This window comes from Peromyscus maniculatus, chromosome 15 (assembly GCF_049852395.1).
Source record: "Peromyscus maniculatus bairdii isolate BWxNUB_F1_BW_parent chromosome 15, HU_Pman_BW_mat_3.1, whole genome shotgun sequence".
NCBI lineage: Eukaryota > Metazoa > Chordata > Mammalia > Rodentia > Cricetidae > Peromyscus > Peromyscus maniculatus.
In genome coordinates this window covers 49,538,128-49,610,216 of record NC_134866.1, presented here as the reverse complement: position 1 = coordinate 49,610,216, position 72,089 = coordinate 49,538,128, and positions in this window count along the sequence as shown.

Genomic DNA, 72,089 nt, shown 5'->3' with positions numbered 1-72,089 from the left:
GCTTTGGTAACTGTCATGCCTACAAGGTGGGGCCAAGAGAAGGCCCTGAAGACCCGAGATCTGGATGCACTGGCTCTCTTAATCCTCCCAAATATTGAGACTAAAAGAATGCACCTCGAAGAATGGCTTATTTTATTAATTTTATGTTTCTTCTTAATACATAGAATTACATTGATTTTTAATATTGACCCCATTTCATAATTGTTCCAAATTTGTGTGTTGGTTTTGTTGCTTTTTTATGCATTACCTGATTTTCTACATAGACATCAAATGCTTTCTTTCTGAATCTGTTAAAATGGTATATTTATTTTTTAAATTTATGGGTGTGGTAAAACAGAAAGACTTTTAAATTTTTAATCAAACTGAATTTTGGTGGGATAAATTTCTCTGAGTGAAGATATGCTACTTATTACATTAGTTCTTTTATACATTGCTATGTGGGATTGGTTAAAATTTTATTATTTTTGCTACTTAGTTCATGGACAGAAATAGTTCTAATTTTCTATATCAAAACTTTCTGGATATTTTATTTTATCAGTGTAGTACTGGTTTCATAAAATTGCTTGGAAATTATTCCATTCTCCTCTGTTTTCTTGACAGGTCAGTATGAGGTTGTATTTATTTCCCACCTTAAATATTTCTTTGAATTTTCTAGTAAAGCTTTGGCTGACAAGAGTTTCCATTGTAGACATAGTTTCCAATGAATGTGAATGTTCTGTTTGTAACACATATATACCTGCTTAGCATTGGCAGTTTGTGTCTTTCAGGGACTTTTTCCATATGATTTAATTCTTTAGATTTTTGTTGGCAAGATTTAGTAGTAAAATCCTCTCATTACCAATGAAAAGTCTATAAAATCTGTAGGAATCCTTTCTCATTTCTATATTGGTATCTTTCTTTTTCCCTCATAGTCCTGTATACAGGAGAATCATATTTATAGATTCTTCAAGAAAAGTAGCTTTTGGTTTCATTGATCTCCATCATTTATCTGCCCTCTTTGCAATTCCCCATTCTTGGAGGGTAATTTGCCTCTCTTACATTATTGTTCCCAAGTGCTTTAGATTTAAGCTATGTTTCATTTCCTTAGTTGTTAAATTAAAAGTTTAGGTAATTTCTTGTGAACATTTCTACTTTTTCAACAGAAAAATTTAACATTTGTCTCTGGCCATCTTTTCCTATTATCCCCCTCCTCTCTCCCATTTGACACTTTCCACCCCATATAGTCAATTTTCCTTTAACTTTTCCCCCAACAATATTATATTTTTATTCATTATTTGGGAATTCCATTAAAGTGTCCCCTCACTTCCCATTCCTTCCAGATCCACCACCTTCCCCTTGCAAAGAAAGGAAGAGAGAGAGAGAGAGAGGGAGGGAGGGAGGGAGGGAGGGAGGGAGGGAGAGAGGAAGGAAGGAAGGAAGGAAGGAAGGAAGGAAGGAAGGAAGGAAGGAAGGAAGGAAGGAAGGAAGGAAGGAAGGACACCAAGTCCAATTTGTGCTGCCCATATACTCATTGGAGTACGGTCAAACTCCCAGTAGCTAGACCCTTAAAGATAACTGAGTCTTTCTAGAGGCCATGTTGGTGTCCATGATCTGTGCTGCCTCCCAGAAGAGCCCATATTTATGTCCCGGTATGTGTCGCTGCTGGAGGCCATGTTGATGTCTGTGGTCTTTGTTGCTCCCCTTAAATTTAATGTGCACATATGCTTCACTGCATCTGAGATGTGTCCACGTCTTGGTTATTGTTTATAGTGGTGCAATGAACATGTGCATAAGTCGAGTCAATCTTTGAGTGTTTGGAATACAACCAACTCAGTATCATGTATGATCTTCTTAACATGACTTTGAATTCTTATTGTCAGGTTACTATTGAAAAATTTTGCATCTATGTTGGTCATGAAAAATGGTTTTCTTCTTTTATGTGTTCTTATCTACTTTTTACATTAGATTAATATTGGATTGATATTATAAACTTGGTAGGGTTCCTTACCTTTCTGTTAATTGGAATGTTTCAAGAGCCTCAGAGATCACTGCAGCAGATTTTCTTGTCTTGACTGCCACCATCTTAGTCTGATTATTCTCTAATCTCTGACAAATAATCATATTCATATATTTCTCTAGTTATTTATTCTCATAGCTATGATGGCAAAACTATGTTGTTAGTCTATCACAGCTAGAAGTAGAAAATCTGGTGTGTTATTATTATAAATGATTATGTAATCACAATGCTGATTTGTATTAATTTTCAAAGTAACTAAACACTGAAGAAATTATATAAGGCTGTCATAATATTTTCCAAACTCAAGCATCATTTAAAATCCCTTCTTTAATCTGTTACACAAATATTTAAAGAGTATGGATGATATCTTCAGCAATGTTTTATATCAGGCAATATAAACATAAAGAAATATCAAGTCTCTGATCTCTTGAAATCTGTATTCTGTCTCTGAGGCATAGGTATCACATAAATTTGACAATATTGTATAGTGATATATACAATTAAGTAATAGAAGAGTGCAGAAGTGGGATGGATGAGGGGAGGGTACCACTTTATCTAGTATGATGAGAAAAGAACTTCTGTAATGAGGACTTGAGAACAAAAAAACCATATGTGAGCTTATTTAATAAGTAAGGAAAGAATGATCAAGAAACACATTTTCAAGACAAAAAAATAACACTAGTGCTTTTGTAAAGCAGGAAAAATGAAGCAGACTGGAATTAAGTGTAAACAAATTTTAAAAATAGTGCTAGAGAGAGATAAGCATGTGCTAAATTGCATAAAGCTGTTTAGGCTGTGGTTTATGCTTTTAGAATTACTGCCTAGCTGATATTATATACAACGAATCCTAAGGGACAAAAATAGAAACAAATGCACTAGCCACTTAGAAAGCTGATGCAGTATTCAAGCTGTGACGTCCTGGTGGTTCAGTTTTGATGTTAAGTAGCTAAAAGTTACACTTTGAGGGCATAGCCAACAGGGTAGATGGATTTGACAGGGCAGGAGAATGGTTGATTGAAGTACAGAGATGAATTAAAGGCTATTTCCAGGTCATTCACTCAATAACTGCTTTTTTATGGCACATGTTACTGAGATGGAGACTGTAAGTGAACACAGTTTAGATGGAAGTTCCAAATATATTCAGTCTCCAAGCAGAAGTTTCAAGTAGCTAATAGACTGTGTTGGACCACAGAGAAAAAATTATGACTAAAAATAAAGCCTCGTTCATTTGGAATTCCGTAATTCCACTTGCTTTTACCTATTGACACTGTTCTGTTTTGGAAATATTTGGTTTGCATGTCTCTGGATTCCAGCTGCTTACATTTTAGGGTCCTACTGGGGCCTCCAGGCATCTGGGTTTCAATTGAACAGAGGCAGGGATGGAGTGCCCTCTGGTGGGTGAGTGACAGGACTTAAGAGGCTGGGGTATAAACGTGCTAAAAGAAGAATTTACAATTCCCAAACAGGTTTCAGGAAGGATGGTCCTAAGCAAGCAATATATAAATTAGGTTAGCTGTTCAGGAGAATAGCTAGGAACTAGAACACCGAAGAGAATGCATGGAGTATTGGAGAGTTTATGTTCAGTCCCAGGCTGCCGTGCAAGAACACAGAGCCTAGGTTTGTCAATATTGTTCATTTGTTCATTTTTCAGTTAGAATTCTACATTAATATGCTTATATGTAACTACCAAATATTATTAAGATTTAATTTACTATGTGAGTTAAAATCATGTGGTAAAATGAGTTGGTAGATTTGATGGTGAATTGCTGCAACATGTACTATTAGTGTTCTGCTAGAATTGACTATTGGAGAAATCTGGGTAAACAATAGATGAGATCCTTCTGTCTAATCTCATGAAATTTCAGGTCAATTTAAATGAGCACGTATAAGAAACTTGTTCTAACAAATGGTTTTATTGTGGGTCAAATTCATTCCAGAAACCATTACTTTACATTTACCTTGAGGAAGGGATAAAGGGTGTTGCAGGTTTAAACAGTGACTCCTAAAATTCTGCTGTAGGAAGTTAGCTATTGTAAGAGCCTGAATCTTTACACAGCTTTACTGAAAAAGGCGCTCATGCTCCTTTGCTCTAGAGACGAAAGCTGACTCCATCCCCTGGAGGAAAACCCAAGCTAAAGTATTATTCATTGTTGTACAGCTGTAAACTGGCCCAGTAATTGAAAAGATACAGAAATTTAGTAACCCCGAAGGAGTAAATACATTCCATGATGATTTATTTATTTTACCTTATTAGTTAATACAATGGGATAACATACTTTAAATTAGTGTCATTTTATACACGAGTCAATGACAAGTAGACCTTCCAGAACCCATATCCATTTAGTTGTAATTTACTCATAAAAACAATTTCCTTCATATTTCTAGAATATATAATAATGTTTTAAAATGAGGTAATTATTGTTACCTATAGTAGAATTTTTATAATCCATTTTTAAAGTATCAATTATTTTAGAGGAATACAGTCCTATAACTTCAGTATAATGATTATAATCATAATACTACCCATTAAACTGTCATTGATATGATGGGTCCCACTTCTCCTCATTCTCAAACTCGATCTCTATGATTGGTGAAATGTGGAAAAGACCATTGAGAAGGAAAAACAATTAGTGGAGGAGTAAGACAGTGGGTCTTGGCAGTGGAAGCTGAAGTATCAGAAAACACCCTTTGGAACTGCCATCCTCAGCAGCTTTCCTCTGAACCCAGGTTTGTTCCATACTAATATGGAGATTTTGGAATAATGTTTCCATTTCTCCATCCTATAGTTTGATATGGAACCGATGGACAACTAGATATTTGAAAATGACCTGTGGATATCAAAATGTCAGCATTACTACTTATAAAGCTAAATTAGAAACCGTATGAGATAGTGTATTTTCCTCCAATTCTGGCAATGGGATTTCTCTGTCAAGGGCATATTAGGTTGGCATAGTTGGCAAAACAAAACAAAAAACACAGAAAGGATCCTGGTGGGGAGGTTGGGGGGACAAGATGGGCGTCGGAGTTGGAAGAGAAGAGATGCAGGGGAAAAGACTGTAGTTGGAAGTTTTCCTGTGTCCTGTTGGGTCCCACAGCCACACAGACCCAAGTAAACACACAGAGGCTTATATTATTTTTAAACTGTGGTCATGACAGGCTTCTTGCTATCTAGCACTTATATCTTAAATTAACCCATTTCTATAAATCTCTATGTCACCACATGGCCATGGCTTACCGGTCTGCTGGCATGTTGTTCTTTCAGTGGTAGCTGGCTGGCATCTCTCTCTGACTTCTTCCTGTCTATTTTCTGGATTTCCTGCCTTCTTCTAAGCTGTCTTGCCATAGGCCAAATGGCTCTATTTATCAACCAATCAGAGCAACACATATTCAGAGCATACAGAAAGACCTCCCCTTCAGAAGACTGAAGCTGCTAATCCAGGACATGAAGTCTAAGACAACTGAAAAAAACCGTAACATATACAAAGCCTGTCTCAGAATGCCCATCTTAAACAGTGGTGCTTGTTGCACGTGTTTTAGTCCATAAGTGTACTTTGCTTTGATAAATAACAAGTAATTCTTTTTTATAAAGATCCTGTCATATAGAAAAAGCAGAAAGGATCAAGACAAGCTTAAGATCCAAAAAGAATATGTGAATACCACATGATATAAAAATTAATTATATGCATAATTATAATATGACAGTAAATATCACTTAATACTCAATACTCAAATAATCAAAATTTTGTTATTTTATAAATACATACAGTTGTATACTCATATATATGACATAAAATAGATCTTAAAATTGTTGAATTTGAAAAAGTGTCATTTTAGATTTTCTAGTGCATAGTTTTTATGCTTTTCTGCTTTGGTTGTGAGGTCTCTTTTATGAATGAAGACTCCTGAAAAGAAACTATGTCATCAGAGACTGAAGGACTGATTAGAATTTCAGTGTTGTATAGAAACTGGAATTTTGCAGGTTCAAAGGCTAGTTACCTTATCAAGGGCTAGTTCTAACCCTCAGGAGCAGCCATTCCTTGCCCACATCTGTGGAATAACTAACATTCTGTGACTAATGTACTTATTAACTTAGCAAACCACCTGCTTCCACCTACCCAAAAGTTCAGATAGCATCTTGGACCTCTAGAAAAGCTTCCCCATCTCACTGAACCTACCTTTCTGCTGTATCTACCACTAGACTGTATTTTAAATTTGTCTTGATTTATTATTGTTCTTCAAAACTATGAAACTACTTCCATGTTGGAACATGGAATTTGGGATAACCTAAACCTGTGTTCCAAGACCATGGTCACTTAAAATGGCTCCAGAATAAACTACCTTTTATTCCCTTTAAGATAAGATCTATGTTTTTTGCATCAGAACTCCAGCCCTGCTCTAGCAGAACCTTAGAAGATTTAGCCATGGTTGCTTACCAGTTGTTTTTCATAGGACTCTTCTTTATTTTGATAGATTTGTTAATAACTAAGGTTTCAGCTATCAAACAGGCATTGTTCTCACAGGAAACTTAATTGTACTGGGTAGTGTTATTGTACTTCTGCTTGTTCTATATTCTGTTTACTAACTGCTGAGTAACCCCTACCTAGGGCCAAGCCTAGAAATGGCATTAGATCCAGTCTATTGACATATAGAGGAAGCAAAATAACAAAAGCTCACAAAGTGATAAAAGTGCTGTGTAACACCCAATTAGAAAATATAACAGAGGTTTTTTAAAAAATCAATTTGAAAGTCACAGCAACAAAACATTTATTCCAGAGGGCTGTGGTTTTATTGGGATCCAGGACTTCCACACTTTGAGTGGTGAATGTGACAACTGAAACATAACTGTTGAGTCTGAATTACAGGCATTCAGGTAGGTCATGTTTCTAAGGTCTGATGGAAGATTAACACCAGGATGGTCACCAAATACAACCATGCAGAAGAAAGGGAAGAATCTGTAGACCTAAAAACTGCATGAAAGGTAGCAGTCCAACTTATAATCTAAGAACTTAAACTTAGATTCAGAAAGGATGCTGAGGCAACAGAAAACTAACGGTTCCCTCCTCTCTGTATTCCAGAGAGAAGGAAAGTACCAGCTTCTGTTGAAGTAGAGGCATCCTTTATCCCAAGTGAGGAAACTATTGATCTCCTTTAACCAGAAAAGAGAAGCAAAAACATCGACAGTGCATGAGGTGAATCAAAACACCTATACTGTTCACAAGTGTTAGAACCATTCTCTTGGAATATTTTATCCAGATGTCCCTGGATGCTAACACCCCATAGTCTCATATACTTGCAGCCTCAATTACATTTTATTTGACCTTTGAGGATACTAGAGTTGTGTCTGCATTACTGTTAATACCATCTTTAATTCTTAAGAAAGCCGTGGGCAGGTGACAAAATGTAACCCTTTCACTTTCACGATTTGTGTTCAATTTAATGAAAAATTAAATACATACATAAGCTCTTTTCTTCCTCTTAAACCTAGTTTCCTACCTTGAGTACATTAATCACCTTTGTGACTTTTATTGTAACAAAAACATGAGCTTGAATCACTAAACAAAACCAATAATCCAAAATTCAAATTGCAAATCTGAAGATTATTGATAGCCACCTTTATTTTATGTAATTTTCTCCTGGGAAACATCCATCTAAAGCAAAACAAGCATCACTTCTTGCCACTTAAGGATCGGGTCATTTACCAAGCGGTTTGGAGCTCTAAAATGTAACACTGTGTAGAATTAATTCTCTAACAAGGAGACTCCCATCTCTGAATTCCTTTCATTGCCTGATGAATGTCCTAAGGCTGTGTGCTGAAATGACAAGGACTTCAGTGATGGGTAAAAATGAATCAATGATATCCCAGCCAAACGAATAACATTCTGAATACCATAGCAGCCTGTGTACAAGAGTCTACCCTATGGTTAATTTATTAAGACTTCTAAGAAAATATGGTTCAACGAAATGTGCTTTCCTCCCATAAAACTCCAAACTACAAAGTCTATTCTCTACTAGTTTCTTTAGTGTGAAAATTGAGTGGATCATTAACAAAGCTATTTACAATAAGGTCAAACAAATAAATAGAAGATAATTAAAATATGTGTCTTCTACATCTAGATGTTGTTCTTTTTTCATTTTTGAATTTGAGAATCAAGAATCATCCCATGGTCAATTATTAAGTGATAGCAATAAATTGATAAGTTGAGCATTTTACCTTCTATTCCTTCTATATATGGATTATTGAATTATTTCAGTATTTCTACCACATAAGCACAAAATATGAGGCAGGCATATCAGGGCACAAAATCAACAACAGTTTCTGTCATTGTGTAGCTGATATGCCAAAGAGGGAAAATACATAATCAAGATAACAAAAGAGTTTCACAACTTATTAAATAAAGTTAAGTACTCTGAAATAGGTCTCCAGATAAAGGCAAGGGTGTCCATGGAAGGCTTCATCAAAAACTCCTGTTACTGTTTGCAAAAACTCGGGAAGCCTCTTACTCAAATGAGTGTGTGGATGCTTTATCTACTAAGGTAGCATCTATACAAATACAGCAGCAACTCATAATGAGGAAACACCAAACATGTCTGGGATATAAAGATACCTGGTCTTAGCATTTGCATTTTAGACTCTGTCATTGAATCTTACCAAGAATTTGTAGAATGAGACAGTAAGTGAAACAAGCAGAACTCAGTTGAGATTTCAAATCCAGTTCTTACCTTTCTGTGATCTCTTGTGGGTTAATGTTCTGAAGCATTTCTCTGGCTCATCTGTATTATATATTTCTGAATTAAACCAAAATGAGGCAAGCAAAATCCTCTCAATTCATTCCAATTACCTGTTCAGAAATAAAGCAGTTAAAGAAACTGTGTTTTAGATATAGTTTATAAGGCTCAGGTGCCTGATGTAATGTTCCAAGTTCAATTTAAGGCCATACCTGCAATAGTAGGAAATGCACCCAGAGCTTTGCACATACCCATAAGGGAAATGATCTATCACTGATCTACATACCTACTTGCGTGTCTACCTAGTTCTAACAGCAGAACTTGGGTAAGGTATTAGCTATATCCCCTATGACCCCACTTAAAGGCCAATTTCTCATTAAAAAAAAGTTTAACAATATCCTGGTGATACGTTTCCTAAATACTTAGAGATAATAATTTAATATCACATGAATATTTGTTTCTTCATAGTCTTGTTAGTTGTGTATATTAGGAAAAGATGCATCATAGCAACAATTGAAATACTGAGACTTGCAGGCAGGCATGAATTTCAGCATCAGAGTTACACTGCATCTTTGGGCCAATTCCATTGCTACTGCAGAGAAACAATGGAGAAAGGATATTCTTGAATGTATCAATCAGTACTTTTTACCGGCCCAGACTTGTGCTGACTTACATTCTCAGTAACAGAGTACCTTTTAGTGTGAAATAAGTACATGATAGTTAAACTATATATAACATAGAACCTTCTCATTTGAATTTTACAAACAAAATCACTTGACTCCAATGTCAAAGTATTATTAGTGGCATTGAAATGAAAACTTCCTTTCCCTATCAACATTCAACTTCTGTATTCCATCACCCTACAATTCTGGGATAGAGTAGACACAGCATTATAGTGGCCAATCTTATCTGGCTCCTTGCTAGGGTACTAGATAAATTTGTTCCCAACTCAGTTCTGGGAATCAAATTTAGCTCTAGAATCTAGCCATATTTTCTCCTTGTGAGGAAGCATATATACCTGTGAGCCTTGAAATAAATTCACCATAATTTAAAATTTGCACATTGAAGTCATAGCGAATTATAACCATATTTAGAGTGGAATATTTGACTTTGTCTTCCTTCTCTTTTAATGCTGGAAAGAAGCTCACATTAAAAAAAACTATAACGTTGCCCTAATTGTCTTCTATGTTTACTTCTCTCCTTTGAGTAGATTTCTGTCCCTCTGGCTTGAGATATTTTACATTTTTAGGAGATGGAATAAATTTTGAACTGGTTCCATAGATTTTACTGCTATAATTAGAATTTGTGAGGAAGGAAATGTAGAAAGAGAATATTACTTCAAAAACCTCCCTGTCTGAATATTTAGGAAAAAAAGAAGAAATTATGTTTATATATGATTATAAATGCTTAATATTTCAAAATTAGCCCCATATTTTGTGGGGGGTGGGTGAGAACATTGGTTTTTTTTCCCTTATAGAGTTGAATTGAGGGCCACACACGTGCTAGTCATATATTCTTTGCCTGATCTGCATGTCCAGCCTAAGAGACTATTACTTTAAATAGTCAGTATTATCAGTTTACCTCAAGGTGTCATATATTTTATAAGGAAACATTAAAACTCCAGTCTACTTAGTATTATTTACATGGTTTTAGCCTGCTTTTTAATGATACAGTAAAATGTTTATAGCCATTGTTTCAAAATGCATTCAGAAACTGAGTTTAGAAACAGCCACATATGCTACTGGGAGTTTTATCTTGGCCAAACACCAGCATGCAAGTTTGAAAGAATGTCCTTAACAACAAAGAGCTGAGTTATGAAGCCATAAGTATTATCCTAAACTTATATTTTATCCCTCTTGTGGTCTTGGATAATTTTGACTACAATAGTTTCCGTAAATCCAGAAAACAAGCATTTGACTCTCAGAGTTCTCAGAGAATAAGTGAATATGTGTCATCTAGGGCCATAATGTGTAATTGTATCCCCACAATTTTATATTTATTGTTATTATTATTATTTATTATTTTGGTCTTGCATCCAATGCTGATGAGAATCATGTATCAATCAAGAACTGCTTTGTTAAGTGATAGATCAATCCATACAGTTACAGACAGTGTTAGAGAATTCTTCCACACTAACTTAGATGTTTTACCTGAAGGGAATACTGTGTTTGCTCAGTGATATAGTAATGTTGTTACATTAGAATTTTCACTTTTAAATGCAGGCAATGATAGATTTGGAAACAAGAGAACAAAATCCTAAGAAGAGGTGACTATTCCATCAATGCATTGAAACCAGAGCCTGTGACTCTACCAAGGAAATTGTTCTTAGGGCCATGACACAATCCTTGTTAAGCAGGGACCAGATTAATTCTCAGAATCTTAGCCATTTGTCAAGAGTATATAATATAGATATCACTATCATGGAAATAAGCTAAACTGAATAAAATTTTAAAGTAAAATATATCTTTCCACTGTTTTCTTTTTATTTGCTGTGGTCTCTATCTGGAACACAGCTCTCTCAGATTGTTGAATGGTTGATTCCTTATCTATCAGGTCTTCATTTTGAACATCCTTGCTTTTAATTTTTTCAGAGAAAAGTAACAAGTGATATACAGTCCATCGTACTGACTTATTTTATTACTACATCTGTCTTTACTGGAAATTATTAGTGATATTTTATTGTCTATCTGTCTCTACTGGAAATTATTAGTGATATTTTATTGTCTACTGCTTGTTTTCTCTCATTCTTTTACCCGTGATCTCTTTCATTCTTTGTTTTCTGCTTAGAACTCAGGTAGTAATAGCTAAGTATTGGTCACAAAGAATAAAGAAACAAAGGATCTAAATAAGTCAGTATGTGTTTGAATTCCCTTATTCCTGGCAAATTGCCAATTCCTACCTTACAGAAAGTACCACAAAGGGAATATGTCCAAAAACTGTTTCAAATGAGATTCTCATGTTAAACTGAGCCATGAATGCTTTCCCAAATATATTGTAATTTTACAATTAGAGTTCTACCCTTGCTAAAAAAACAAAACAAAAAAACAGCTAAGGTATCATGGCCATTTCCTTAGCTTTTGGTTAGAATGCCGCTATATAGGTTCTGGAGTCATTCCACACAAAAGTCCTTTTTGACTTATATATAAATCTGTATGTGAACTGTTGGGGGGAGGGGAAGCCATGAACAGAGAAGTACACTTGTCCAATATCCTCTTTGGCTAAACGTTTAAAATAAGAAACAAAATATTTAATCAGGGATTTATAAAAGACTATTGTTGAGCTGTGAGAAGAGAATTTTCTCCATATGTGTGAACAGTTCATTGGAGTTTTTTTTCTCTGGAGTTATTTTGTTTTGAGATTTTTTTTTTTTGACGAAAATTCAATTATTTGTTTACCCACTCCTTTCCTCCCTCCAACCACTTGTCCCATTTACCCAACTTTTGCTTCCTCTTGAAACCATGGAATCTTTTCTTTAGTTGACACCCCCACACACACACACACACAATCTTCAGTTCATTTAGTGTTATTTGTATGTAACAGCTTCAGGATTGACCACTTGGTATTGGATATCCAGTTAGAGGGTTCATTTTTGAGGGCAGCTATTTCTCTCAGCATTGCTTAGTTACCTGAAATTCTTTGTCTAGGGATGAGATCAAGTGAGATCTTCCTTCCCCTTTAGTGTTTTGGTGTTTATTGGTAGTGAACCTTTTCTGGTCTTTATTAGGCAGCCGCATCGCTGAGGCATCATGATGAAGTTTCCTTATCATTTCTAGGAGACAGAATCTCAAAGCAGTTTCCTGGTCCTTTGACTCTTACAATTTTTTTATTCCCTCTTCTCCATGTCCCCTGATCCTTAGGTGCAGGGATTGTGTTGTAGACATATCAGTTGGGACTGGGCAACCCACCGTCACTTGTTCTCTGCATCTTGTGATTTTTTTTTTCCATAATGGTCTTCGGTTACAAAGAGACATGAGAGCTACATTTATCTGTGGGTATAAAATAAATATTTAGAATGCAGTTAGGAATTATGCTGGTTTAGCAAATTAACAGCAACAAGTTCTCCTCTGTGACCTATGACTTCCCTATACCTGGTTGGTTAGATTCACACACACAGTACTTATTTCCCTCCTATTTTGTGGACCTGAACCCAGTTAGAGAACTGTAGGTTTCGAGCTGGGCTGCAGTGGCGCACACCTTTAATTCCAGCACTCGGGAGGCAGAGCCAGGCAGATCTCTGTGAGTTCGAGGCCAGCCTGGTTTACATAGTGAGATCCAGAACAGGCACCAAAACTACAGAGAGAAACCCTGTCTCGAAAAACAGAGAGAGAGAGAGAGAGAGAGAGAGAGAGAGAGAGAGAGAGAGAGAGAGAGAGAGAGAGAGAGAACTGTAGGTTTCAACCAAGATATGAACATCTCTCTGCTGTGCCCATCTGGCTATTGTGCCATGCTGGTCATCAATGTGATTCATAGGCATTGCATCTGTGTAGGACTATTGGTAATATCCCTCACTTGAAAGCTTGCCTAGCAGATTAATCTTCCAGCACTATGAAAGGCAGCCCTCACCCTGGTGGTTTCCAGGTCAAACCTAGCTCAGATCCTCTGGGTCTTGTGTCCAAACTTCATAGTGTATTCAGCAATCAGGACTTAGCTTCAGTCTCTGGGAGGTAACCAAGGGCAACAGCCATAGCCAGTATTTTTTGGAGAGTCTCTTGGACCTCCCTAACCAACAACTCAAAAGGTTGTTTTTCATGCTTGATATTAGAGTTTTCATTAGACAGTATTAGACAGGCATAGTATTGTCAGCCAAAGTGGGACAACTTCATTTGAACTATATATGTATCTGCATATGTATATACATAGACACATTACTACATGCAGTTTAGTTTAATAAAGAATGATTCCGTGTGGTTTTTCTTATATCATTATTGTTGTGTTCCCATCCTCCCTGCCCTATCCTTCTGTATTGGCTTCCCTCTAACCACACCCAGTTAAAGCCCCCTATTGAGCTTTACCTCCTTCCTCATTTCAAGTCGCTCTTTTGGTGCATAAGATTCAATGATATTAGAAATCGCAAGGCAAAATTTCCTTTTACCTAACAAATAAGATAATTTAAACAGAGGCTAAGATTGCCACCAATTTTAAAAATTCATTAATTTGCTTGAATTCTAAAACTAATCAAATGTATCTACAAACAATCACAGTTTTAATATCTGCCTTTTGCTGGGACAACCAGAAGTTCATCAAAAAACGTAATTCTACTGAATTATGCTGTCCTAGAAGACTCTGAAATGGTTTTGTTTCTATGACATTTACTTTTAATGGTATAGTATTTTGCAATACTGCCCACAGAACACTAATTGTGAGGAGATGTCAATTTCTGCCACCATTTCCAGACATTTCTAGCATTTATAGCCATTCAATGTTTGGGTATATAGTCAGCTTCCAAAGACTAATATACATATGGAATGAGTCCCATGCTTCAGATTTGCTCTCCTGAATAGAAACTGGTGATTTCCTAAGCTTAATGTGGCACTGTCACAAGCACAGTTCTTGTGTAAGAATTCAAAGCCTAGATCAAAAGTATTTGGAAAAATGCATGTATATTGAACATATATGAGATTTCTTCCTTGTCATTATTTTCTAAAGTATGCACTGTGGCAAGGAGCTCACATACTTTTTAAATTGTATTATGCATTGTAAGTAATTTAGAGATTCAATATCTACAAGTGGATTGCATAGGTTATGGATCAATACAGTGCATTTTGCATAAAGAACTTAGGAATCTACAGATTTTGCTGTCCATATGGGTTGCCAGAAGCACTCTCCCACAGATAACAAAAGGAAAACTGCATGTCCAAAAACCACATTTTTCTGTTCCTGGATCTTGCTTATCTTCCATGCTTGAAATTGCCATTTGACATTTCAAGATCATTTGTTTTGTGAGTAGATGTTAGAGAGTGTAAAGGGATAAAGTAAAAGGCTCTGGCCTATCAAAAATGGAAGCTGAATTCCCAGTTCCCGCCTGAGAATAATTGGCAAGAAAATGCCTAGCATTTTCTCTGGTGCTAGGAATAATGGGTAATAATGCAACATGAAGCTTTATTATTGCTGCTATTCTCTTAGCTTTGTGAAAAAGTAGCCTATCCACTGCTGCAATTACAGAGAACATTTCCCACTTCACTGCACAGCACTGAGCTGTTCTTGCCTCACCACTGGGAATGGAGAGGAGTAGGAGATTTTTCTTTTAACAATAGCACAAGAAAATCATCAGACTGACTCCTAGAACAGGTCATAGGTGATTATCTCATAGACTATAATTGAAATTCCAGATAGTGAGGTCTGAAAATAAGACACAATCCCTCTCAAATCACTGTCCATCTGCCCCAGATTAGTAGACTCATGACACTGTTTAAGAGCACTTTTTCACATTGATAGACGTTTTCTATGTCTTACAATGATACACAATTTCTATGTTTTGAATTAAAAACATTCACTTTGCAAGGTGAACTCTTAAAAGTGTACCTAGAGATCATATAACTATATCATTACATCTATCTTAATAAGGGAACTCCCACGCATTTGCTTTAATAATAACAATCCTAAGTAACTGTGAGATGGCCCAGTGGCTAAGGGAGCTTGTCATGAAGTCTGGTGTTTAATCTCCAGAACCCGTATTGTGAGAGGAGAGAACTGGCTCACAAGAGTGGTCCTCTGTTATGTAATTGTGTGTTGCACATGTTCACACACACACACACACACACACACACACACACACACACACAAATAAAATAAATGTAAATATTAGATTTAATTAACAATTCTAAAATAAATGCCCATGCAAGGAAAACAAACTAGCTTTAAAACCCATCAAAGGTGCAAATATGCTTTTTGAGTGAGTGGTTTTTTTTTACAATTTTATTTGTCTTTTGCTAAAAATTCTTCTTCTTCTAGTATATAAAGCACTCTATTTTTATTATGATAAATAAACCTTTTTAGATAGAGAGTGGACTAACCAGTATCAAACTTTGCCTAGATTGGTGATCACCTAAGATAGGTGTAACCTGTAGCTGCAGTGAGGTTTTTCATGTGTAAAAGCTGATAAAATACTCAAATTCCTTCCAAAATGTCTAAATGAATTATCTGTTTTCATATGACAATTTCTCTGATTTCTGTGGGAACTTACCAGTGTAGGAAAGACTGATATAGCAGAAATAAAATGTGCTAACAAGACTCTGAAGTAATAACATTTATGCCTATTCATAGCTACTGAATCACTATTAATCTTTATTTTTTAAAAATAATAATTTTAAAAATATATTACTCACATAATTTTCCAGTGAATTTAGGAAAGTATGTCTGGTGCATACTCAGGAACAAGGATGATGAAGAGAGAAAATTGGAATATGAGCTACATTTCCACATAATAATCTTTCAGTTTGAAAGCAGGGTTACATCATAAACTCAAAACAGTGTCTTTCTTTCTTCCTTCCTTTCTCCCTTCCTTTCTTTCTCTCTCTCTTTCTTCCTTCCTTCCATCCTTTCTTTTTCCTTCCTTTCTTCCTTCCTTTCTTTTTCCTTCCTTTCTTCCTTCCCTTCTGTTTTAACTAAAAGCTATTGTTGCTGTTATATCTTTTTCTTTTAATATTTTTCTTTTTTATTTTTTTATTGGAACTAGATTCTTTTCTCATATTATATATCTTAATTACCATTTTTTACTCCCTCTATTCCTTCCTATTCCTCCCCACCTTCCCTCCTCTCTGGGTACACTCCATTTTTATCTCTCATTAGAAAAGAGCAGGCTTCTAAGAGATAACCACCAAACATGACAAAGTAAAATATAATAAGATGAAGAAAAAAATATCACATTGAAGTTGGACATGGAAACTAAACAGGAGGAAAACAGTCCTGAGAGCCAGCACAAGCCTGAGAGATCCACTAGTTCTCAGTCAGGAGGCCTATAAAAATACTAAGTTAATAGCTACAATATATGCCCAGAAGACCTGGTAAAGACCACGCAGGCCCTGTGCTTGCTGCTTCAGTCTCTGTGAGCTCGTACGAGCCTTGCTTAGTTGATTCAGGGGGCCTTGTTCTCCTGGTGTCCTCCATCCTTTCTGACTCTAACAATCTTTCTGCCTCCTCTTCCATGGGATTCTCTAAGCTCCAAGGCGAGGGATTTAATAGAGACCTTCAATTTATGGTTTCTCTCTCCTCTGAATAATGTTTAGCTGTGGGGCTGCATTTGTTCCCATCTGCTGCTGGAGGAAGCCTCTCTGATAATGACTGGATAAGAAACTGGTCAATGAGCATAGCATGATATCATTAGGAATCATTTTATTGACTTTTTTTTAATCAGTAGTGTTTTGTTTTACTGTAGGTCTCTGGGACATCTGGGTTGTTGGTGACCAAAGTAGTGTTGGGTATGGGTTCCTTCTCATGGGATGAGCCTTAAGTCAAATCAGACATTTGTTGTCCATTCCCACAAGTTCTGTAGCACCACAGCCTTAGCATATTTTGCAGACAAGGCAGATTATAGGTCAAAGTTTTTAAGACTGGATTGGTGCCCACATTTCTCTTTTGGTAGGCTGCAGAGAACTTTCCCACACCAAGGAGACTAGAACATAGTCTGGTTATCCTTTACTTTATAGCTAATATCCACTTATGAATGATTGCATACAATGTTTGTCTTTCTGGATCTGGGTTACCTCATTCAGGATAAATTTTTTTCTAGTTCCATCCATTTGTCTGCCAATTTCATGAGGTCATTGCTTTTTACTGCTGAGTAATACTCCATTGTAGAAATGCACCACATTTTCTTCATCCATTCTTTGATTGAGGGGCATCTAGGTTGTTTCCTGATTAGGGCAATTGCAATAACACTGCTATGAACATAGTTGAGCAAGTGCCTTTATTACCATCATTTGGGTATATGTCCAAGATTTATATAGCATGGAAACAGAACAACTGTCAACTGAATCACCACTGGGCCAAGGAAGAAATAAAGAAAGAAATTAAAGGCTTCCTAGAATTCAGTGAAAATGAATCCACAATAAATCAAACTTATGGGGTACTATAAAGGCAGTGCTAAGAGAAAAGTTCATAGCACTAAGTTCCTATATAAAGAATTTGGAGAAATCTCACACTAGTGACTTAACAACACACCTGAAAACTCTAGAACAAAAAGAAGCAATCTCACCCAGGAGGAGTAGATGACAGGAAATAATCAAACTGAGGGCTGAAATCAATAAAATAGAAACAAAGAGAGCAATACAAAGAATCAATGAAACGAAGAGTTGGTTCTTTTGAGAAAATCAACAAGATAGTTATCCAAACTAACCAAAAGGCAGAGAGAGAATATCCAAATTAATAAAATCAGAAATGAAAAGGAAGATATAACAACAGACACTGAGGAAACCCAGAGAATCATTAGGTCACACTTCAAAAACCTGTACCCTACAAAATTGGAAAGTCTAAAAGAAATGGACAAGTTTCTTGATAGGTACCACCTACCAGAATTAAATTGAGACCAGAAAAACAATTTAAATAGACCTATGACATCCAAGGAAATAGAAACGGTCATTAAAACTCTCTCAACCAAATAATCCCAGGGCTAGATGGTTTCAGCACAGAATTCTACCAGAATTTCAAAGAAGAGCTAATACCAATACTCTTCAAGTTGTTCCACACAATAGAAACAGAAGGAACATTGCCAAATTCTTTTTATGAGGCCACAGTTACACTGATCCACAAACCATAGGAAGATGCAACAAAGAAAGAGAATTACAAACTAATCTCTCTCATGAACATTCATGCAAAAAAATACTCAATAAAATACTGGCAAACAAAATCCAAAAACACATAAAAAAATCACCCACCTTGATCAAGTAGGCTTCATCCCAGAGGTGCAGGGGTGGTTCAACATACAAAAATCTGTCAATGTAATCCAGCATATAAAAAACTAAAAGAAAAAACCCACATGATCATCTCATTAGATGCTAAAAATGCCTTTGACACAATATAACACCCCTTCATGATAAAGGTTCTGGAGAGATAAGGGATACAAGGAACATACCTAAACATAATAATAGCAATATGCAGAAAACTGACAGCCAGTATCAAATTAAATGGAGAGAAACTCAAAGCAATTCCACTAAAATCAGGAACAAGACAAGGTTGTCTACTCTCTCCATACCTACTCAATATAATACTTGAAGTTCAAGCTGGACCAATAAGACAACTAAAGGAGATTAAGGGGATACAAATTGGAAAGGAAGAAGTCAAACTTTTGCTATTTGCAGATGATACAATAGCAAATACATAAATGACCCCAAAAATTCTACCAGGGATTTCCTACAGCTACTGCTTTAAAGAGAGCTATAGAGCTGCTTCCTCTTGCTTTTATTATACATTCTGATGATATTCTGCTTTCTGCTGAAAATAATAGAATGCTGGAAGAACTGTTTGTTGAAGTAAAAATTGTATTAACCCTTTATAGATTCATATAACTCCTGGTAAAATCCAATGTACTACTCCAATCTTATATTTAGGAAAGTTGATAAAGTGGAAGTTAGGAAGGACACTTTAAAAACTAAAAACTAAATGATTTTTTTAAGAACACTAAGGGACTTGAACTGAGTTTGACCTGTGTTAAAAAATTTCCACACAACTGCAACCTTTAGTTGATGTCCTTAAGAGGAATCCTGATCCTTCTAGAGAATGGACTGAGCTTGCACCTATAGCATTATAGTAGGTGGAAATGGGCTTAGAAATGCTCAGCTTCAGCTTGTTTCAAATCCCAATGCTGTTCCTGCATTGTTGGTTATCTTTTCTCCCAACATCCCACAGGATTGCTCCAGGATGAGGGGTCAATAGAATGGATATCTCTTTATCAGTGCAAAAATAGAGTACCATTTCATATTGTCTTATGGTTGCTGAGTTGGTAATTCTATGTTGTGCAGGTCTTGCACAAAGTGATTATTGGGACAAGAACCAACAAAGATTTTTATTCCTTATGATTAAAAAAAATAGTTGGGATTTTTGTTAAATACCTTGGATGAGTTAGCAATGGCTTTTGCTGTGTACTCCTTTCAAGTTAATAATCATTTTCCTTCCAGCAAACTTACTGATTTTTTCATCAAACATGCTATTTTATTTTCTAAAAGGTCCAGCTTTCAGTTGATAGCCTCTGCACAAATCGTATTTGTAGATGCCACAAAGGATGGTGGGGTGGCCTGGTTTCCAGTGATGCTCCACTGATTTTTTACTCACCCAGGAGCTTCTGCACAACAGATGGAAATGTGTATGATTTACAGCACCTTACAACGTCACCCTCAACCTCTAAATTTACATTCTGATTCGCAATATACAGTGCTGGCAGGGCAGCATCTAGAAACAGTTTTGATTACTTATTCAGGCACCTCAATTCATGATTTATTACAATGCAACAAGAATTGCAGACATGGGAAAATCCAGTTAATTTTGAGAATATTAGGTCACATTCAAATCTTCCAGGACCTTTGTCTGAGGGAAATGCAAAGGCAGAGTCTCCTTTAACACTGTTTCTTTTTCCTAGGAACTCACAACCTAAAACAAAAAAGCACAAGATGCTCATGCATGTTTTCATGAAAATGCTTCAGCATTGAAAAATATTTTTCACTAACTAAAGAGCACACTTGTTCTATATTTAAGAAATGCCCTTCGTGCATAAAAATTCATATAATGTCTCTTGCCTTTTATGCTGTAAGTCCCTGAGTATTATTGCCAAATTATATTTGGGGACGTTAAAATATGTTCATGTCATTGTACACCTATTCATTGCTCCTATCAGGAGAAACAGTTAAAAATGTTACCAACTTTTTACTCAGAGATTTTGATACTTTGGGCCCCTGTAAAATATTAAAAACTAATAATGGTCTGACACACACTACCAAGCCTTTTCAGGAAATTTGCCAACAGTATGCTGTTTGTGGAAAGAGACAGTGGACAACTTAAATGTTATTTAAAAATAAAGGAGGGGGAAGGGGGCAGTGTGGCTACTCTTCATATTTTATCTTTTATTTTATATACTTTATTTAATTTGGGCAAGGATTGCCTTACCACTGCAGAATGTTTTTTGTTTGTTTGTTTATTTTGTTTTGTTTGGCTGCTCTGAAATAATTCAGGGTCACAGTCATTTGGGGAGATCTTAGGTCTGGTCAATAGAATGGCCTGGATTGATTAATTCAATGGAGCCAAGGCCACATTTGTGTTTTTCCTCAGGGTGCTAAAAAGCCAGCGTGGATGCCTGAAAGACTGAACTCAACCTGTACAAGATGGACAAATAGGTTCTAAGGTGTCTGCAGAGGCTATACCTGAGGAAGACAAGAGAAGCCGATGATGGAGTCATTGAGCCAAGAACAGAGTCGGTCAGTCCCTCCACCAACAATGACTTAGATAAGAAACTCTTTAGTGAGGGGAAAGAACTGGAGGAATCTCAGGGGAAGGGTGTGAGGGCAGAATTGCTGTTCCTTGCCGTGTTGTCTTTGTTGAACACATCTGTCACCAGGCATGGGTGACTGATCCTCCTGTGCTTCACTTTGTTAACTGAGAAGAGAATAACATCCCTGTCTATGTTAATGACTCTCAATTTAACTGGAATCAGGTTCATGATCACCTTATAGAATTATGGCTGCATGATGATTTGAGTATTGATGTTTCAGGTCTTGCAAGATGGAAATATTAACTATTCAGTACTCAAAGTTAGATGAATTACCCGCCTCCATTGCTGTGCAAAACCCAGGATAGATTTTTAGTTATTATTTTTCTATCTGTTATTGGACTTCTAAGCTGTGGTCCATAGCAATTTCCCTGGGGATTTTGTTATTGGTTATACTGGGAAGTATAATAGCCTTAAGAATAATTTGCTACTTCATGCCTGCTTTGAAGATTGACTTGCATACCCTGAAATTAAAAAAAAAAATTAAAAAGGGGAAACTGCAGGGAGTCATGGAGTTGGCCTGGTCTGGGTACCTTGAGAGGCATATGTCATAGGCTTTTTAGGTTAGAGTCCTGGTTCTTGGGGCACTGTGTGTATTTAAGTTCCTGAGAAACCATTCAGCACACCTGTGTGTCCTGCATTCCCTAGAAGTCAGTGAAGCATATAGAAGCTTGGCTGGAAAATTAGCCTTATGCTTTAATCTTGTGTACCCTGTATAGCTTGCAAGCATCATTATACCCTAGCAACTACAATTATGTTCTTCCTGACACCAACCATTATATTCTGTTTCTGATATGGGTATAATTGATTGCTTGCAATAAACTTTTCTCAGCCTGTCTTGCTGAGACTTCTTGAACCCAGGCCTGGTTTTCATTCCCCACCAACTGACCGACCATATTAGGAGACCTTGGATCAGTAAGTACTGGTTTATACAGAACTCGAAGTCTAGATTTTAATGTGAGATATGTCCTGTTAATATATCATTTTAAAATTAGAATTAAAAACAAAGCATTACAAGGGACAAAATAAGAAGGAGAGAAAGTTGCAAATATTCCTTACTATTCTCTGCCCATGAATACTCTAACTTGTCTGTCTGTCTCCCCATCCATCTATCTTATCCACCTGTCCATTCTATTTCACTATCTGACTATCTGTCTGTCTGTCTATCATCTGTCTATCTGCCTATCTGCCTATCTATCTATCTATCTATCTATCTATCTATCTATCTATCTATCTATCTATCTATCCATCCACCTACCTACCTACATACATACCCACCTATTTTCCATCTCTGTATAAGCATATTAAATGACAAGATCTTTTTGACATATTATTGTTGATTCTAATTTACAGTGGAACTGAATGACCCAACTACAATGTGAGTGTGCAATAAAATTTCATCTTACAGAATTTAGAATCAGCATGAAAACTGTACTCTGATTATGTCCATGAGAGCTTTTCTAGAAAGGTGTAAGTGAGGAGAGAAGATCTACACCATGGACTGGGATCCTGGGCAGAACAAAAAGGGGAAAGTGAGCTTGGCAGAAGAAAGGGATTCCTTTCTGCTCTTATTGCTAATGCAGTTTAACCAGCTGCCTCATGTTATTGCCATCATGACTACCTAGTAATGGTGGTATACTTTATGTCCAAACTGTGAATCAAAATAAACTCTTCCTGCTTTAAATTGCTTTTGTTAGTTGGTCTGTCACAGCAACAAGAAAACAAATGGCTTTATTTCACATGTCATCTTTTGCTAATTTTGTCAAGATGGGTGCATGCAAAGTCTATTTGTTTTGGAATAAATTTTATGGGGGACATATTTTTCTTTCTTTCTTTTTTTTCCTCCAACATAGTATCTTTATTAATTATTTAGGATATTTGTAAAATGCACCTCAATCACACTCACTTCCCATTTCTTCCTGGTCCACGCCCCACCCTTGTGCCATACCTCCAACAAACAAACACCAAGTTAAATTTGTGTTGCCCATATACTACCATTGGAGCATGGTGAAATTCCCAATGGCCAGTCCCTTAAAGATAACTGAGTCCTTCCCCACCCCCACCCCAGCCAGAAGCCATCATCTGTGAAGAGCTCCACTTCAACATCTTTGTCACAGTTCTTTAAGGACTCTCTTCAGTAGCTTCCTGTCTGGACTGTTTTGTTTTTTTAAAGGGGGCGGGGAGTTATAGTCACAGAAGCCTTCAGCGTCTCTCATTCTCAGATACAGGTGTGCAGTCATTGATAGCACGTCAAAAGAAGCTTTCTGCCCATAGGTACTTCCCTATGATTTTCTAGCATTCAGAAGTGCTAGATAAAGAAACAGTCATTCTTCATCAATCAATATGGTACTCACAAGTACTTCTAGCTTTGAGTATTTCAGTCAGGACACAAGCTGTTTGTGGAGAGATGCAAGAAACCTTGGAATGAGCACAGTGGATCCAGTTCATCCTACCACAGAATCAGAATTAATTTATAGATGCTAGACAGTGGACTTAGCAGGGAAATGGGGAAATTATTTTCTACTCATCCACATACCTTAAATATCTATGGTAGTCATCATTTTTATTTAATGTTTAATAAAATATATCCTGTGTCAAAGATCTGTTCTCCAAATTTTAAATTGATTTTCCCTGGGGTGATTTTTCAGAGCATTTAGAATGGAAATATGTAGCTTCTTACTTCAAAGAGGAAGAACACTTGAATGGTAAGAACTTGTGGCTGGCTTATTCTATCCCTCTGATCTTTCAACTTTAACCCCAATATATAGTTCTGTTTTTTTTTAATAAGACTGTTTAGCAATTCATGTTACACACTAGAACTTTGGCAAACAGCTCAAAGCCCTGGATCACCCTCAGTATTCCCTTCTGTTCTACTGAAATCCCTGTTTAATTGAAGGCAGTCATAGGAACAGGAATTATTTTTAGAATCATGTCTTCTTTTTAAATTTTTAAAAAATGTATTCTTTCATAATTATAAATAATTAATTTTTGCTAAAATGTGATTATATATCATGTATTTTGATCCCATGCCCCCATTATTCTTTATCTCATTTATATTCCCACTGAACCCCTTATGTCCATAAAATACTCCTGCTTTCATATCTTTTTTGGTGACCTACTGCATTAACTGTTGTTGGTTGAAGGACTGGGTGGAGTGTTACTTCCTTAAGTAAGGCAACTCTACCTTAGCAACCATTGATTACCAATAGTGCCTCAGGGAGGGTTGGTACCTCATGAGCTCTTCTTTCATCCACAATGGAACATTGATGGGCCCCAGTTTGTGTGGGTCTTGGTGCAGATGACTATTGGTTGCTTTGGGTCTATGGGTTCAATTGTCAGTCATGTTATGTGAAACTGAGAGTTTCTACAGAAGTCTTTTTTTCTCCTCTGGCTCTTACATTCTTTACACACACTTTTCTAGAATATTCTCTATACCTTGTCAGAAGTGATATAGATGTCTCAATTAAGGATGAGCACTCCATAGTCATTTACTCTCATCATTTTGACTGTTATGAGTGTCTGCATTCACCGATGCCCATTGTAAACAGAACATTCTATGGGCATGCTAAAACATAAATATTTAGAAGGCAGTTGGACAACATGCTCATTACCAAATTTTCAATAGTATATTCCTTTAGGGCTCATTATACATATACCATGCCATAAGTTTTTGAGCAGATTTACAGTACATGGTATGGATCTCCTCCTGTGAAATCAAATCCAATCTTAAAATTTTTGTTTATCCCATAATAGTTGTATCACTGTTATACCAGTGGGCACATCACGCTGAGCAAATTGTGATTGTAGCAGGCGGAGTCCATGGCTAGGTAGGACTATTGATGTTTTTTCTTTTCTAGAAGCCTACCTAGCACCTGCTATCATTATGAAAGCTAGCTAGCGGGGAAGCAGCTTCAAACTCAATCTGAGCCTAATTTCCAAATCTCTGAAATAATGCAAACTTTATCGTAGTGAATGATCTTTTGGATGTCTTTCTGTATTTGATTTGTAAATATTTTGTTGAGAATGTTAATATCTACATTCATCAGGAAGATTGGCCTATCCTTTGTTTGTTGTTGTGCCTTTGTCTGGTTTGAGCATCAGGATAACACGGACTTAGTAAAAATAGTTTGACAGTGCTCCTTCTTTTCCTGTCTGTGCACTAGTTTGAGAAGCACCAAAGTTAGTTCTCAGATGATAGACCTGTCCCTTTTCTATCTCCACTATCACACGATACTTCATCTCTTTGGAAATTTGGAGATTTATAGCATTCCTTGTTTCCAACCTCAACTATTCCTGGGGAATCACTGTGTTTTCTGATGGTTAGTTCCTTCCTTCGTGGTATTTTCTTGGATTTGTAGACCCAGCAATCTGTAACTGTCTGTAGAGGCCACTACATCACAGGGTTGTAAAAGATACCCTCTAAGCTTACTATGAAGATCCAAATCACTTTGATAGAAATTCCGCTTTCAACTTTTTGTCTGGTCATCAAATAATTGAAGTTAATATTATGATTTTTTATAAAATTTGATTCTTTATTCATATGTTACTTCTAAGTGAATTTTTAGGAAAATTTTAGGAGAAATGTGTTTATTTCCTTTTTTCCTAGCTATAATCACGTTCTTTTTTGTTTCTTTCTTTGTTTTTTCTTTGTAGCTTGGTTATCATTTACTTATAGGGTTAATACCCACTTATAAGTGAATACATATCATATTTGTCTTTCTGAGTCTGGGTTACTTCACTCAGGATGATTTTGTTTTAGTTCCATTTTTTTCTACAAATTTTATGTCATATTTTAACAACTGATTAATACTCCATTATGTAAATATACCTCCATTTTCTTTATCCATTCTTCAATTGAGGGACATCTAGGTTGTTTCCAGTTTCTGGCTATTATGAATAAAACCACAGTGAGTATAGTGTCCCTGTGATAGGATAGAGTTAGGATGGAGTATCTTTTGGGTATATGCCCAAGAGTGATATAGCTCTGTCTTGAGGTAGCTCTATTTCTAATTTTCTGAGGAACCATTATATTGATTTCCAAAGTGACTGTGAAAGTTTGTACTCCCACCAGCAATGGAGGAGTGTTACTCTTGCTCCATATCCTCACCATCATGAGCTGTCACTTGTGTTATTGATCTTAGCCATTCTGATAGGTATAAGATAGAATCTCAGAGTAGTTTTTAATTTGCATTTCCCTGATGGCTAATGATGTTGAACATTTTAACTTTAAGTTAAATTTTAAGTGTTTCTTAGCCATTAGAGATTCTTATACTGAAAATTCTTTGTTTAAATCTGTACCCCATTTTAAAATGGATTATTTGGGGCTTTTTGTTTGTTTGTTTTTGTTTTTGATATCTAGTTTCTTGTGTTCCTTATATATTTTGAATATTCATCCTCTATCAAACATGGAGATGGTAAAAATATTTTCCCTTTCTGTAGGCTGCTTTTTTGGATAATTATTTTCTTTTCCCCCCCCTGGTTTCTAATAAAGAAAATGTGTAGCACTTGAAAGGTCTAGATTGGCAATACTACTTGCAAGTTTACCATCATCTAGTTCCTATTGTCCGTTAGAGGAGATATTTCAGGCAAGCTGACTCTTGCATTCAATCAGGACTTTTGAAGTTGAGTGTTCTATCAGCTCTTACACATGAAAAGCTTCATTATAGCTACAGGGTAAACCTATATCATGTGAACACCAATATCAACTTAAAGTTTGCTGCTGTTTAGCCAACCCTCTACTTAAAAAGGTTTATTTATCCAATGAAAATGGAATACTTTATATATTAGAAGATTAATTATAAACCAAAGTATGCTATGTAAATAGGTCAGAAGTCTATACAGTGAAAAATAAATAAATACATCAATAAATACAGTGTCTTAATCAATATAAATATCATACTTGGAAAAGGCAAGTAAAAGTGAGCATATGCAGAGTAAAGAATGAAAGAATGAAATTAACATTTTTCTCTTATGAAGCAATTTTAAGGTACAAATCTTGAGAGTTTTAAGGGAGATTATGCTGTTTTCGTGGTTCCAATGATCCATAGCATTTCCAAGCTAGTGAAAACAAGGGAAAATAAACATATTAACAGGCGTATGGAAGGTGTACATGTTGCTTTTACTCACATTTCTTGATGGAACCTAGCTTTATGACTACAATTAACTAAAGCATGCTAGAAAGAAAAGGAGATGGATAGGGAAGAATAAGAAGAAAGGAAGTGGGAAAAGAAGAAAAGAAAGGAAGGGAGGGAGGGAGGAAGGGAGGGAGGGAGGGAGGGAGGAAGAAAAGAAATACTATATGATAATTATTAAATAATCATTTTCTAGTGAATTAGCTATGGAACCAGTAATAACTCTGAAAACATAATATGTAAAATGATGAAAAAATGCATACCACAAAAACTGAACATCTCATAAAGTCTGAAGAAATTTTGGTTTTAGAGTGGCCTAAAATACAGCACCTCTTATCCTACTTTAAAAGTCATTTTGCTCCCTCTATATCACAAGAGAGAGTCTAATTTCCTGTCTTGTGTATCAGCTATTGGATCAATAGAACGTGACAGAAGTGGTACTCGGTGGCTACTGGGATGAAGTCCTAAGAAGCTGTACAACTTTCAATTTCCTGGAATATTCATTCTCAGGATCTATTACCAGGAGCCAAGCCACCCTGCTGGGGAAGCTGACAAACAGAGGGAACACATGCAGGTTCTTCATTCAGCAACCTACTTGGGCTCCCAGTGTGCAGCCAGCATCAATGAGCAGTATGCTTATTGACCCCTTTAGACACACATCCCAGTCTCCATCTAACACTGTGTGACAATTTACAAAACACATATCCCAGGCCACAATATAGAGTCTTAAGGAATTCTTTTACTTTAAAACTCTTCATTGGAAAGCAGTTTGTTACACAACAATAAATACCCTGGACTGGTCATAAATATTTTCTTTGGAGGTCAAGTAAAATCTATCTTAGTTTCTCTCAGAGTTAAATAATGCATACATTTGTGGTAAAAAAAAAAAAGATACGATTGTCTTTTATTATCATTTTCATATTTAAATTGATTATTTAAATCTGTGATGGAGTGGAGCTATTTGGGGTCCTTGGCTAGAATACCTTTTTCTAATTAACTGTTCATTTTTGTCATCATTAAACCCAAGTATTCCTTAATTCTATCAATGACTTTTTACCTTAATTGGAAAAAAGGGTGTGAGAGTGGATATTAGAAATGTGCTTTAGACGCATGGGACCACAGGCTGTGACCATGTCAGGGGCAGAAAATGACTTTATAACGTCAAATGAAAGAGGAGCGAGCAACGACATAAAGCAAATTTCCCTACCTTGTAATTTTGTCCACCATCTGCTCTATGTTCAATAGTCACAATGAAACCAAAGTTTTACATAGACATAATAGGAATCAACAGATTATTTTACTGTAGATCGTATAGTTCTATGTTCCCATTGTAATATATCTTATTCCTTTTTATTTGTTTTTATTTGTATCTATTTGGGTACCTGTAGTTGGTCAACTACAAGTGAGATGTTAAATGCATAGGGTTTGTATGTGATCATTTCCTCATGAAAGTATCAGCCCTAGGAGATGGTCATGTAATGAGTTTCAATTATTTGTTTGTATGTACTTTCTTAGCATTAACATATCTGCCATTTTCTAGTATCTGTTTGAATAAAGTATCGTCTTTAAATTGAATAAAAATCATTTTCTCATAATTCTTTAAAAAATTCGTTGAAGATGATCATTCTTGAGTTATACATAGATACTTAACCATCTATGTACTCAAATGATCCACACTAGTATTACTTTTCCCTTCATGGATGCAATTCGTTAATGAACTGAATATGATTTTCTCATCACGAGAAAAATAATTTTATTCACTACATGGGTATGACTCTATATGTGTCTCCATGTTTCTGAGAATAATTCATTTCATCTCTTGAAACTGGGAATGCTTTTTCATTCTCCCTTATGTCCCTTCCAGTCTCTTCCCTTGACATTCTATAATTCATTAAGATGGGTCTCTCTGGAGATTCAATTGTTCTAAGAGAGAGATAGGCATTAGAGAGAAACAGGCCCAAACAAACTAGCTGAGATAGTATAATATTGAAAGAGAGCTGTCCTAAAAAAATCAGTGTCATTAAGATTAAGATATCATATTGCTGTGATGTGTTAAATCACAAAAGGAATAAGAAAAATAAACCTCATTTCTTTACACATGCATACAATTTTCAACATTTCAAAGCCAGTAAAATGTGTTTTAAAATACAGTGTATTAAAAAATAATAAAGTAAAATACAGTGTGTGAATACTGAAATTGACTAATAGAAAACATCACTGCCCTTCCTACTAGAGATACCATTGCAAAGCTATTCTGGAATGGCTGAAACTACAAGCTGAATTTATAAAGCCCTTTAGTATTCACATTAATCTTTTTTTTTTAACACCAAGCCTAAATGCTGGCAATATAACTGTAACAGGGGACAATTTCATTTAAGACGGTCATATGATAATTTGGCTTCTAAACATGCCACAGTGGCGCAGGCATCAGAAAGCTTATTGGGCTCTTTGTTCTTCCTCTCCACACAACTGTGGCAATTTCAGTGTCATATGTCATGTGTAAATGCCAGGAAGTCGCCATAGCTCATGGCAGGCAAAGCTAAATGCTGAATGATTTGTCCCATCCTTTAAAAAAAAAAAAAACAGTTCTCCACATGCTACAGCCCATAGAGCACTGCTAATATTATTTTTGTCAGTCAATCTACAAAACTACAAAACCTTGGAGGCTAAATGTAAAAGTAGGTACATTGCAATCCTCTGCAATGTAAGGACCTCCTTTGGCAATAAAGGGGAAAATCAATGTTCTTTAGCAAAAGTAACAACTCCCAGAGTGTAGGGACTTCCTTGTCCCTGGAAAATTAAGGATTTTCTAAGGCAAAAAATAAAGAAGGCCTTTAATTATCTAAAGCCTTATGGAGAACTTTGTCAGGACAGAGCGACAGGGAAATCCTCTGGGTGGCAAAGTGATCAATCATGAAAAGGGAGTTGGACAGGTCAATATATATATAACACTGGCAAGCAGACTTTGATCTATGAGGGAATAACCAACTCTAACTTCCTGTAGTGCTGTGCCAGCTGCCTTGATGGGAAGCAAATGCATGTTTCAATAAACTCCTTAGGTTGGAATTACTATACACAACCAGGACAGTTACTTTTCATTACTGATGACAGCCAGAAAGTGTTGAGATGAGCCTCTAATCAGTGGGGTGAATGTCCTCACAGAAAAAAAATGATGGTCCTTGGGATTCTGTTTATTACTGTTCGTAAAAAGGAAATTTGAATGAATCAGCAATCATTAGCTACTGTAGCTGGCTCTGTGCATATGCTAGAGGTAATCATCTTTTAAAATAATAATAGTGTGTTGGAAGATACAGATGTATATCTTATTTACTTTCTGCGTTGGTATATATTCCAAGATAATCAGGCAGCTGAAATGGAAGCATTACAATGTCAAGGTCAGCCTGGGTAACAAAGCAAGTTCGAAACCAGTCTGGGAAATTTAGTGTGACCTTGTCTCAAAATAGACAGTATAGCAAAAGGAGAGCTAAGGATATAACTCAATTCTCTATAGCTCAGTACTCAGGAGGGGTGGTCCAGTATGCAACACTTAAACCCTAGGGTTCAATTCCCAATACCGTAGAAGTAAATAAATAAGGGAACAGAGAGATAAAGGGAGGGAGGATGTAGAGACAGCTAAAGCAACATGGGAAACATTGTACATTAGTGGGGCACAGGAATTAATTTTAGCCATAAAACAATTCACATAATACCAAGTCTTTATTCTTCTTTATGTTTTTTAAATTTGTCTTTCTATATTGTTATCATTACATTATGGCTAATTCTTTTTGTTACTTTTGGATTTGAGCACAGACATTATATATTTTAAGAACAACGTTACACTGAATTTCTTTCAATGTTGTGTCATATTCAAAATACTCTATTCTGTCAAAATTAATCATCATATTCTCTTATTCAGGTATCATATAAAAATGAAAATAAGAAAATGAAATAAAATTGGAAACATTCTCCTCAGAATATCATTTAGAGGAGATGGGAAAAGATTGCCATAAAAATAGTATAGTTTTAACTCTTGCATAATCATTTAGCTCCTCATTTTTCTCAACTTCAATTAGAAGAGAGGGCTTTGCCAAGCAGTGGTGGAATATAGTTTTCCCTCTCTTCCTATCTCATCCAGATCTACTCCATCTCTCATTAAAAAATAAGAGCCCAGGCAGTGGGACCGGGTCCTGTGCTCAGTGCATGAGCTGGCTGTCTGAAACCTGGGGCTTATGCAAGGACCCTTGGCTCAGTCTGGGAGGAGGGGACTGGACCTGCCTGGACTGAGTCTACCAGGTTGATCTCAGTCCTCGGGGGGAGGCTTTGCCCTGGAGGAGGTGGGAATGGGGGATGGGCTGGGAGAAGGGGAGGGGGGCGGGATGGGGGAGAACAAGGGAATCCATGGCTGATATGTAGAACTCAATGGTATTGTAAAATAAAATAAAAGGAGGGAAAAAAAAAGAACAGGCTTCTAAGACATAGAAACAAAACCCAACAAAATAAAATATAATAAGCTAAAATGAAAACCTCCAGATCGAAGTTGGACAAGTCAACAGAAAAGAGCCCCAAAGGAAGGCACAAGTATCAGAGACCTATTAATTTACACATTAAGGAGTATCATAACATTACTAAACTGAAAGCTATAGTATATATGCAGATGACCTAGTGCGACCCATGGAGGCCCTGTGCATGCTGTTCAGTCTCTGTGAGTTCCTATGAGCCTTGCTCAGTTCTTTTAGAGGGCCTCGTTCTCGGGGAGGTCTCCATCCCCACTGTCTCTGCACTTTTTGTGCCTCCTCTCTGTGGGGTTCCCCGAGCTCTGAGGAGAAGAATTTGATAGAGACATTTCTTTTGGAGCTGCGTATTCCAAACTCTCTGCTTCTCTGTATTTTGTTTCCAACTGCTTTAGGGATCTTCTCTTTCAGAATACACACACACACACACACACACACACACACACACACACACACACACACACTACATCTTTAATTTCTTCTGATTCCTTCACTCTTGGTTACTTTCTTAGCCTATAGACTGACTTGGTCTCTCTTCATATATATATTATTTCCTTAGGTTGTCAAATATAATGGTTTGCATAAGACAATTACAATATTTCAGTTCTGGAAGGTAAAACCTTAAATCACATTATTGGTATAATTGGTGCTTTCTGTGCACTGTGAGTAGGGCCTGGCCTAGAACTCCTTTCTTGGCTTGTAGAGAGGGGAAAGATGGTCACATTCTACTGTGTCTTCTCTTACTGTCTATCCGCTGTCTATCCTCTGTCTGTATCTATTTCTGTACCCATATATGTGCTCTATTAAGGACAATTGCCATATTGGAATAAGGTCACAGTACTCTAGTACAAGCTCATCAGAATTAATTACATCTGAAATGACCTTATTTGAAAATCACATCACATTTTAAAGTACTGGAATCGAGAATTTGGGTAAGAAAAGGTTCTGAAGTTGAGTGTGGGGTCTCATGACTACTATCTCAGCCTCCAGGAAGCTGAATCAGGAAGACTGAACTTTTATGGCCAACCTGGGCTACATAGTGAGATGCTTTCTTAAAAACAAAGCAGAAAAAAGGAAATATTGTGATATCTTAATTTTTATTTTAGGCCAAAGATGAAGGAAACGAGAAATTTTAGCCAACTACTTTGGGACAAACCAATTAAACCTAGAGACAGTTCTGTGTCCCTAAGCCTGTATCAACCTTAACTTTAAAACCCCAGGTTAGGTGTCATGGCTTCTTGCTTACAACCCAGCCACTCAAGCAGCCGTAAGCACTTGTCTTAAGGAATGAGTTCTTATTTTAAGGCTCTGTTAGTTTGTGTTGTTCCCCTCTCTCCATTCTCTAATGCTAGGACGTTCTAACAAGTCACTTATGCTTTTCCCTCCCACATTCTAATAAAATGCTAAGATTTTTCTGAAATGTTTGTAACTGCTACTTGGTCTTACTTCTATTGGTTCAAACATTTGACCCCAGAACTGGTCCTTTATTTCTGACTGGATTTGTTAGAGCTCAATCAGCCTTTGTATTTTGGAGAACTACTGGTGTCTATAATTTTGATTTAACAACTGTAATATAGGAATTTTGGAAGGACACAGTTCAACCTGTAATCCCTTCCTAAGTAGTCTTTTCATCCTTTGAACTGGTATGCCTGCTTTTAATTTCTGATTAATGCAAAATTTCTTGAAAGTAGATATAATTATTAGTTCTGCAGAGTTTCCCAGAACACAATTATATCCAATTTCTCCCTTTGATCTTATGGTAACATCATGAGATAGTGCACAGTGAAGGATGTTACACCATCATGAACAGAAGAAGCAGCAAAGGCTTAGAGATTTCAGACCAAAAGATTAGGGGCAAATGAGTGGTGAAATCAGGGCACAAGTTCACTGACCCTCAAAGTTCCAAGATGTTTTCAGTATATCCTCACCTACCCTCTTCATTATACTGACTTCATATCTTGCAGCTTTGCATGGTGTGTGCGTGTGTGTGTGTGTGTGTGTGTGTGTGTGTGTGTGTGTGTGTGTGAGAGAGAGAGAGAGAGAGAGAGAGAGAGAGAGAGAGAGAGAGAAAATGTGAGAGAATGTGGTCTGTATTATTGCTCTAAAAGCATAAACAAGGTCAAAGAAGCTTCTCAAAAAGTCTTAGGGAAAATTCACAGCAAGCCAGAAAGGATCATGCTGACTTGCTTACCACACAGCTTATTGGACTCATTGCTTTGCAAACCCTTCCTTGCCATCTCTAGTAGCCTTTCACTTCACAGAAACACTTTAGAAATTATATATCTCTGTATGTTTCAAATTCTTTCTTCATACTAATGCATTATGACCCCATTGTCCTAATATCAATATATGGAGTATCTGTCTTATAAACACCATACACCATGTTCTAATCTACAACTCTTCAGAGATCATCTACCCAGAATGGGAGACAAGGCAATAGCATATTTTATCTACTACAATCACGCTTTTGTATTGAATTCAGTAGTGTCTGTAGAGTGAGAAAGGTAAGTTATTTTGCTTTTTTTTATTCTCTTATATATTACATCTCAATTAGTTTCCTCTTTTTCCACTTTTCCAAGTCCTTCCCCACAATCTCCCTTCTTCCCCCAGATCCACTCTTCAATTTCCCTTAAGAAAATAATTCTACCCAGGGATATCAACTGAACATGGCATAACAATTTGCAAAAAGACAAGGCACAAACCTTCATATCAAAGCTGGATGGGACAACCCAGTAGTAGGAAAGGGGCCTCAAGAGCAGGCATTAGAGTCAGAGACAGCCCCCACTTCCACTGTTGAGAGACCTACAAGAACACCAAGCTATATGACCATAATATATATGCAGAGGACCTATCTCAGGCCCATACAGGCTCCATGATTGCTGCTTCAGTCTCAGTGAGTTTCTATGAGCCATGCTTAGTTGATTCTGTGGGTCATGTTCTTGTGGCAGTCTCAACCCTTTGACTCCTACAATTTTTTCTCTCCCCTCTTCTGTGAGGTTTCCCTGGATTCACATAATGTTTGGCTGAGGGTCTCTACATCTGCTCCCATTAGTTGCTGTATGAAGCCTCTCTGATGATGATTATGCTAGGCTACAATCTAAGAGTTTAACAGAATATCATTAGGAAGCATTTCATTGACTTTTGTTGTTGTTGTTTTGGCCAGTCCTGTTTGTTTCTATCTTAGATCTCTGGGCTATCCAGCTTCTTGTTCCTGGCCAACCAAGAAATATTAGGCATGGGCTCCCTCTCGTGACATGGGCCTCAATTTGGACTGGTCTTTGTTTGGCTGCTCCCACAAGTTCTGCACCATTACCCCTGCATATCTTGCAGATAAGAGAGATTGTAGGCTGAAAGTTTTGTGGCTGGGTTGACATCCTAGTGCCACCACTGTGATCCTTGCCTGGTTACAGAAGATGTTGATTGAGGCTCCATTCCTCTGTTACTAGAAGTCTTCACTAGGATCATCCTTGCTGTGGGATGTCCTGTATGTTGTGAATATATGTTGCTATGATTGATTGATAAATAAAACACTGATTGGCTAGTAGCCAAGCAGGAAGCATAGGATAGGCATAGGTGGGACAGAGAAGAGAGGCTGGAAGGTGGAAGCGCGTCCAGGGAGCAACATGTAAAGACAGGTAAAGCCACGGAACACAAAGCGACATGTAGATTAGCAGAAATGGGCTGAGTTAAGTGTAAGAGCTAGTCAGTGGTAGGCCTGAGCTAATGGCCCAGCAGTTTAATTAATATACATTTCTGAGTGATTATTTTATAAGTGGTTGAGGGGTCCGTGGTGCTGGGAAGGACTGGAGAAAACTCCAACTGCACATCCTCATTGATTCCAGGGAGTTTTCACTGTACTAAGTTTCCAAATCACCCCTTCAAATGCTCCCCAGTTCCAGTCATCTGTAGAAGATAGAACTGGGAAAGTTATCTTATTTTTATTCTTGGTAGTTTGTATGAAAATCTCCAGACTCATGAATTAGTATCACAATTGCAAGTTAACTAGGAAAAATATCTGTCGGGGACAAGGACGGAATCTCTAGTTAGTGGAAAAATACAGACCACCCCCCCAATAAGAGAGGGAACTAGATCAGCTTATAGTCAGGTTGCCTAGCAACAGGACATTGAGTCAGAGCCCTTGACCCTCTCAACCCTGTAAACATCCTATACAAACATCCTGTTAGCTTGCCCCACCTTATGCAGATGACAGCTTCTTGCTCCCCCCACCCTGCAGGAACTATATAAACCCTTCTGGAGGAAATAAAGTTGCACCTTGATCAGAATCTAGACTTGGTGTATTTTCCTTTGTATCTCCTGTCCCTACATTCCCTCCTTAGGGTGGTCGAGAACCTGTTGTAGCCCTGAAGGCGGGGAAAGTATCATTAGAAGTTCCCTAAAAATGAGAAGTCATGACGGAGTGTGTGTTGAAGGAAGACTTGTTAAAACAGCAGCCCAAGTTAAAGTTAGCTCTTTATATTATTTATAAAATCAGATGTTTATATACAACTCAGCTCTAGGATGTGTGCTGGAACAGCATACCAAAAGGACAGGCACTGTTTATATTTCTGCTACTTCATTGTCAATATTTAACAGACAACCTTGGCTAGAGAAGATGCTCAAAAGTATTTATTAAATTGATAAATGAGTTTGAATGCTATTGTGTAGCTATAGAAATGGAGTTTTAAAGAAAGTAGACTTCTATACATGAATAGAATGAAAATTTTAAATTTATTCTTCTCTTTAAATTGGCTAGAGTTTTAACTATTTTATCCTCTTATTTAGCCATCAATGGAATTATTAATTGCTTTTTTACTTGAAATAAATTTTACTTTCCCAAATAAGCAAGGTATATGATAGGACTATACTACATAAACATTGAAGATGCATATTTACATACATACTTATGCATATGTGTGTGGTTTATATGACATACACACAATGACAATGGAAAACATAAAGAAAGAGGTATCAACAGGGTACCATAGGAAATGAAAAATACGAGAGACAAAAACATGCTTCCATTGAAGATATCAGTCAAGAAGCTCATGCTGTCTTCACTCTCTTCAGATTCTTATTCAAATAGCATTACAGGTTCACATAAATGAGCATGTGAATGTAAAGAAAACAGTCTATGAAACAGAAGCCTTTGCTTTCCTTTTGGACAAGCTTTTGGCCAGAAGTGAAGGGGGTTAGAAATTGATTTCTGCTCTAGAGACATCACTGATAAACCCTTAGGCACTCATTTTCCATTCTGCAAATGAAAAGAAAAAATAATGTCACAGAGAGATGTTCTCTTTGCTATCACAGTCCTTAACTGGTTTTAAACTTCAAAATAGCATTTTATATCTATTAAAATGCCTTAGTTGAATCTCATATTTTCATTCTTTAAAATTTATGTATGCACATATTAATATAATTATTATATAAATATTTGCATATGATAATTATTAAATATTAGCAATATATGTATACTGTAACCAAATACTGCCAATAAAATATTTAAATCAAGATTAACCTGACACCATAAACACTTAAAGAAAACACGATGTTAAGCATTATGTTAAAAGTCATATTTGCAACATCCTTTAAAACCTTCATTTCTAACAAACACTTTATAGCCTCACCTCTTGACACTCATAAGAGTCTGTAGAGAAGTAATCAGTGGTCTAGTTTATAAATGAGAAAACAAAGGATATATCAGTTGATTTCACAAAAGTCACTCAGCTGAGTCCTGGTCCGTGATACCAGTGTGCTTTCTCACATACTATAACTATGTCACCCTCTAAGGAAGGGTACACAGCCTGCTGGAGAAGTCTAAGTCCTTTGTGAGAATATCATCAGTCTAGGCCTCAGGAGGATCAGTTCTGTAGGGCACCAGTGTCCTCAAAACTGAGAGATTAACTGCAATCCCAATCAGAGTCCTGGGGGAAATGTTTATAGGAACCAGTAAATTCTAAATTTTATGGGCAAAGGTATATTTGATCCATAAACTTCTTTAAAACTGTATTTATTTGGTTTTGGTACTGATGATGGAATACAGGGCCTTGTGCATTTCAGGCAAGTTCTCTACTGCTGAGCCATGCTTCCAGCTGAATGAATGAGCTTTTTGAAAAACACATGTTCCCTAGGAAATTCTGACTTTAGTAGGGGAGACATGTTAATGGTTTATGCTGTGTAAAATATTCATTTTAAGACATTATTTTTTAAATTTATTATTAATATTAAATTGTTTAATCTTCTGACATCTTTGTTACAATATTTTTTCAGAAGATGTATGTGGACAATACAATTCGAAATATAGATACATATACATACACATAGGTATATACATATACATATGTAGCTAGAGTTTTCCTGCTTTGCCCACAGTCAGGACAAATCTTTGTCACCCGCCAGTCCCACAGCCGCTCAGACCCAACCAAGTAAACACAGAGACTTATATTGCTTACAAACTGTATGGCCGTGGCAGGCTTCTTGCTAACTGTTCTTTTATCTTAAATTAATCCATTTCCATAAGTCTATACCTTGCCACGTGGCTGGTGGCTTACCGGCAACTTCACATGCTGCTGGTCATGGCGGCTGCTGGCGGTGTCTCTCCGCCTCAGCCTTCCGCTTCCCAGAATTCTCCTCTCTCCTTGTCCCACCTACTTCCTGCCTGGCCACTGGCCAATCAGTGTTTTATTTATTGACCAATCAGAGCAATTTGACATACAGACCATCCCACAGCACTTCCCCTTTCTTTTTTTTTAAAAGGAAGGTTTTAACTTTTACACATCTCCAAAGTCAGCTTGGTATATTTGGGAATTTGGGCGTAGCTTCTCTTACTACTTCCTGCTGGAGGGGGGCGCTGTATCTTATGGGGACACAAAGAAAATTTTAGGATCATGGAATAGTCCGTGAGGCTGTATCGTCTGGGCCAGTTGCCTTGAAACGATTCTGGATGTTGGATCATCTGGGCCATGGTGTCATCAGAGACCTTTCAGGTGGTCTTGGCTGGTCAAACCTGATGTATCTTAATCTGGAACAAATCCATAGCCTCTGGCTTTCTGTGGAAACAAAAGCAGAGTCTCCTTTCCAAAGCAACATATCCTTACATCCAAATTTTGAAGTTAAGGTACCTTTAAAATACACATTTTGGCATAACTCAACAGCTTTTGCAATCAAATGTTTCTCTTCAGTTACGAATATCAAAGAGAACATAATCCAGATTCTCTGTTTGGTAGCCATCTCTATGTGGCTTATGTTTTATATTACCTTGAGCCTATTGCTTTAAACTGCAGCCTTCTAAGCCTGAAACGGCGCTGTGGCTGCTGGCTCCTCCCACTTCAGCTTCCCAACATGGCGGTGGTACGTTTTCCGCCAGCTCTGGGAGCCATCGTGGGTCTATGCTTTTATCCAAGTAGCGTGTAGCCCAGAAACCTCTTTTTTTGTTTTGTACTAGCAAAGGCTAAATCCACCACACACCTTAATGTGCCACTTGCAGAGGCCTCATTCCCGCCATACTGCAGATCGAGCGCACACACCAGGAACCCGCCAGTAACTCAAACCGGCAGCTGCTGCTCATTTGAGAGAGACAATTAGGAAGCTGTTTTTAGCTCCGTTTTAGAATCTTTTCTCAGGTTTTAGGTGGAAACTCTTGCCCTCTCGTTGGGCGCCATTTGTAGATGTAACCAACCGTCTTATTAAATAAGAAACACAGAAACAATGTAAAAGAGAAAGCCGAGAGGTCAGAGCTCAGAGCTAAAATCTCACCCTTCCTCCTGCTGTCCCAGCTTCGCGAAAAGAGACCTACTTCCTGTCGGTTCGTATTTTTAAAGTAGGTTGTTCTGCCTTCTCATTGGTTGTAAACCCAAACACATGACTGCCTCGTCACTGTCTGAATGTACAACCCCCTAGGTCTTAAAGGCATATGTCTCCAATGCTGGCTGTATCCCTGAACACACAGAGATCTTATGGGATTAAAGGCGCGTGCCGCCACCGCCACACTCTTGCTATGGCTCTAATAGCTCTGACCCCCAGACAACTTTATTTATTAACATACAATCAAATTAATATTTCAGTACAAATCAAAATAATATTTCAATACAATTAGATTACCACCACATTTCCCCTTTTCTATTTTAATAAAAAGAAAAAAAGCAAAAGGTTATGACTAACAAAAGAAAAACTATATACAAAAGTACAATAACTATATACAATATATACAAGTAATAAATACCTAAACAGGTATTTGACGAATCAGAGAAAATAATTCCATTATCTATCCTATTTTGATAATTCCAAGATGTATCTAATGTACTTTCTATCCTAATTAATTTTCAACTATAACTAACTAATCTTCAACCATAACTAACTAATCTTCAACTCCCTCAGAGACCCAAGAAGGGAATAATAGTAGCTAACAAAAATAAAAACAGGAAGTGCATGCAAGCAACTTCCAAAAAATTTTGTGAGTTGACAGAAACAGCCAGCTGCCTGGGCAGTCACCTGAGGTTTCTCCGCAGTGTTGGGGCATCATCTTCAGCCTATAGGCTTAGTGTATCTGACAGACTCATTTGTGAAGTAGGATGTACACAAGGTCAACAGTTCAACCTCACATTGGGTGAGAGCAGTCCACGTACCAGAAACACCTGAATTCCACTAGTGTCCTGTCATGATTCAGGATTTTAAATTCTGGAAATTGTTGACAGTTTTTTAATTCAGCTGTCCATTCTTCTTGGCTGTGTATATATGGCTTCATCTCAGCATCCCCTTCTTCTCCACATCCCTCTATTAAATGCCAGTCTACTTTTGAGAGGCATGAGCTTTCAGCTGCTGTTCCATTGTACAACAGAATCCATCGGCCCTCTGCCTGTTAAGCTGCCTTCGAAGAAAAGGGCACCGTACCTTTTCCGGATGCGAAGGCCACTTCAGGGATGGGGCCATATTGTCCTGGCCTCAGAAGATGCCTTTTGATAAAGCCATAACCACACTTGTTTTGGCAAGAATCAGTAGTCCCTTGTTTCGTGATCTGTCTGTCCATTTTGTCCTGTTGATTCGAGGATACTTTGTTGTCCAGTGGCTAACTTTTGCCAGAATGAAAGTTGACTCCATATGCAGTTTCTTCAATGCCCATATTTTCTCTAAAGTAGATTGGTACTGCCAGGAGCCGACATGTCTCAAAAAAGAAAAATTTTCTAAGTTATTAAAACATTTTAAATGCCATATTCTGTAGATCTCTGAAGGGTTTGAAGATGACCTGTCTAAAACATCTCTGCTCAATTTTTAAAACATATCCAATATGACTACAAGTTCTATGATAATGTCTAACTACTAGCTTTCATTTCTTTATATCCTAATAGTTGATAATAATAACATTCAAGGATCAGAAATTTGCATTACATTGTTAAATGGATGGAATAAATACAATTAGAAATATACATATAGCATTTTCTAACAATATCAGTTTCAAATTTGTGTACAATATAAAACAATTCAATCCAATGTAAAGTATTTAAAACTAGTAATTGTCTTTTTCTTTTCTTTCTTTCTCTTTTTTTTTTTTAAACAAGAACCTTAAATCTAATCTCCTTTGCTTAGCCTTTTTCCTAACCCTTGACAATAACTTGTAACCAACCCCCCTAAATACTGAAAATTATCCCAGACCCAAAACCCATTAAAAAGACCAAAAAACCACCCGCCCCACACCACCTCTTTGGGAATGTGGGCGTCGTATTCTTAAAATTGCTTCCTGCTGGGTATGGGCGAAGTTTTCTTTATCCTGAAAGAAAAATTTTAGGTTAATTGTCAAATTCTAGGAGAGGTAACTATATCCTTCATTATCCAGTCTGTGTATAATGCCAAAGTTGAGGGTTTATCTCAAGTCCTTATTCAAGTAGTCTTTGAGACTGGATCATCTCAGCTAGTCATCTCAAATTTGCTCTGAGCACCTTGTAGTTCAAAGCTGATCTGTGGATGATGTTTGTCAGCTTAATGATATTATTATTGTCCACGTGGAATTGTTGTTGTTGTGGGGCCCCATCTTCTTTCTGGAGACTTCAGTTGATGTTAGGCCTGGCCATGATTTCCTGCAGAAAACTGATAAGAGACTCGAACACAAAAACATATATATGCAGCTAGCCTTTTTTCTAGAATTAGTTAGTACTCTATGTGACCATTCATATCTTAACAAAGTTTAAAATGTATATATATATATTAATCTTGTAAATTTTGATATAAAATTTATACTTTGAGAACAGTTTAAAGAATCAGAATAGAATCAAAGATTTGAGATTAGTAATAGAATAGTCCCTTAATTAATTTTGCTTTTGTCCTGTACCATAGCAGAAATGGCTCTTATTCTGGCATGATACAGGGAGTTTGCATTTTCCTTTTAACAACATGCTTGATTTTAAAGAAGGAGAGAGCCATTCTCCAACTCCAAAGTCAGCTTTAAATTTTAATTGAACTGGGACTGTTAGAAGACCAATAGTGTTAAATCTTTAGAGAAAAGCAGAAACAAACATTTAGGAAGACATAAAATTTTTTTAGATAATATATACCCATACATCGTTTCACTCTGTTTCTTGGGATAGATGATTTGTCCCTTTTCTTCAGTTGTCTCATTTGTCCAGTGTTCTTCAGATTCCTTAACCTTCATTCTCCTAAAAGACAAAAACAAAAACCTTTCCCCAAGACTAATTTTGGGGATGTTCCTTTTTGGCAAGTTATTATCTGATGAAATGAAAAGGCATGTTTTATTGATACAAGTTAGTTTAAATTGGATGTTCATGCTGGTTGATGAACTATCACCTCCTCTAATTAAGAGGTCTCTCTTGTTCAAATCGAACCTTTATCAATTTTGATGGTACCCACAGCTTATCTTCTCCTGTAGAAACAAAAGCAAAACCACGTCCCCAATGTAATACATACCCTGGTTTCCATTCTGAGGTCAGCACATCCTTAAAGTATATAGGCTGATTTAATTCTGTAGTTTTTTCTATTATCCAATGTCTCTCTGCAGCTGTTGTTCCTTTCTCATTGGCATTCAGAAAATTCAAAGTTAGAAGAGCATTATGCAGTCTATTTCTGGGGGTTTTTGTTACCCATTTCTGTTTATTTAGCATATCCTTTAGAGTTCTGTTTGATCTTTCTATAACTGCTTGACCTGTAGGATTATGTGGTATGCCTGTAATATGCTTTATATTGTAATAAGCAAAAAACTGTTTCATTTTAACAGAGACATATGATGGAGCATTGTCAGTTTTGATTTGTGCAGGTATACCCATGATGGCCATAACTTCTAGCAAATGAGTGATTACAGAATCAGCTTTTTCAGAACTCAAAGCAGTTGCCCATTGAAATCCTGAATAAGTATCGATAGTGTGGTGTACATATTTCAATTTTCCAAATTCTGCAAAGTGAAACACGTCCATCTGCCAGATTTCATTTCTCTGAGTACCCTTTGGGTTACATCCTGCTGGTAATGGCGTCTGATTGTAGAAGGAACAAGTAGGACATTTCTTTATTATTTCTTTGGCTTGTTGCCAGGTTATGGAAAAATCCTTTTTTAAACCTTTACTATTAACGTGATGTTTTTTATGAAATTCTGAGGCCTCCAGCACATTTCCTATCAATAATTTATCAATCTCTTCATTGCCTTGTGCTAGAGGGCCTGGCAGACCAGTATGGGATCGAATGTGAGTTATATATAAAGGATGATTCCTTTTCCTGATTGTATCTTGTAATTGAATAAATAGTGAAGTTAATTCTGAAGCATCAGGGATAAATTCTGCAGTCTCAATATGTAACACCACTCTTTCAGCATACTGAGAGTCAGTTACTATGTTGAGAGGTTCTGAAAAATCCATTAATACCAACAGAATAGCATACAATTCTGATTTTTGCACTGAATTATACGGACTTTGAACCACTTTACTTAAATTTTCTGATTTGTAACCTGCCTTTCCTTCTTTGTTGGCATCTGTATAAAATGTACGAACTCCAGATATGGGTTTTTGCCGTACAATTCGAGGCAAGATCCATTCAGCTCTCTTTATAAGATCAATTCTATTGCTTTTGGGATATTTGCTGTTAATTTCTCCCAAAAAATTACTGCAAGCTCTTTGCCAAGGTTCACTTTCTGTCCATAATTTTTCAATGTCCTCCTTAGTTAATGGTACGACAATTTCTGCTGGGTCTATGCCTGCTAATTGACGAAGTCTCAATTTTCCTTTGTAAATCAAGTCAGAGATTTTTTCCACATAAGTTTTTAATTTTTTATTTGGTTTATTTGGTAAAAATATCCATTCCAATATAATATCTTCCCTCTGCATTAATATTCCAGTAGGAGAACGCCTAGAAGGTAAGATAACCAAAATGCAATCTAGCTTTGGATCAATACGATTCACGTGTCCTTCATGCACTTTCTTTTCTACCAATGCTAATTCTTTCTCAGCTTCAGGTGATAATTCTCTTGGACTATTTAAGTCCTTGTCACCTTCTAAGGTTTTGAACAAATTAGTCAGTTCATCATTTTTTACCCCAACAATAGTTCGTAGATGAGAAATATCTCCAAATAATCTTTGAAAGTCATTAAGAGTCTGTAGTCTATCTCTCCGAATTTGCACCTTTTGGGGTCTAATTTTTTGTAGCTCTATTTTATATCCTAAATAATTAATAGAATCTCCTCTTTGTATCTTTTCAGGAGCAATTTGTAATCCCCAGCAAGGCAAAATTTTCTTTACTTCTTCAAACATTATTTCTAAAGTATCTGCATTTGAGTCAGCTAGTAAAATATCGTCCATATAATGATAAATTATAGATTTAGGAAATTTTTTACGTATCACTTCCAATGGCTGTTGTACAAAATATTGGCACAGAGTTGGGCTATTCAACATTCCCTGTGGGAGGACCCTCCATTGAAATCTTTTAACCGGTTGAGAATTATTATAAGTAGGCACTGTAAAAGCAAATCTTTCTCTGTCTTTTTCTTGTAAGGGTATTGAAAAGAAACAGTCTTTTAAATCAATAACTATGAGAGGCCATCCTTTTGGTAACAGAGTAGGCAAAGGCATCCCAGATTGTAGAGAACCCATTGGCTGAATTAGTTTGTTAATTGCCCTAAGGTCTGTTACCATTCTCCATTTACCAGATTTCTTTTTAATAACAAATACAGGAGAATTCCAAGGGCTGGTTGATTCTTCAATATGCTGAGCATTTAACTGTTCTTCTACCAGCTCTTCTAAAGCCTGGAGTTTCTCTGTTGTTAAAGGCCATTGCTGGACCCATACAGGCTTGTCTGTTAACCATTTTAAAGGTAGAGCTGTTGGTGTCTTTGGAAGATCATCAGTTATTGTGCCCTGTTCTTGTATAATATGGATGGCTGGTGACCACTCATTAGAACAATATCTTCTAATATTTCTCTCAGTAACATGTGCTAGTTTATGATTTGTTTCTGAGATTGGAGGGATGTTAATCTGAGTATTCCATTGTTGCAACAAGTCTCGACCCCACAGGTTCATAGTTATGTTAGCCACATTTGGTTTTAATTTTCCTCTCTGTCCTTCTGGACCTATACATTCGAGCCATCTTGCACTCTGTTTCACCTGAGATAATGTCCCAATTCCTAACAGTTGAACGTTTACCTCCTGAAGAGGCCAAGTTGGATGCCAAAATTCTGGTGCAATTATGGTAACGTCCGCACCTGTGTCTACCAGACCAGACAACAAAACACCATTTATTTTTATCGTTAATTTTGGTCTTTGTTCATTAATAGAAGTTTGCCAAAAAATTTTCTTTATGTTTTCTCCTGAATTTTCTATTCTCTCTGTTTCATCATTCTGACCAGCATGATTTATTCCAATAGGCATTTGGTTATTTAATCGCTCTCCAGAGCAGGCATTTCCTCTATGGCTGCCGGAAAGGTTTGAACTGGATTTGCACTCGGGGCCTGCCTGAGGCCCCTCTGGGAGTTTCCCGAAGACTGAGGCAAAGGATTACCCTGTCTGTCCTTTGTTGATCTACATTCGTTGGTCCAGTGTTTTCCCTTACCACACCTTCTGCATACTCCAGAAGGAAGGGGCATTCTGTTGCCATTGTTCCTTGAAGAAACATTGTTTCTGGAAATGACCTGTCTACAGTCCCTTTTCAAATGTCCTTGCTTTCCACATCCAAAACATCTAACACTCCTCAAACCTTTTGAAATTACTTCTCCTACCCATGTATCATCATGCTTATCAGCTTCAACATTAATTGTTTCTCTAATCCAATCTTCTATAGGTGCAGATCTTGCCCTTAATGGCCTGATTATTCTTTTGCATGCTGCATTCGCATTCTCAAAGGCCAAAGATTCAATTATTGCCTTACCAGCTTCTGAATCCGAGACCGTTCTCTTTACTGCTGAAGCCAGTCTTTGTAAAAAATCTGTAAAAGACTCTTTTGGGCCTTGCTTCACCTTTGTAAATGACTCAGATTTTTTTCCTGGTTCCTCAACTTTGTCCCATGCATTCAAGGCTGCCGTTCGACATAAAATTAGGGTTTGGACATCATATAAACATTGTGCTTGTGCTGAAGCATATTGGCCTTCGCCCATAAGCTGATCCTGGCAAACTTGTACTCCTTTATCCCTCCATTGTTTTTCTATGTTTTTAGCCTCCTCCTTAAACCAAGTCAGAAATTGAAGTCTCTGGCTGGGTTCCAGAACACCTTGTGCGAGGTCCCGCCAGTCCTGTGGTACTATCCTATTATATGTTGACCAAGTGTTTAACATTTGCTTTACATATGGGGAATGCATGCCATAAGATACTATTGCCTCCTTAAACCTTTTTAAATCCAACATTTCAATTGGAGCCCAAGTATTTTGTGTAGCCATTTGATCAGGCATCTGCTGTACAGTTACAGGATAAATTAAGGGTGACTGTGTGAAAACAGGCTTTCTTTCTGCAACCTTATGATCCCGACTTGAAACAACTTCACTGTTAATTTCTTCTGTCTGAATTTTTACAGGTTTAACAAGTTCTTCTAAAGCTGTTATCCTGGCACTTAAATTGACTATCTTTTTAAATATTAAAATGTGGATAATTATAGTGATAAGGTGCATAATTCCACCAATACTAATATTATATAGTTGTTCCATTGCCAGACTGCCTAAAATTTCGAACAAAAAACAATTTTCTTCCAATGTACACATAAAACCCATTTGTTTTTTAATGTGGAAAAAAATTCTCTTTTAGATAGTTTCCTTTAAAATATCTGATATATTATGACTTACCAAATCTGCGTAGAACAGTAGAAATCCGAGGAGATTTTCAAAGCAGCCACCTAGTGTCCCAGGTGTAAATCCAGAGAGAGAGAGAGACAGAGAGAGAGAGAGAGAGAGGAAAGAGAGAACGCACAAGAAAGCGTAGCCGGCTAAAGCTTAAATGCAGCCACGTGTTCCCTCTTGTGCTTGGGTCTGGCTTCCTTAAGCTCCGACCACGTGCGTTGGCTTTACAGGCAGGGCCCTGTTCGGCAGGGCAGGTCTGAGTTGTTTGTAGCACCGGCTTTAGGCAAGCTGCTCACAGACCTAGGCCCGGGCTAGAAGTTGCTACCCGGACTAGGACGCCAGCAGCTCGGACTAAGAAGCCGATCGCCGCCGGCTGCCGTGTGCCGCCGCTGCTGCCGCCGCCGCGGGCTGCCTGCCGCCCTTGCGGGAAAGCGGACCTGCCGCCAAGCCAAGCAGTTTTTAATGGATTCTTGTCACGTTGGGCGCCATTTGTAGCTAGAGTTTTCCTGCTTTGCCCACAGTCAGGACAAATCTTTGTCACCCGCCAGTCCCACAGCCGCTCAGACCCAACCAAGTAAACACAGAGACTTATATTGCTTACAAACTGTATGGCCGTGGCAGGCTTCTTGCTAACTGTTCTTTTATCTTAAATTAATCCATTTCCATAAGTCTATACCTTGCCACGTGGCTGGTGGCTTACCGGCAACTTCACATGCTGCTGGTCATGGCGGCTGCTGGCGGTGTCTCTCCGCCTCAGCCTTCCGCTTCCCAGAATTCTCCTCTCTCCTTGTCCCACCTACTTCCTGCCTGGCCACTGGCCAATCAGTGTTTTATTTATTGACCAATCAGAGCAATTTGACATACAGACCATCCCACAGCATACATACATATAGATACATGCATATATATAAAATAGATACATATACAATTTGAAATATAAACAAAAATCTATATTTTTCTCTCACTTTTGAAAACTCTTACCACACATAAGATTTTTCCATAAGCCTCTGAAAGATTGCTTAATTTACCTCCAATTGCAAATCTCAACCTTCATATACTTTTCATCTATTAATATTAAAAGATGATAACTACCATCTAGAAGACTGGATAGACCACTAGGAATCTGTTGTGACAGCTGTGGGTCTGCCTAGAACATATTCCCAAATTCCTTGGCCTGGCCACAGCTGTGGGCAAGGTCATCCCAGAGGTGAACTGGAAGCTCACTAGGATGGTCTTATTCACTGTACTCCTAATGTGTCTCTGGTGGACCTGACATGTGACCTGGAGAAAGGGAGCAAATACAAATGATATTAATAAGGTGGTAAAGTAGATATTAGACTGCCTTGAGTACAACAAGGACCAGGTTTTCTCCAGCAACTTCAACAAAAGTCCCAATTTTGATGCTGGGACTAGCATTTCCCTCAGTGACCATTTTGTCATGCTCATTTTCTGGTATGGGACACGGCTGGCTATAGAAATGACTTCCAAAGAGTAGGAAGGGTATAGCAGTCGTGCCAGCAAGAACAACCATGAGATTATGAGAAAGACTCTCAGGCTGTTGGGGAGTGTCTGCCTTGTTTCAGTCATCACACAGAGCATCTCTCTCACTCTTTCCCAGACCTTCAGGAGAAGGGAAGCGAAGGGGCTCAGAGTCCTACACTTTTGTAATATATCAATAAAGTTCACTGCATCGAAAAAGAAAGGAAGAAGGAAGAAAGGAAAGAAGAAAGAAGGGAGGGAGGGAGGTTGTAAAATGAACAAATGAGAAAATAAGGAAAAGCTTATAGGAAGTAAATGGAGATAACAAAATCACAGAGTAAACACTACAGGAAACTTGTATTATAGTAGACAGGTGAATAAACAATTTCAGAGAAAAGCAAATTTACCACAAAGTATAAAACTCAACACAGGTCAGGTCTTTGTGTAGAAAAGTGCATGGACCACCTGAAAGAACAAAAAAGTCATAATGCTTTAGTTAGGTCTCATAGCATTGATAAAATGTGGGACCCTGTGAAAAATATACTTATATTTCTCACCTTTAAGCATACCTGTTGATTTCCTAGGCTGGATTCTTGGGGAAAATAAAGATCATCTGAGATGCAAATGAGTTAATGTTACAAGCACAATAATGCATTTCCAAGGAAAACAGTAAGGAATGTGAGAAGAATGGCTTCCAAGAACCAAACACAGTTGTAAAGATTCCACAAAGATAGTTAGTGTGGAAATTAAAAACCAGGGCATTACAAAACCTGAAAATTAGACAGAAAAATAATACTGGAAAGAGGAGACAAGCTGTGAGTCAAGTAGAGAAAGTATAACATAAGATAAAGAGAAGAGAGAGAGAGAGAGCAGAAGGGACATAATAATAACAAATTTCAACCTCTTTAAAGCCAGACACCAAATTACAGATTTTTAATAAGTTCAGAATAGGTGGAATAAGTTTCAAAAAGACTACACATAGCTATATTGTTTTAAAATTATAGAAGATAAAACAAACGAAAATATCTAGACCAGAGTGAGACAGATATAGGATTTATTCTTGAAGAAGCAAATAATTAAAGATTGCTTCTCCTTAGATACAAGAAGTGAGTAAAATATTTAATGTTAAGGAAAGACAAAGAGTCGTCCTTCAAAAGTGAAAGATAAGAAACTTCCAAGAATAAACAAAAATGGAAGTTATCTGTTTCCAATATCTGATTAACAATGAATGTTAAAGAGAGAAAAAGAGTGATAAAGTCGGGAAATTAGATCTCCAAAACCAACAGGGGAGCCTTCAGAAGGAATAAGTGAAGTTAAATGATATGAAAAAAAAAAACCTCTAAAAATATTCAGAGTATTCTGAAAACTCAAAACTAAAGATGGAATTCAATTTTAAAACTGGCAAAGACAGTAAGAGACTTCCCATTGAAGAAGAAATATTAGAGGCAATCTTGAATATGCAAATATGTTACCCATCATATATTATCAAAAATAAAAATTAGACCAACGATGAGTGATATACTAGAATAACTAAAGCCTAGGAGGTGAGCAAATGTTGACAAAGAGTGAGATAAGACACCTCATTCGTTGCTGGTGGAAATGAAAATTGTACAGCCATATTGGAATACACTCTTACCAACTATTATACCCTTTGGTACTTCCCCAAAGTAGACCAAAATGTAAATCCATTTACATGCACGTACATGTTGGTATCACCGTTACCCAATGAAAAAGGAGGACACAAGTTTGAAAGAGAGCTGGGAGGTGGTGTGTGGAAGGATTTTGAGGGAAGACATGGGAGGGAGAAATTTTGTAATTATGTTACAATCACAAAAAAAAATATCTTAAAAAGCAACAAAGATCTCCTTATTAGGTACATATCCAAAGCGTGGTCAATCCAGACAGTGTAATAATAGTAAAAAATCATCTATTAACATGTAGGAAAGTCAGATTCATATTACTAAGTGAAAGGAAGCAATATAAAAGACTATATATTATGGGATTACAGTACATGACACTCTTAAAAAGGCAAAGCAATGGAGAAAACATTAATAGGCATCAGGCTTTATGGGGATGGAAGAATTAATAGATAGACCATGAGATTCTTATGGTAGTAAAAGTATTCTTTAGGACACTACAATGGTGAATAAATATCACCGTGTTTTTGTCCAAACCCACAAAATGTAAAACTCGAGTGTAACTGTGGTCTTTTGATAATAGTGATACCAGAGTGTAGGTCCATCATTTAAAATCAGTATCTATTCTAGAGCAGTTGATGACAATGAGACAGGCTAAGCATGGGGTCAGGACAGAAATTGTATGCTAAATGTCTGTACTTTCCACTCAGTTTTGCTGTGATCCTAAAAACCTACTATAAAAAGTAGAGTTATATTAAAGTGAAAAAGTAATTAAATCAAAATCCTCTGAGGGAAATTTTATCACAGTACTGTTCTACCTTCTAACAGTAAGTAAAGGAACTCCACAGATATTCAAACTGTGGACTTCCTCCATTGGCAGGATGATTGTATTGGACTTCTAAACCAAATTTTACATTTGAATAACTTAAAAATAAACTACACCATATTCATTTATCAGTGAGTAAAGGTACATCACTGAACATTAATGCCGCCCAAAGTGTTCTGATCCTGAGTTCATGGCCACAAAAGTGGAGCAGTATAGAGCAGTGGTTCTCAACCTTCCTAATGCTGTGACCCTTTAATACAGTTCCTCATGTTGTGGTGACCCCAAACTATAAATTTATTTTTGTGACTAATTCATAACATAACAGTTTGCTACTGTTGTGAATTATGATGTGAATATCTGTGTTTTCTGATAGTCATAGGTTACCCCTATAAGAGGGTTATTTGACTCCCAAAGGGGTTGTGACCCACATATTGAGAATCACTACTATAAAGCATTTACAGGTCTTTCACAAAATCAATCTTTGCTCAAGACTTGGATATTCACATCTATGAATGTGCTGCATTGTTACTATGCATATGCAGAATGCAGATTTTGTAGTAGGCAGTGAAAAGTGAGGCTACTTTGTATTTTCAAGCTGTATCATGACCCATATCCTGTCAAAGCTATTTTCAATATATGGAATCTAGTGATTTTATTTTTCTTATAACTGTTGTGGTTAGGGAAAGAATGACATTCATAAATATTTAGGATCTCTCACATATGGTATGACAATTTCAGATTTATTCAGAAGTTTTAAGTTTGGCTTCTAGTTATTGCCCAAGATTATTAGTAAATGCATTTTCATGCACATTATATTAAAAGATCCTTCTAAAAGTTTTTAAAGGTATAGGGCCATTTGTCTCAAGGTTACAATCTTTAGAGTTTCATAAGTAGTTCATTGACATGCTAGATAATACTCTAATGAGAAGCTTGATAGAAGCCAACTTGAAGGAAATATTTAATAGCCCTATTTTTCAATGGCCTTTATACTATTAGTCTTTAACGCAAGAAATTATTAAGTTAAAAAACTAATTTATTTCACCAGTTTCTATGTTTATCTTTATTCAACTGAAAATAAAAATAAAATTTTAGCTCTGAGCTATACAGAGGAGCCTCAAAAATTGGCTCATTGGTTGATTAAATTACCTGTCCCGGCATCCATCATTTCTCCCTGGTTTTATAGAACAGGGCCATATGATGTGATTTATGTTTTGTGTAGCCATCTGACATGAAAACAAAGTATGACTCAGTCTTAAAAACCCTGCTCAGAAACTAAAATGTGTTTTGGTCCCAAACTTTAGCTTCAAACTTTCCAAATCTTTTATAAATACCGCATCTTCTCATTAAACATTTGCACATTTCTAAGCAGCAGTTACTCTTTTTCTCACTATTTTATTTCTAGTATTGTTATTATGCATGCTTCTTTAAGTTACCTTGTGAAAAAAATAACTACTATGTAATATGTATTTTTATATTCCTGTCCTTGGTACCTTCCACAAAAAATACTTTTCAATTTCAAGCAGAAAAGAGTTGGAAATATTAGAGGCTGGTTATACTTTAGCAAAATTTCTCATGAGTTCTAATATTTAATACTCCAGTGAGCAGCTTGGTAGATGGCTCAGTGAACAAAGCTCTTACAGTGCCAGTGTCAGGGGTGGAGGCTGAAATCTCAGAATCCACAAACCCACAGAGAAATGGGGCAGGAGTAGTGCCTGTCTCTAGCCACAGCACTTGAGAGGTAGGGACAAAGGACCCATGGGACAAGCTGAACTGGTTAGCTCTGTGCTCCCCGAGAGAGGAATAGGACTCCCTCACTCTACCAAAGACCACACAGACTGCAAGATGTCCAGGTAGGCTGCTTGCCTGCCTTACTTCCCAGCTCTCTCACTGTCTCGGCATGCCCCACCCAGCCCTAGTCCTGTGCCCTCATTTGCCTAGCCCCAGCTTCAAACTGGAGCAGAGACTCCCAGCTCTACTATGGAACCCAGACTGTGAAAAGCCCAGGCTACACAGACCAGATGACCAGAGAGGAAATAGAAATCAAGGAACAAACCACCCACGCAACAAAGAAAAGACAAACTCAGAAGTTGACACCTAGACCTATAATTACCCTAAACCGAAAAGCCTAGAGGCCAGAATAAGAACACAAGAAACAACAGCCAAAGTGGTAAGTCACCACCAGAACCCAGCTATCCTACTACATCAAGCCCTGAATATTCAACACAACAGAAGTACAAGAAAAAGACCTTAAAACCAACTTTATGAAGATGTATGAGGTCCTTAAGGAGGAAATGAATAAATCTCATAAGGAATTTCAGGAAAATACAAACAATTGGAGGAAATGAATAAATCCCTTAAAGATTGACACGAAAAAAACAAACAGTTGAAGGAAATGAATAAAACTGTTCAACATCTGAAAATGGAAATGGAAGCAGTAAAGAAAATGCAAACTGAGGGAATTATGGAAATGAAAAATCTAGATAAGTGAACAGGAACCACAGATGTAAGTATCATCAACAGAATATAGGAGATAGAAGAGAGACTCTCAGATGTTGAAAATATGATATAAAAAAATAAATACACCAGTCAAAGAAAATGTTAAATATATAAAGTTCCTGACACAAAACATCCAGGAAATCTAGGACACTATGAAAAGACCAAATCTAAGATTAATAGGAATAGAAAAAGGAGAGGATTCCCAGCTTAAAGGCCCAGAATATATTTTCAACAGGATTAGAAAAAAAAATGTCCCCTTTACACATAATAATCAAAACACTAAACATTCAGAACAACAACAAAAAATACTAAAAGCTGCAAGGGAAAAAGAGCAAGTAACATATAAAGGTAGACCTATTAGAATTATACCTGACTTCACAATGGAGACTCTCAAACTTAGAAGGGCCTGGACAGATGTCCTGTAGACTCTAAGAGACAATAGACTCCAGTCTAGACTACTATACCCAGCAAAACTTTCATTCATCATAGAAGGAGAAAATAAGATATTCTATGATAAAGCCAAATTTAAATTTCTATCCACAAATCCACCCCTACAGAAAGTACTAAAAGGAAAACCCCAACCTAAGGAGGTTAACCACATCATGAAAACACAGACAATAAATAGCCTCACACTAGCAAAATCAAAAGAAGGGAAGAGCGTACACACACACACACACACACACACACACACACACACACACACTACCCCCACCACTACAAAAATTAACAGTCACTGATCATTGATATCTCTCAATATCAATGGACTCAATTTGCTGATAAAAAGACACAGACTAAGTCAGGCTATGGTGGTGCATGCCTTTAATCCCAGCACTCACTCAGGAGGCAGAAGCAGATGGATCTCTGTGAGTTAAGAGGCTAGCCTGGCCTACAAAGGGAGTTCCAAGGACAGGCTCAAAAAAAAAAAAAGACATGGATTAACAGAATGGATGTGGATAAGATCTATCTTTCTGCTGCATACAAGAAAAATAAATACCTCAACATCAAAGACAAAATTTACCTCAGAGTAAAAGGGTTGGAAAAAGATTTTTCCAAATAGCCCTATGAAATAAGCTGATGTAGCCATTTTAATATCTAATAAATAGACTTCAAACCAAAGTTAATCAAAAGAGTTGGGGAAGGACACGTCATGTTCATCAAAGGAAAAGTCAACCAAGATGATTTTTCAGTTCTTAACATCTATGCCCCAAACATAAGGGATGCAAACACACATTTGTAATGGAAACACTACTCAAGCTTAAATCACACACTGACTCCCACACATTGATGGTAGGAGACTTCAATACCTCACTCTTACCAATACCAATGGGCAGGTCGTCAAGACAAAAACTAAACAGAAAAATAAGAGACCTAATGAACATTATGAACCAAGTGGACCTCACAGATACCTACAGAATATTTCACCCAAACACAAGAGAGGTTGAATAAAATAGCCATAATAAATAAAATGGACAATAGAGGACACCTGACATCAACCATGTACACATGTGCACATCCATATATACCATACACATAAATACATGCAAAAATATTTAAGTGAGATTCTAAAGTCATGAAATATGTCAGGGTTGAAAGAGACCATTTCCCCACAATACTAGATCATACATTCTTTATGGCCCTTCCTTTGACAGCAGAAGACCTTTCCAATTTTGAAAATCATACTAAAATAACTTGAAGTCCATTTACATTTCATCTGAAGCCTCTCAATTCAGAATTTCTGTTGTTCATGAGGTTTCTCCTGAATTATTTAGGAAGACAATTTCTACATTTCTTTCCAGGCAGAAATGTTTGTTTCTTATTGTAGATTCAACCCATTTACATTATTGGCAGAGATTTAAGGATACTCATTACCTGAAGGAGACATGAGAAATTAGGAATTAATTAATATAACTGATATCCTTCTACTTCATATAACATGTCACAGCCTTCACACACTTACTGTACAAACAAGAAAAAGGTTAAGGCTTTCTACCTTCCTCATTTTAAGATGTGTGAAAAGAGATTATCATTTGTGAAAATTGTCCACTAAAAAGTGTTCTGGAAATGTTGTACTAGGATGTAAGGCACCTGATGGCTTCCTGCCAAATGTAAAACACTGTCTAATCTTACTGTCGTCTTTTGATTGTAAATTATTCCTAGTAAGCATAATCCATGGTGTAGCTGAGAGACTGTTAATGACACAGATACCTACATACACATGGTATGCACACACAGATACACACACACACACACACACACACACACACACACACACACACACACGCAGCATTCACAGAAACAAATAAAAGAAAATCCCATGACATTTTGAAAAGGAAAATAACCAAAACAAATTTCTTAGTTTTTCTAAATTTGAGCATCTCTATACATTCATTAATTCAATAAATATCATACCAAGTCACATGGCCAATTAAGTAGGAGACTTATATGTCACTCTTGGTTTTTTCATGACATTAGTATGCATATAAAATTGGGCTTCATCTCATTAAGTTCTCATATCCTCTGACTGCTTCCTCCCCCAACCTCCAACTTTCTCATGAGGATGAGTTCAGGAGCCTCCTGCAGTGACTCTTTACTATCCACTTTATTAAATTCTTTCGTAAACTCAATCAGAATTCTGTTAAACAGCACATTGGAAACATACTTTGGCTTTCTATTTCCTTCACGCTAAAGTTCAAGATGAAAAAGTTTATATAGAGAAGAATATGTTATCCTCTTCAACCCTACCTCTGACACTTTAGCATTACATTTGCTTTTAGATTCAACAACTTCTAGATTTTTCCAGTGTATACACATTTTATCTAGTTCAATGTATTTTGTCTGCAATCCTTGCATTGAAAATGGAGTATTGGCAGGCTGGTGATATACAAGTTCTCTGAGAGTTTCACATTATTCATTAAAGTGGATGAAATCGTCTTTCACTGTAAACATAGTAATTTCAAAAACATATCTCAGTGTTATCTTTACTACGTGTAAAAAAATTTTTTTTAGGAATGAATGATTTCTGTGAGCATAGATCAAAATGCATTGCTGGCCACTGATTGATTTTTGACATGAAAGTAACATAGTCAACAGCTCTCAAAAATTTATGGTGGGCATCCACACCACTGCTGCACAGGAAGCAAGTCTTAATGTCAGGAAAAAGGGAAGTGAAGCTTTACTTGTGTGGTAATGCTGTAAGAATGCCCCTCTCCCATTGCTGGATACAGTGTAAGTAACATGTAAGCAGTGGCATTTTATGGATGACTGTCCTTATTTCTGAAGGTGACTAACCAACAACAGATTATGGAGGGAGACATAAAAGATACCACTCCTAAATAAGTATGAGAGAGCATATCACTCTGTACCAGAAACCAAGGGGTACTCAAGACATGACTGATTAATACCGCAACAATAAGCAAAAAACGAATTGAAATGTCCCTAGGGAAACAAGAAACCCACTATACATACCATAATGATCTGCCTTTCAATCCAGACAAAAACAAGTGACTCCTGATAGGTAATCATGTTCTGTTGTCCAATTTCAATTATTTTCATGGATATCAGCTTTTGAAATGCCCAGGCATACCTGAAACGATGTACTTTGTGACACATTCTATTATTGGTTTTTCTTCCATTTGTGTTAAACATTGTTCTTTTTCCATCATGCTTTGCCTCAATAACATACTCTGCACAATTTCTTGATTAAGAATGTTTTCTGTTCCAGGGGTAGGGAAGGCAATGCACTCTGTTCTCTTGAAGTTTCCATTACTATTTGAAAAAAAGTGTTCTAGTGTAAAATAATATTGCCCATAAGGGAAGATATATTGTTGACAGCTTAGTATACCAACAACACTGTATTCATGAAAGACTCAGGGGAACAGGGTCCACATGAATGCAGGACAGTAGTGTGATATATAAAATAATAATAATATCCTAATAAATATTATCATTGAGGCTTTGAAAGTAAAAGCATGTGTTCCTGAAGGCAAATCAGAGGAACTATAATGAAATGATAGGATATATTAATTCAGTAATTTCTAGAAATAAATGGGTTATAGGAATACAAATATTCAGTGACCATAAATATTTCCTTCACAAAAATTTCATCTTGGATTATTAGCACTCCTATAAATCCAGCACTCGAAAAGTAGAGGCAGGAACAATAGGTAAGTAACGACATCTATGCTCAGCTTCAAAATGAGTTAAGGTCAGCCTGGGAAACATGCTCCTGTCAGGAAAAGCAATCTTTTTTTGTCCTGTTGATTTGATAAACATGAAATTTAGATGTCCTTGCCTCTGAAGCAATACCATAATTTGTTTCCATCAATTTGATCTAGTACTCAAAAGCAAGAAGCAAGAGAAATGCTTCTGTGAAGTTCATCATTTTTATACAGAAGTCCATCATGACAAATCTGGCAGACACAAGAAAACAGAATTTTGAGAATGCTAGGGAAAGACCAAAACATTTAAAAAACAGGGAACCTTCATTCTTTTCCAAAGTGAAAGCCTCCTGGAGATCGCAGTGGATGATGGCCAAACCATCCATGGGCTGTTTTCCTGGGTAGAGAACTTGCACTAAATTGCTGATAAATTTGCAACAGATTTGAAACATTTCTAACACATCTCTGTTTGGAAGCCCATATTTCCAGGAGAAGGTGCCTAGAAAATGTGACTGAAAATAAATAAGGCTGAAAAAGGATGCAGAGCTGTTTCTATAAGTTCAGGGAGATATGCTGACTGCTCTAGAAGTTAAATGTAGCTTGAAGACACTGATGTATATATATGTAGCTTATTAATACATTACTATGACAAAGAGGAGCTTACATATAAGAACAGAGAAACTCTATATAACATCAGAAGTACAGAAAAAATAAAAATTCAGCAAAACTATTATTATTTCCTGAGTCACTATCTACAAAACACACCCACTAACAAACAGGAAGAACAAATCACACTTCTAAAGACTGCACATTAAGCCACACATCACTTGACTAGAGAATAAAGACACTTAATGTAATACCTGAAACAGATATGCAGTTGACTGAGGATGGCTTCCCCTTCATGCCTTTTTTTTTTTTAATTTTACAACACCATTCAGTTCCACATAACAGCCACAGATCCCTTCATGTCTTAAAGGAGGTATTGGGCATTATTGAAGATGACACCACAACTTAAGTGGTAGAGTCAGATAGTTAGTCATTGTAAATAACAGCTATCAATTACTTAGCATGAGTGAGAGACATCAGTTTCTCGATTATATAATCCTTAAAGCAGTCCTTGGACAAGAGTGCTACTGTCATTTTCACCTCACAACTCAGAAATCTGCTCACAAAGTGGCTATGCTCCGGATTACACAGTAACAAACAAATGAAAATTTCATTTCTTTTATTACCAAGATTCTAGTGCAATCAGTGGGTTTGCTATTGGTCACTTGACTAACTATCTAATTCTGTAACCCAGGAAGCAAAGCAGAGGCCACCAGAACATGAAAGGCATATTTTGATGATTGGGAACCGAAGAGATTGAGGCAATTTTAAAAGGAAATTACAAAGAATTATGTTGTGCTTTCGGCATTCCTGTGAAACTTAATATATGTGATTAACTTTCAGATTTTAGAAATTAATTTTATATGAAACCTTGTTATTTAAAGGAAATTAAAATAAAGATATTCTGCTTTAAATAACTACAGACCTGAAATGTTACCCCTGTTTTATCCATTTTTAGATTCAAAAAGAATTCTGGGATTATACAAACATAAATTAGAACTCAGTAGAAGCTGGATCCTCAGATTGGAGAGGGATCTATAAGGTAAAAATATGTGCTAGATTGTTAGTGTTTATTGAATAAAAACAGTGTGAAGTATTGTTGCATTTGGGAAAAAAATGAAATAGCATCATTTGCATAACTGTCAAAGTGGGAAGAACCTTCAGTTTTTACATGGAAATGGAACACTAGTCAGAGCAGAGGGATATGACTACAAAGGTTAGAAAGAGTGCATATTAAGTACTCCTCTGCACCCACCATGGAAACATCAGTAAAAGGCAATTACAATTGGCTTTTAGTTCATGAAAATGCCATATGCTGAGACGAAAATGTGCAATACATTTTTGGCTTAGTTTTCTTTGATGAGTGACCAAGTGTTATTTTTCTATTTTTGTATTCTATTGCTTTTCAGATGAATACAGAAATTCAATTGGATTTCTGTAGGAGGGCCCGGATGAAAAGAGAAAGCCAAATGTAGTCAAGAAGAACCAATTTGACAAGGGTTATCTCCCTCTGAGTTAAGAATACAATTTTATCATTGTGCTCAGGGATATAATCAGTTAGTAAGTGCTCCAATAACTCTGGGTGAATAACTAGGGCTGCTTGGAAAAAAGAAACAAAACTCCGTGTTATTACAGGAAATCAGTTCTCTGGAACAGTAGCTGGAACTACACACTTGGAGGAACAGCTATGGCAGGGGCTGCTGCCTTAGCATGTCAGCCTCTGGCTTGGATACAAGATGGGGGAGGTAAGGCCTCAAAGACAAAAGGGATGGAGCAGTTGCGAAGAACAGAAGGCTTCGTCATAAACACGCTTATACCAGAAACACATATGAACACATTTGCATATTTTCACAATGTCAGAACTTGCTGAATAATAACAAATTCACAAGCTAAATCAGTTTCAGTGGCTATAATTTGCTAAGTATTCCAATTTCCCTTGATAGTTAGCCATTTTTAAAACAGGATCTTTTAGTCCAATATTAATTACCAATAAATGTTAGCTCTTCAGATTACACTTTAGACATCGCACAGTGGTTGTACCTATCCATGTATGTAGGAACAGAATGGCTTCAAATGAATTAAGGGGACCACAGCAGATTTCACACAAGTATTCCTGCAGACAGAGAGCAAATATGGATAAAAGAAGGGTAAGTGAAGCTGGTGAAATAAGATAATAATGAATGCAGTTGGAGAACTCATGAGGGTCTACAGGGAAGCAGACTTGAACCTGCAGAATTGATTCAAGCTTCAGAGGAACAGATTCATAAAGGTGAGGTACAGAACAGGTCCAGATGGATAGATAGTTGACTGGATAGTTGAGATGGGTGGAGGCAGTTTAAGTGGGGACAGATCTAAGCTGAAACACTGGGAACAATCAGGTATTCTCTGCCTATCTGTCCCTTGATACAAACGCTAGGTAGTCAGATAAAAACAGGTCACTGAGACCATTGAAATTGTACTGTTAATTGCCTTCATCCTTATGGAGTCCAGAGGAGGGTGATGCACACTTTATTGGTCTGGTGTGTTTTATAAATCCCTGAACCCACTTTTTTCTAATATGCTTTTGCACCTACTGGCTCATATGTTCATGTACTTTGGAAAGTTTATAGGTACTATTCTTCCTGTTTATGTTTAGAAATAAGTTATTTATGAGTCTATATCGCATGGCTGATGCTGCATAGATGGTGTTATCAATGCACACAATAAGGTGCAAAATCTTCCTGTGCTTGCACTCAAAGTGGAGCTATACTGCTTATAGAATGAAATTACAAAAGCACATAACAACCTAAAATACCTTTTTTTTCTTTTTCGTTTTTTTTTTCAAGACAGGGGTTCTCTGTGTAGTTTTGGTCCCTATCCTGGATCTCTCTCTGTAGACCAGGCTGGCATCAAACCCATAGAGATCCACCTGGCTCTGCATCCCGAGTGCTGGAATTAAAGGCATGCACCACCACCACCTGGCCTTAATATCCATTGTTTTAAACAATGTTGAGTAACTTAGAATGGGCACAGCCTGACCTCTGCCATCATCCCGAGGAGAAGGTTGTCCTTCAGGCAAACAAAACTGGTTCTATAAAAATTAATCATCAAGCCGGGCGGTGGTGGCGCACGTCTTTAATCCCAGCACTCGGGAGGCAGAGCCAGGCGGATCTCTGTGAGTTCGAGGCCAGCCTGGTCTCCAAAGTGAGTTCCAGGAAAGGCGCAAAGCTACACAGAGAAACCCTGTCTCGAAAAACCAAAAAAAAAAAAAAAAAAAAAAAAAAATTAATCATCAAAGAGAAGGAAAGTCATGGTGACAACATAGTAGTTTTTCTAAAGATGTCTCTTTTGTCAAGTGACAAGTAAACTCGTATCAACATTTAATACAGAAGGAAAGGGACTAATGTACTGATAGAAATCATTTTCACTGAAGTCTTTCTGGTATTTGGGAGATTCTAGAGAAATATTTATCTTTTGTATGTTTTTAATATTTTGGCATATAAGGATTCTTCTTATCATGTTTCATCTTTTAAAGTGGTCTTTTACTAAAGAATGCACCTACTCAGAACAGTTTTGTTTCCATTGTCCCTAGGATTCCAGTCAGATATCTATAGGAAGTAACTATTGATGGCGTTCAATAAAGTCAACTTACATGGAATAAGTTAGAAGATGGAATGATTTGTAATAGCGAACATGATTCAGTGTAATGATTACCAACATTCCCAGGAGAATCCAGGAAATGATGTGTCGTGTGTGAAATATCCCCCCTCTCCCTCCACTTTTCTTCAGAAGATTCTTAAGCTGTGGTTGTCTAAGTCCACACAGAGAGCAGTCTGAATACACTAGGCAATTAGAAGCCCTAAAGAAACCCAAACAATGGGATCTCGTACCAGTGAGTAAATGTGCAATGTCTCATCCTTTATGTAGGTCTGAAGACATTCTGAGCGACCCCCCTTTGCCTAGCCCAGCAGTGGCAGCAGCACAGCAGTTTGGGCTGCTTAATTTCCTCACTTGCTCTTCACGCCTCGCCAGGTAAATACCTGGTCCCAAGTCTGTCTAGGGTTCTGCTTTGGAAAGCTGAAAACCTACCCAGTGTTACTACAGCACAGGTAGCAGCTCAGTGTGGTCCCTGGGCTTCTTCTAGTCAGTCAGCCTTACAACGGACCTAGTCACACCAAATGGGCCAAAGATCTGGAATACCCACAAATGTGACTTAAAACCTAACAACAAAGGAAAGGAAACAATATACATGAAATTTTACACACACACACACACACACACACACACACACACACACACACACACCCCAAACTATTTCATCTTGCAGAGCATATTTTTAATATGGAGTGACATTCTATCCATTTTCTGAATTTATCACAGATATGTCATTCAATTTAAGCAATTAGTATTTTAAAAATAAAACTATAGAGCAATCGGATTTATGGACATAGACATAAAAAATGAGCAACATATTAACAGAATAAATTAGTGCCCAAAAGTAATAATCAAGGACAGTGATGGTGGCACATTCCTATAATACCTGCATTTGGGAGGCCGAGATGGGAGGATCATCATGAATTTGCACCAATCTGGGCTATCCAGTAAGTTCAAGGCTAACCTGAGCTACATAGTGAAACCATGTGCCTACCTACCCAAAGAGGTAATAATTGGTTCCAACTTACTTTAAGAACTGGAAAAAAAGCTTCAGTCTTAAAAACAATTATAATTGCTGGGCAGTGGTGGTGCATGTCTTTAATCCCAGCAATCTGGAAGCAGAGGCAGGTGGATCTCTGTGAGTTCGAGGCCCACCTGGGCTACCAAGTGAGTTCCAAGAAAGGCACAAAGCTACACAGAGAAACCCTGTCTCGAAAAACCAAAAAAAAAAAGTATAATTAATCACAATAGTAAATTAAAAATTTTAGTATTAAAATGCTTATAAAGTAATAGTACCGGTTTATGAATATTTATGAACCTCTTAGGAAAAAAGGAATGAGAAAAGACTCTTTAATCTGATAAAGTATATATGCTAAAACAGAAATAAAGAGAAAGGGAAACAGAAAAGTGTGAACTCTTCCCACAAGCATAAAACTTTAATAAAATAGAACATGAAGGATATTGTACTCAATGGTGCTACCTTTTGCATCAGTATTTTATGAGAGTTCCCATAATGCAATAAAGTGATGAAATGGCCTGTAATTTTAGAAAATAGAGATGGACAAGTCTTTCTTTAAGATGGTGTGACTAGCTATCTAGGTGAAAAGAACTTGATGAACTTTTGCAAGTAAATCAGCTTCTGAAACATGCAACATTTTTTATACCACAAAGAAGCAATCCAAAGATTGTGGTAGGGAAGATACTATTCACAATAAAAACCATAAAGTAGGTCATTTCTCTAACAAATCAATAAAAAAAAACAAATTAACATAAATATATACTAAAAAAAAACCACTTCACCAAGCATAGGAGATGGCAAATAAGTACATTAAAAAATCATTTACAAAAATGTTCAACTAATTATTTGCTAATAGAATGAATGAAATTAAGATCAAAGTAAGATGTGACCTGTGGTGGTATTCTAATTATACTGAAATGTGATTTTGATTGTATGTTAATAAATAAAGTTGCCCTGGGGTCAGAGCTATTAGAGCCATAGCAAGAGCATGGTGGTTAGAAGAGCTAGGTAGATTTCTGTGTGTTCAGGGATACAGCCAGTACTGGAGACATATGCCTTTAAGACCTGGAGGGCGGTACTTACAGGCAGTGATGAGGCAGTCATGTGGTTGGGTTTACAACCAATGAGAAGGCAGAACAGAAAGACTATTTAAACACAGACAAACAGGAAGTAGCTCTCTCGCTCGGGGAAGCTAGGAGCACTGCAGGAGGTAAGATTTTATCTCTGAGCTCTGACCTCTCGGCTTTCTCTTTTACATTGGCTCTGTGTTTCTTATTTTTTTTTTTTTTTTTTTTTTTTTTTTGGTTTTTCGAGACAGGGTTTCTCTGCGTAGTTTTGCGCCTTTCCTGGAGCTCACTTGGTAGCCCAGGCTGGCCTCGAACTCACAGCGATCCCTCTGGCTCTGCCTCCCGAGTGCTGGGATTAAAGGCGTGCGCCACCACCGCCCGGCCTGTGTTTCTTATTTTAAAAAGACGATTGGTTACATCTACATCTGGCGCCCAACGTGACAAGAATCCATTAAAAACTGCTTGTGGCCGGCTCCCTAGCCGGAGCAGCCAGCTCCCTAGCCCCTGCCCAAGGTCTGCTTGGCCTCAGGCCGGACTGTGAGCTGCTTGCTTAAAGCCAGTGCTACAAACAGCTCAGGCCTGCCCTGCTAAACAGGGCCCCTGCCTGTAAAGCCAAGCCTTGACTAGGCTCAAGAGGGAACAAGTGGCTGGCTTTAAGCTTTAGCCAGCTACCCCTTCGCTTTCACTTTCACTTTCACTTTCGCTTTCGCTTTCACTTTCTCTCTTGCTTTCTCTCTGTCTCTCTGTTTCTCTCTCTCTCTCTCTCTCTCTCTCTCTCTCTCTCTCTCTCTCTCTCTGGATTCACACCTAGGACACTAGGTGGCTCTTTTGAAATTCGCTCGGATTTCTACTGTTCTACGCAGATTTGGTAAGTCATAAAGGAAAAAATGGGTTTTCTGTGTACATTGGAAGAAAATTGGGTTTTTGAAATTTTAGGCAGTCTGACAATGGAACAACTATATGAGAAGATTAATGTTGATCGAATTATGCAGTTTATCACCATGCTTATTCTCATTTTACTATTTAAAAAGATAGTCGATTTAAGTGCCAGGATAACAGCTTTAGAAAAACTTGTTAATTTTAACAGTGAAGTTGGTTCAAGTTTGGATCATAAGGTTACAGAAAGAAAGCCTGTTTTCACACAGTCATCCTTAATTTATCCTGTAACCGTACAGCAGATGCCTGATCAAATGGCTACACAAAATATCTGGGCTCCAATTGAACTGATGGATTTTAAAAGGTTTAAGGAGGCAATAGTATCTTATGGCATGCATTCCCCATATGTAAAGCAAATGTTAAACTCTTGGTCAACATATAATAGGATTATACCACAGGACTGGCGGGACCTTGCACAAGCTGTTCTGGAACCCAGCCAGAGAATTCAATTTCTAACGTGGTTTAAGGAGGAAGCTAGAAACGTAGAAACACAATGGAGGGATAAAGGAATACAAGTTTGTCAGGATCAGCTTATTGGAGAAGGCCAATATGCTTCAATACAAACACAATGTTTATATGATGTTCAAACCGTAATTTTATGTCGAATGGCAGCCTTGAATGCATGGGACAGAGTTGAGGAACCAGGAAAAAAACCTGAGTCATTCACAAAGGTTATGCAAGGCCCAAAAGAATCTTTCACAGATTTTTTAGAAAGACTGGCTTCAGCAGTAAACAGAATGGTCTCAGGATCAGAAGCTAGTAAGGCAATAATTGAAGCTTTGGCATTTGAGAATGCGAATGCAGCATGTAAAAGAATAATCAGGCCGTTAAAGGCAAGATCTGCACCTTTGGAAGATTGGATTAGAGAAACAATTAATGTTGAGGTTGATGAGCATGATGATACGTGGGTAGGAGAAGTAATTTCAAAAGGTTTGAGGAGTGTTAGATGTTTTGGGTGTGGAAAGCAAGGACATTTTAAAAGGGACTGTAAACAGGTCATTCCTAGAAGCAATGTTTCTTCAAGGAACAATGGCAACAGAATGCCCCTTCCTTCTGGAGTATGCAGAAGGTGTGGTAAGGGAAAACACTGGACCAATGAATGTAGATCAACAAAGGACAGACAGGGTAATCCTTTGCCTCAGTTTTCGGGAAACTCCCGGAGGGGCCTCATGCAGGCCCCCATAGCAAAACCAGTTCAAACCTTTCCTGCAGCTGTAGAGGAAATCCCTGCTCTGAGCGATTAAATAACCAAATGACTATTGGAATAAATTATGCTGGTCATGATGATGAAAAAGAGAGAATAGAAAATTCAGGAGAAAACATAAAGAAAATTTTTTGGCAAACTTCTATTAATGAACAGAGACCAAAATTAACGATAAAAATAAATGGTGTTTTGTTGTCTGGTCTGGTAGACACAGGTGCGGACATTACCATAATTGCACCAGAATTTTGGCATCCAGCTTGGCCTCTTCAGGAGGTAAACGTTCAACTGTTAGGAATTGGGACATTATCTGGAGTGAAACAGAGTGCAAGATGGCTTGAATGTATAGGTCCAGAAGGACAGAGAGGAAAATTAAAACCATATGTGGCTAACATAGCTATGAACCTGTGGGGTCGAGACTTGTTGCAACAATGGAATACTCAGATTAAAATCCCTCCAATCTCAGAAACAAATCATAAACTAGCACATGTTTCTGAGAGAAATATTAGAAGGCATTATTTTGAGTGGTCACCAGCCATCCATATTATACAGGAACAGGGCACAACAACTGATAATCCTCCAAAAATACCAACAGCTCTACCTTTAAAATGGTTAACAGACAAGCCTGTATGGGTTCAGCAATGGCCTTTAACAACAGAGAAACTCCAGGCTTTAGAAGAGCTGGTAGAAGAACAGTTAAATGCTCAGCATATTGAACAGTCAACCAGCCCTTGGAATTCTCCTGTATTTGTTATTAAAAAGAAATCTGGTAAATGGAGAATGGTAACAGACCTTAGAGCAATTAACAAAGTAATTCAGCCGATGGGCTCTCTACAATCTGGAATTCCTTTGCCTACTCTGTTACCAAAAGGATGGCCTCTCATAGTTATTGATTTAAAAGACTGTTTCTTTTCAATACCCTTACAAGAAAAAGACAAAGAAAGATTTGCTTTCACAGTGCCTACTTATAATAATTCTCAACCGGTTAAAAGATTTCAATGGAGGGTCCTCCCACAGGGAATGTTAAATAGCCCAACTCTGTGCCAATATTTTGTACAACAGCCATTGGAAGTGATACGTAAAAAATTTCCTAAATCTATAATTTATCATTATATGGATGATATTTTACTAGCTGACTCAAATGCAGATACTTTAGAAAGAATGTTTGAAGAAGTAAAGAAAATTTTGCCTTGCTGGGGATTACAAATTGCTCCTGAAAAAATACAAAGAGGAGATTCTATTAATTATTTAGGATATAAAATAGAGCTACAAAAAATTAGACCCCAAAAGGTGCAAATTAGGAGAGATAGACTACAGACTCTTAATGACTTTCAAAGATTATTTGGAGATATTTCTCATCTACGAACTATTGTTGGGGTAAAAAATGATGAACTGACTAATTTGTTCAAAACCTTAGAAGGTGACAAGGACTTAAATAGTCCAAGAGAATTATCACCTGAAGCTGAGAAAGAATTGGCCTTGGTAGAAAAGAAAGTACATGAAGGGCACGTGGATCGTATTGATCCAAAGCTGGATTGCATTTTGGTTATTTTACCTTCTAGGCATTCCCCTACTGGAATATTAATGCAGAGGGAAGATATTATATTGGAATGGATATTTTTACCAAATAAACCAAATAAAAAATTAAAAACTTATGGGGAAAAAATCTCTGACTTGATTTGGAAAGGAAAATTGAGACTTCGTCAATTAGCAGGAATAGACCCAGCAGAAATTGTCATACCTTTAACTAAGGAGGACATTGAAAAATTATGGACAGAAAGTGAACCTTGGCAAAGAGCTTGCAGTAATTTTTTGGGAGAAATTAACAGCAAATATCCCAAAAGCAACAGAATTGATTTTATAAAGAGAGCTGATTGGATCTTGCCTCGAATTGTACGGCAAAAACCCATATCTGGAGTTCGTACATTTTATACAGATGCCAACAAACAAGGAAAGGCAGGTTACAAATCAGAAAATTTAAGTAAAGTGGTACAAAGTCCTTATAATTCAGTGCAAAAATCAGAATTGTATGCTATTCTGTTGGTATTAATGGATTTTTCAGAACCTCTCAACATAGTAACTGACTCTCAGTATGCTGAAAGAGTGGTGTTACATATTGAGACTGCAGAATTTATCCCTGATGCTTCAGAATTAACTTCACTATTTATTCAATTACAAGATACAATCAGGAAAAGGAGTCATCCTTTATATATAACTCACATCCGATCTCATACTGGTCTGCCAGGCCCTCTAGCACAAGGCAATGATGAGATTGATAAATTATTGATAGGAAATGTGCTGGAGGCCTCAGACTTTCATAAAAAACATCACGTCAATAGTAAAGGTTTAAAAAAGGATTTTTCCATAACCTGGCAACAAGCCAAAGAAATAGTAAAGAAATGTCCTACTTGTTCCTTCTATAATCAAACGCCATTACCAGCAGGATGTAACCCAAAGGGTACTCAGAGGAATGAAATCTGGCAGATGGACGTGTTTCACTTTGCAGAATTTGGAAAATTGAAATATGTACACCACACCATTGATACTTATTCAGGATTTCAATGGGCAACTGCTTTGAGTTCTGAAAAAGCTGATTCTGTAATCACTCATTTGCTAGAAGTTATGGCCATCATGGGTATACCTGCACAAATTAAAACTGACAATGCTCCATCATATGTCTCTGTTAAAATGAAACAGTTTTTTGCTTATTACAATATAAAGCATATTACAGGTATACCACATAATCCTACAGGTCAAGCAGTTATAGAAAGATCAAACAGAACTCTGAAGGATATGCTAAATAAACAGAAAGGAGTAACAAAAACCCCCAGAAATAGACTGCATAATGCTCTTCTAACTTTGAATTTTCTGAATGCCAATGAGAAAGGAACAACAGCTGCAGAGAGACATTGGGTAATAGAAAAAACTACAGAATTAAATCAGCCTATATACTTTAAGGATGTGCTGACCTCAGAATGGAAACCAGGGTATGTATTACGTTGGGGAGGAGGTTTTGCTTTTGTTTCTACAGGAGAAGATAAGCTGTGGGTACCATCAAAATTGATAAAGGTTCGATTTGAACAAGAGAAACCTCTTAATTAGAGGAGGTGATAGTTCATCAACCAGCATGAACATCCAATTTAAACTAACTTGTACAGTAACACATGCCTTTTCATTTAATCAGATAATAACTTGCCAAAAGGGAACATCCCCAAAGTTAGTCTTGGGGAAAGGTTTTTGTTTTTGTCTTTTAGGAGAATGAAGGTTAAGGAATCTGAAGGACACAAGACAAATGAGACAACTGAAGAAAAGGGACAAATCATCTATCCCAGGAAACAGAAAATATGGGAGTATATGGCATATGGGTATATATTATCTAAAAAATTTTATGTCTTCTTAAATGTTTGTTTCTGCTTTTCTCTAAAAATTTAACACTATTGGTTTTCTAATAGTCCCAGTTCAATTAAAATTTAAAGCTGACTTTGGAGTTGGAGAATGGCTCTCTCCTTCTTTAAACTCAAGCATGTTGTTAAAAGGAAAATGCAAACTCCCTGTATCATGCCAGAAAGAGCCATTTTCTGCTATGGGACAGGACAAAAGCCAAATTAATTAAGGGACTATTCTATTACTAATCTCAACTCTTTGATTCTATTCTGATTCTTTAAACTTTTCTTAAAGTATAAATTTTATATCAAAATTTACAAGATTGATATATATATATATATATATATATATATATATATACATTTTAAACTTTGTTAAGATATGAATGGTCATATAGAGTACTAACTAATTCTAGAAAAAAGGCTTCAATTAGCTGCATATATATGTCTTTGTGTTCGAGTCTCTTATCAGTTTTCTGCAGGAAATCATGGCCAGGCCTAACATCAACTGAAATCTCCAGGAAGAAGATGGGGCCCCACAACAACAAACACAACAACAACAATTCCACGTGGACAATAATAATATCACTGAACTGACAAACATCATCTATAGATCAGCTTTGAACTACAAGGTGCTCAGAGCAATTTTGAGATGACTAGCTGAGATGATCCAGTCTCAAAGACTACTTGAATAAGGACTTGAGATAAACCCTGAACTTTGGCTTTAAACATAGACTGGATAATAATGAAGGATATAGTTATCTTTCCTAGAATTTGACAATTAACCTAAAAAATTTTCTTTCAGGATAAAGATAACTTCGCCCATACCCAGCAGGAAGCAATTTTAAGAATATGACACCCACATTGCCAAAGAAGTGGTGTGGGGCGGGTGGTTTTTTGGTTCTTTTAATGGGTTTTGGGTCTGGGATAATTTTCATTATTTAGGGGGGTAGGTTACAAGTTGTCAAGGGTTAGGAAAAAGGCTAAGCAAAGGAGATTAGATTTAAGGTTCTTGTTTTTTTTTTTTTTTTTTTTTTTAAAAAAAAAAAAAAGAAAGAAAAGAAAAGAAAAAGACAATTACTAGTTTTAAATACTTTACATTGTTACCAACTATTAGGATATAAAGAAATGAAAGTTAGTAGTTAGACATTACAATAGAACTTGTAGTCATATTAGATATGTTTTAAAAATTGAGCAGATGTATTTTAGACAGGTCATCTTCAAACCCTTCAGAGATCTACAGAATATGGCATTTAAAATGTTTTAATAACTTAGAAATTTTTCTTTTTTGAGACATGTCGGCTCCTGGCAGTACCAATCTACTTCAGAGAAAATATGGGCATTGAAGAAACTGCATATGGAGTTAATTTTCATTGTGGCAAAAGTTAGCCACTGGACAACAAAGTATCCTCAAATCAACAGGACAAAAGGGACAGACAGAACACGAAACAAAGGACTACTGATTCCTGCCAAAACAAGTGTGGTTATGGCTTTATCAAAAGGCATCTTCTGAGGCCAGGACAATATGGCACCATCCCTGAAGTCGCCTTCACAATCTGGAAAAGGTACAGTACCCTTTTCTTCGAAGGCAGCTGAACAGGCAGTGGGCCGATGGCTTCTGTTGTGCAATGGAACAGCAACTGAAAGCTCACGCCTCTCAATAGTAGACTGGCATTTAATAGAGGGATGTGGAGAAAAAGGGGATGCTGAGATGAAGCCATATATACACAGCCAAGAAGAATGGACAGCTGAATTCAAAAACCATCAACAATTTCCAGAATTTAAAATCCTGAATCATGACATGACACTAGTGGAATTCAGGTGTTTCTGGTACATGGACTGCTCTCACCCAATGTGAGGTTGAACTGTTGACCTTGTGTACAACCTACTTCACAAATGAGTCTGTCAGATACCATAAGCCTATAGGCTGAAGATGATGCCCCAACACTGTGGAGAAACCTCAGGTGACTGTCCAGGCAGCTGGCTGTTTCTGTCAACTCACAAAAATTTTTTGGAAGCTGCTTTTGTGCACTTCTTGTTTTTATTTTTGTTAGCTAATATTATTTCCTTCTTGGGTCTCTGAGGGAGTTGAAGATTAGTTAGTTATAGTTGAAGATTAATTAGGATAGAAAGTGAATTAGATACATTTTGGACTTACTAAAATAGGATAGATAAGGGAATTATTTTCTCTGATTTGTCAAATACAAATGGACTAGACATCGTTTAGGTATTTGTTACTTGTATATATTGTATATAGTTATTGTACTTTTGTATATAGTTTTTCTTTTGTTAGTTATAACCTTTTGCCTTTTTTCTTTTTATTAAAATAGAAAAGGGGAAATGTGGTGATATTTTATTTGTACTGAAATGTGATTTTAATTTTATGTTAATAAATAAAGTTGCCCTGGGGTCAGAGCTATTAGAGCCATAGCAAGAACATGGTGGTTAGAAGAGATAGGTAGATTTCTGTGTGTTCAGGGATACAGCCAGTATTGGAGACATACGCCTTTAAGACCTGGAGGGCGGTACTTACAGGCAGTGATGAGGCAGTCATGTGGTTGGGTTTACAA